Genomic DNA, 72089 nt, shown 5'->3' on the forward strand with positions numbered 1-72089 from the left:
GGAGCATGCGACTCTTCATCTCGGAGTTGTGGGTTCAAGCCCCACGTTAGGTGTGGAGATTACTTAAAAAATGAAATCTCAACAACAGCAACAACAACAAATGAAAACAAACCCAGACAGAAGGGAAAGCCAGGGGCCGCAGTGTCCAACACTTTGATGCAGCAAAACAGCCAAACAAGGTGCCCATGACGGAATGGAGGAGACAGCTTCTCAAAAGTCTGAGGCTGCCCAAGGGGCCCAGCAGCGACGTGGGGGAGCTGCGGCAGGTACTTCAGACCATTAGGCAGGAAACATCCTCTCCTCCGGACACTGCAGTCGGTCAGCTTCCTTTTCTCCACGGAGTGCTTTCTGACTTCTTGTTTTTTATAAGGAAGACTCGCCCATTTAAGAGAAAGAGTATAAGAGAGTACTGGAAGAACTTTACAAAATTCACTATTTCTTCAGGGTCTGCTGAGTGTAGACAGAAGCAGAGAGTCAGGACCCGGCAGTCTCCTGAGCATTGGTCAAGCAACAGACGGCAAAGTTCCCAGGGAGGCCTGGTTGGGTGACAAGTCACTTCCCTCCCTCCTGGTTTGTGAGCACTGTTACCATTTTTTCTGGGATGAGTTCTCACTTTTTAGTTGATAAAATTGTGAAAGAAATGACTAGTGAGTGTAAGTCACATGCTATCTTATACAGATAGCCCGAGAACCCCAGGTTAGTAGCTGCCCAATACCATTTTGCTATAAGCTCTCCTTGCAAAGTATTGTAGGGTTACTTACATGGTTCAATTATGAAAACAACATAACCATTAAAAAGACCATAAAAATAATCTCTGAGAATAATCATGATTAACAGTATAGGTTTTAGAATCAGAAGACTTGAATTTGGTTTAATTTGCTTCTCCAGTGATCACCTTAGTGACAATGAACAAGTTACTCCCATAGGCCTCGACTGAAAATGTTGGAGTAATAACGGTACCTACCGTGAATTCCATACAGCCCTGGAAAGTAATAAATAACCGTTCAATATAGCTTAGCTGATATTGATATTAGACCCTCAACAACAACCACTAGTATTGTTTTTACGCATAGTTATTGTTCTTATTAGCTTTCCAGAGGAAATCATGTTCCCTCTGCTGGGGCCTGCACTGCCTCGAAATTATACTGACAGGTGTAAACCAAATGAAGAGAACCTTCTGATGTTTCTTTTTATAAATGTGTAATTAGAGGTACATGGACTTTTCTGTTCAGCTTTTTCATGGAACAAAGGATAATCACTGTTTTCAGTGCTCCTACAAATTTGTATAATCATCACTGTCCTGTGGCAATGCAATATTTTAACAAGCACCTTCTGTGCTCAGTACGCAAGGAGACTTCAGTAAACGTTTAAAGACTGAACTGGAACATTGGCGAAATAGGGAACTGCACTGGGAAGGCAAAACTGTTTCCCTCTGATACACTGAAAACTCTGCAGTGATTACCCTTTAGTGAAAGATATTTATTCGGGCTTCTACACGACCATCCATGACCAGTTGTCTATAATTTGGGGGCAATATTATACTACAAGAAAGGTCTCCAAAGCACCACCTCTATCTTAAAATGAATGACAAACAGAAGCTTCTCTGGGAAGGACACAGACCTCAAATTTACAGTAGAGCTTGCAGCAACATGAACTGAATGATAACCTTTTTTTCTTGTTACAAAGTAATACATTTATACTAAACAAAGTACCGATAATAAAATAGACAAAAATAATATGTCAACTGTAACATTATCATACCCTGGACAGAACTACATTTAATTTAGCTGTTTTGTATAAAATTTCAGTCTCTTCTGTCCTGTGTGTGTGTGTGTTTAAGATTGTATTTACTTGACAGAGGGAGAAAGAGAATGAGCAGGGGGAGCAGGAGAGGGAGAAGGAGGCTCCCCGCTAAGCAAGTATGTGGGCCGCGGTCCCAGGACCCTGGGATCATGACCTGAGCCAAAGGCAGATGCTTAACCGACTGAGCCACCCAGGTGCCCCTGTATGTGTGTTTTTACTCATCCTTCAGTCCACATGTTATAAAATTGAGACATTTTTCACTTAACAATACTGTATTAGTGTCCTCTTGTTGCCATAACAAATTACCAGCCTCTTGATGACATGACACAAATGAACTATGTTAACAGTCCTAGAGGCCAAATGTCAGAAATGGATCTCAATGGTCTGAAACCAAGTTGTGAGCACAGCCACGTTCCTCTCAGGAGGCTCTAGGAGAGAATCCATTCTCCCACCTTTTCCAGCTTCTAGAAGTGGCTCTGGTCCTCGGCTTGGGGCCCTTCCCTCTTTGCCACCAGCTCGGGTCGACGGAGCCTTGCTCATCCTGCGTTCTCCGCCTCCCTCTTTCACTTATAAAGACCCTCGTGATTACATGGGGCCCAGGAGAATCTTCCCAACTCCTGCTCAACTAATTCACAGCCCTAGTTCTATCTGAAAGCTGACTTCCCCTTTACTCTGCGACAGAACCGAGGCACAGCTTCCAGAAACAGACTTGGACAACTTCTGGGGGAACATTACTCTGTCCCCCACGAATCATACATTCTAAGTATCTTTATGGTTCTTAATTCTTCTTCTCTCTATATTCTCATTTGTCATCTCCACAGTGCATTTTATTGTATGGGTAGACCAGAAACCATCAGACCATTTTCCTACTATGAGGATAAGTAAGATTTGCCATTCCTGGTCAATAAAAGTAAGAAGCTATAGCTTTCACTGTTATTGCTATACATATTCATATATTAATATTTCTGAGAAGGCAGTCAATGAGTTTCTTATCAGTTTATACTTCCGCCATGCAGGTGTGAGCTGATATCTCCTGACGCTCTCACACACTGACCATTCTCTTTCCTTTTCAATCTCTGCCAAATGGAAAATTACTTTTTTACTTGCTTTTTTTTTTTATTCTATTGAGACAGAATATTGGTTCAGACTTATGTTGGCCACCCAAGGTTCTTCATCTGTACAATACATGTCCATCATTAGAGAAGCCTTGTTAAGCATGGAATCGTGTCAGCAACCTTGACAATGAGTTTGGGGGAGGTGTCTGCACTCCTACTGAAACCCCTCCACTCACGCGATCATTAAATGCCCACACTGCCCCTGCACTGCTGCATCCTAGGAAGGCTCCACTTGTACCCCACGGGAATGACACAATTTCCACGCCCTGTGTCACTGATGGAGTGAATCATTTAATACCAAGTGGCAAGATGGCTGTCGCTGGCCTGGGCTCCATGCCAATTAACGTTGAATGCAAACCCTCTCAAGATAACTCTTCCTCTTTTTTCAAGTGAACTTTGCCTCCTTAGATCTTTCACTAGTGTGTTACTAGGTGATACCTTCCCCCCTTGATGCAATGAACCCATAGGGCTGTATTTCCAAACTGGTAGAATTCCTGCTGCCTGCTGTTTAGATTTACTAGAACTCTCACCCAGCGTAGTATAGCCAACCTGGAGTTTGGAAGCTGTTCTTATGTTTACATTAATCGTTATTATTTAGTACCCTTTGTTTATGGTTTTCACATGCATTCCAGAAAAATAACTCCTATGCAGTGAGCTGCACTGCACAAATACAACCTTGCCCGATGTAACGGACCCTTCCACATGCTTCATTAGTTAATTTAGGCATGGTTAATACATGCGTGTCATTTTCCTACATTTTATATTCTTGCTTCTTTTCTTTTAAGATTTTATTTATTCATTTGACAGACAGAGATCACAAGTAGGCAGAGAGGCAGGCAGAGAGAGAGGAGGAAGCAGGCTCCCTGCTGAGCAGAGAGCCCAATGCAAGGCCCCATCCCAGGACCCTGGGATCATGACCTGAGCCTAAGGCAGAGTCTCTAACCCACGGAGCCACCCAGGTGTCCCTTCTTGCTTCTTTTCATTTCACATTTATTCACCTGAATTTGGAGGGTGGGGGAAGACATAGAAATTTAAAACAACAACAACAAAAAAACCACAGTGAGTTGTCTCATATGAAATACATCCCAGTGATAAACCAAATGAAAGAATATTGTGCGATTTCCAGGAAAATGTCAATAATGCCTGGCTGAATTTGAACAAATACCAAAAGGCTCAGAAATGCTTTCATCCCAACCAGAGGAAATCCTCCAGGGTAAGTCAGGAGAGGGAGGAAATCGGGCCGCAGCCAGGGACCAGGGAGAGTCTGGGTCCCCCAACTCTACACATCCCCAAGGTTTGTTTGTCCTGAGTTTGTGATGAATCCTGCTTCTCTCGCTTCAGAAGCTGCCCTGCATTCTGGCCATTCCTCTATGCAGATTTCAAACCACGAAGTGAACACAGCATGCTCCCATTGTGTGCTGGTGGAAGATAGGCTGGCGATATTTGAATATCATCTAACACTGATTTTCAGAATTTTCCTGAAAGGGCATATCTTGATAGGCCAGATGTGAACACCAACCAGGGTCCCCAGTGCACGGCAGGCTGCCCAGCTCAGGGGGTGGGGGCCCCCCGGCTGCCTCGTGGTTGCACTGTGCCCCTGGGCTTCCACTTCCCTCTCTTAGAATCAGAAAACGGTGCTGACCTCCTCACAGAGTTTCCAGAATTAAATAAGGGAATACATGTTGAGTATTTGATCTGTCGGTTAAAAAAAAAAAAAAAAAGCAGCAGTGAAAATCAGCATCTTCTCTTACAATTCAGGAACTAACTGGCCACAGGCAAGAGAGTTCCACTTTGGCTTTCAGACATCACCCACAGAGAAGATAAAGGCGATAAAATACTTCCTCCCTCCACCGACCTCTGGCCATAATCATGTACATGAAACTCTGAATTCGAATTCAGGAAATGGTCGAAGTCTGAAGTCTGTGAATCCAGCCCTGATTTGTATGAGTGCTGCAAACTTATGGAGAAGATCTGACCCATCGAATGTTCAGATGAGAATCAAACAGTGGCTTTATCGTGATTCGTCCTGACTGTTCCCCGTGGTACCTACCATCAAACTCTTCTTAACGGCATGGACTCAATACCGAATCCATAGCCTTAGTCCTAGCTCCTAAATGGAGGTTATCATTAACTGAAGTGACAGGTTTTGAATGAAAAGTAGATTATACATTTTCATTATCTCAAGATGTAAATCATTCCGTTCTAATGGTACCAAAAATCCATAGAAGAGGTTCTCAAACACTCTGTATTATTGAGCCCTTCACCTGGGACAACCATTTCTGATCCTTGTTTCTTGGAGCTTTAAGTACTAGGAACTTAACTTCTCAAACCATTCCATCCAAACCTAGAAACGCTTCAGTAGATCCCTGAATTGACTGACTCAGCAAACATTTGCTGAGCACTGCCACGTCTTGAACCCTCCTCTCGGAAGGGCAGAGATGCCAAGGGAGCGGACGTTAAGCGGTGACACTTGAGGGCTTCACGGTCTCTCAGGTCACTGAGACTGGAAAACAAGACTTGGAAAATGGTATGTCTTGCGTTCGATGGGAATTGATGAATGTGACAAATTTTTAAATGTTTCTGAATGTAACATCAGAGCCTCTGGTTGTTTCCTGCAGGAAACCTCTGTCACTCGAGGGCAGAAGATGTCCCCCAGAGGGAATGGTGACAGTACTAGCACCACAAGACAGTGTGTGGCTGGGCTCCTGGTGTGCTGCACACGGACGCCCCTCTGACTCCGTCAGCCCTCCGCTGAACCCGAGAAGGCCAGGCCTGGAATGACTCCCTTTTCCGTGTCAGGTCACTGAGACTCAGAGTTCATAGAAACTAGAGACCTGAGCAGAAAGGGACACAAAAAAGCTTCGTTGCATGCTTCAGGCCCATTGATGGGAAACTCATTTAAATTATTAAAACCTCTTAGGTACTCTCGGGGATATTTCTAAAGAAACTACTTCCTCTTTTCAAATACAAATAGGAACATCAGAGAGAGAACACGGTGGTCACTAAAGGTCCTTGTAATGGACGGTCCTCTGCTGTGTGAACTTGGTAAGGCTACAGGTCTATTTTCACTCCTGCACCTGTCCAAGGGCGACTGGGTGGTGCGGCTGGTTAAGCAGCTGACTGTTGGTGTCAGCTCAGGTCAGGATCTCAGGGTCATGAGATCGAGCTCTGTGTTGGGCTCTGGGCTCAGTGCGGAGGCTGCTTGGGATTCTCTCCCCCTGCCCTTCTTCCGCACTCTCTCATTTTTCTCTCAAACAATAAATAAATTTTTAAAATCTTACACAAACATCCAGCCAAATGCTGCTGTGAAGAGGTTTTGTAGACGAGAATCAAATCCATAACCAGCTGACTTTATTCAGGGCGGTTCTCCTAGGAAATCTGGATGAGCTGCTTCAGCTGGTCGAAAGACCTGAAGAACAGGACTGAGGCTTCCCTGAAGACATGTTGGCTGAGGACAGTGCCTTCGGAACGTTCCAGAATTCCCAGGATTTCAGACGTGACCAGCCAGCCTCACAATTGTGTAACCCAATTCCTTGCAATAAATCTCTTAGAATCTATCACCGACTGGTCCTGCTTTCCTGGTTGAACCCTTATTCTGAGCCAGTTCTGAAAATGTTCACCGTAACTTATTTAGTATTAGTATATATATTATAGTATTAGTATATATAAGCCTGAGTTAGTAGTAAGATACTGTGCATGTATAAAAGCTACTATTACAAAGTGCATTTTTAAGTGGTTTTAAAACTTTCCCTGCATTCCTATTTACTGATGAACTTAAGCTCTCTCAGAGGAAGAACTCGGAAAATCACCTTGCTAAGCCAAAGTAAACTTCAAATTAAAATTCCTTTTAAATGATTCTGAACAAATGCTGAATGAACAGTCTTAATAAAATTCCAGAATGTTAAAAGACAGGGACTCCTTCCTTCTGATTGACAGGACACATGAACGTGCCCCCATCTATCAGAGGGTGGCCACCTAATCCCACGGAGATTTCAAACAGCATTAATTAATTAACAGCACAGAATATTCAAATGGCATTAAAGCAACATCAATGACATTCTGAATGCCTCTAGCTTGGTGACCTCGGACAAGTCTCTCAACATCTCTGCATCTCCGGGTCTTCATGCATGTACAAAGAGCGCCTGCCTCCTAGGACTATCACAATGACTAAGTGAGTTCACATTCTGACGTGCTTAGAAGAGTGGCCGGCACGTGGTACGCAGCATTTATTTGTGGGTTTGGGAAGCTTGGCAAGGACTTCACAGAGAAGCTGGTGCTAGAAAGCCTTGCATTAGGGGCAGAGCACCAAGTTCGCTCCTGAATAAGGGGGAAACCCGTCTGAGCAGAGCTTAGAGGCAGGAAAGAGGAAAGCTCCTTCTGCTGACCCTAATGAAACCAGCCTGGATGGTTCTTACTAGAAACCCCAGGAGAGAATGAGTGTCAGATAGTGGTCGAAACAAAGTCCACATTCTTTTTTTTTTCTTTCTTTCTTTTTCTTTTTTTTAAGATTTTATCTGTTTATTTGACACAGAGAGAGACAGCGAGAGAGGGAACACAAGCAGGGAGAGTGGGAGAGGGAGAAGCAGGGGGCCTGATGCGCGGCTCAATGCCAGGACCCTGGGCTCCCGACCTGAGCCGAAGCAGACGCTTAACCCATTGGGCCACTTAGGCGCGCCCAAAGTCCAGATTCTACGTCTAAAATACTATATTCAAGATACCTTTAAAACTATAGGTTATGTTTGTCAAAGGCATTACATGGCTAAACAAGCTCACAACACTGTTAAATGAAGCCTAACAGGGTTCTTTAAAGGAAGACGGCCCTCGTTCAGATTAACGCTCCATCGACTACGTGTTGCCAACCGGGTGCGCCCCGCAGCAGCTCCCGAAACGGACACCGCAACCCTCGTCTCCGGAGCACCTCCCAGGAGCACCGGTCACAGGGGCGCCTGGTGCGAAGCCGGCGGCAGGAGCTCTGCTTCTGGTTTCGCGATGCGCGGCCCGCGGGGTCCTGCGGCCGCACCAGCCCCGCTTTCCCCCCCAAACGGCGCCAGGCCGCGCGCCCACCACCCCTCCCCGCGGCTGCTGCGCCCCAGGCTACAGGCCTCTGTCCGGATCATCCCAGGGCCAGGTGCCAGCGAGACGGAGCCTCTGCCTCCCGGGGCCCACCGAAATGACTCACACAAGCCCCTTCTGAGCCCGCTCGCCCTGCCTTGCTTGCCCTTCCTGAGGAAACCCCGAAAACGCTGCGGCGCCCGCTCCGCCCTCGCTCGCACCGGCTCCTGCCCCCTCTGCTGCTTCCCGGGGTGACCCGGTGGGGCCCGGCAGGCCCCTGTGCTTGAGGACTGTGAGTGGCAAATAATCTATTCAAGAACAGTTGCTGATCTGTTGGCTTCACCATACCCAAATAATCCTAAAACGTACATCTTAAAACATTGGTGTTGGGGCGCCTGGGTGGCTCCGTGGCTTGATCGTGTGACTCTGGGTTTCCACTCAGGTCATGATGTCGCAGTTGTTGGGGGGGATCGAGCCCCAGGTCGGGCTCTGCGCTCCACGTGGAATCTCCTTGAGGTTCTTTCTCGGTCTCCCTCTGCCCCTTCCCGTCCCTGTCTGGTGCGCACGCTCTCCTCTCTCCCTAAAGTAGATAAATAAAATCTTTTTTTTTTTTTTTAAGATTTTATTTATTTATTTGACAGAGAGAGAGAGAGAGATCACAAGCAGGCAGAGCAGCAGGCGGGGGGCAGGGGGTGGGTCAGTGGTGGGAGAAGGCTCCCCGCTGAGCAGAGAGTCCCACACGGGGCTCGATCCCAGGACCCCGAGAGGCTGACCTGAGCGGAAGGCAGAGGCTTAACCCACCGAGCCACCCAGGCGCCACAAATAAAATCTTTTTAAAAATAAAATAAAACATCAGTGTTGGCAATGAAGAGCTTTGAAAGACTTTTAAGCAGAAGAGTCACATTATTATGTTTTATAAGTGTTTGTCTTAAGAATTACCTCCATACCTCTGCACCACGTTCCATGTCTCCACAGCGTCCCCGGAGTCCTGGGATTGAACATTTAAGTGAGAGATGCAGCGGAGTCTGGATCACCCAAACTCCCACCTCTCTAGAAGTCCTGATAACCTTGATGCGTATTTGCGAGCACAGAGGATCATGAGAACAGACACTTAACCCAGCCCAGATACCCCGCGAGTGTGGGCAAAGGAAGGTGATGGACCATCAGCCAGCTGCAGCTTCCTCTCTGTGTGTAGATCATTCTAGAGGCTATGGCAATCAAGATTTATGAATCACCCATACTCTCAATCGGAGATAAACGTAGGGAATTGAGAAAAACTGATCCTGTCTCGACACTTTGATCTCATTTTTACTTTTTTTTTTTTTTTTGCATCTACAATATAAGGGGAGGAGGGTTAAATCTGTTATTCTTGCAAAGTAACTTCTAGCTCTGAAATTCTGTGATTCAATGTTACTCTATATGGCTCCTAATTCCAGCAAATTTTATAATCCTATAAACTTGCTCTAAGTCATAAAAAAGATTTTGAGGCAAAATTTTTCCATCTCTATGTACTTTTTTCCCCCTTTTCTCTATTATGCCTGTTCTCCAAAGCCTACTTCTCTTTTGTTAATTACAATTGGCCTACTATTTATTGTGAGCCAATTAAAATAAATATTTTACTTTGGAAAAGGAAATGTACTTTTTTCCCTAGACTGGTGCCAACCTTCATTCCACACCTAGTCCCATCATTTAACCAACTGTAAGCTTTATCCACACTTGGAAAAGGCATTAGGGAATTAATGACTCATTGCCCCACCAAAACTCTTTTAGGTTGAGAGGACACCGGCTGCCTCCCCGCCCCCGAGGCGCAGCACTTGGCAGAGCTCTGAATGGGAACCACAATGACCTTGCATGAAAGTAAGGAAATGAATCATAGGGCTTGACCAAAACTTACTAGTTCTGTCTCCAAATGAAGGAACAATGATAAAGCCGATGGTTGCCTGACAAGCAAATTGGAATAAAGAGTGCAAGACGGAAGTCCATTAGCTTGATAGCTTCTGAAGGGAGAGGCTGCTTTGTGGGCCTGCCCGTTTCTTCTCAGGTGGGAGCTCAGATTCCTGGTATGTACAAGATCAGGTTCAACCCAGGTGATATTTCAAATTAGTATCTTTAGTCATTGACCAAGGAGTCAGTGCTGAATCCATTGGCCTTTCTGTTTTTCCAGTAAGGAAAATAGATTCCCAGGTGTGCCTGGATTATAATAAAGCTACGAGAGAAGTATGATCCTTGCTTAAGAAGGTATTTGTGCAAAGGAGAAAAAAGGCCCTGCAGTTGGGAGCTTGAATCTTGACAGGCAGACCAGAGTCCAAGTGCATGATGGCACAATCGGAAGAAGAAAGCGAACAGCAAATGAAAAGACGATGGACATTTAGCTTGGCCAAGGGATGATCAGTCATGAGAAAGAAAGGCAAAAGCGGTAATAAAGTAGAAAAAATCTGCTCCATTACTCAGCAGTGTGGAGAAGCAGGTATATAATGACATATCATTGTATAAACCATAGCAGGTATAAATGACAGCAGGGACACAGGAGATGCGGACCACGGATTTCCTATTTTCAGGACACTAGTGCTAGAAAGATTGTCTTTGTGCAAGGGCCCAACTATCGCAGTCAGCATAATTACTCTTACTCTCCTATAGAAACTGCTAGATGTGTTCATTCAATATGCATTCACTGAACTTCTTACTACACGTAACTGAATAAGCACGAAGAATCTATAGAGATAAATAATTGTGGCTTTGAAGTTTGCTCTTAAGGGAGGAAATGGGTGAATTAATAATCCGCCGAAATCACAGCGCTGCTGTGGAAGCATAGACAAAAAGAACAAGGGAAAAAATATTATTACGAAAGACAAGACCGAAGCCCAGCATTAAAGAAAGAATCAGATTTTGACAGGCCACAGAGGAAAAGCATTCTAGAAAGATGGAACGGAGAGAGTAGAGGCTCCGTAAGACGGTTTAGGAAACTATCCCCAGTATGATCTCTGCGTAAACGTCCTGCTCGCGTCATTATTTAGGAGTTATCTTCAGCGGTGGGGGGGGTGGGGGGGGGTGGGGGGGGGTAGTCCTGAACCTGCTCAGCTCATCTGGACATCCTTCTCGGCCGGCTCCGTGGAGAAAGAACCTCTTGCCCCGTCAGAAGAAAATAAGAAATATACTTATTACACAAGAAAACTACACCATTTGTACTGGTTTGCGTTGCAGTGACCTTTGGTGTACAGGCTGGGACAGTGTCGAAGCAGGGAGAACCTGCCCCCGACACCCTCCCCTCCCCCGACTGGCCCTCACTTTCTATTCCTATTTCCAGTTGACTCCCTCAACTCCATCCTCATCGGGGACTTCCTGCTTCCCCAGTCCCTCCCCAGGTAAAAACAGATAGATTTGATATGCTTGAATGAAACTTATTTGTGTGGAAAAACTTCCCCTTTGCCTTAAACTTGGAACAGTATAAGCAAATAATACTAAGGAAAGGTAATCCCTGATATGCATTCGGCTGAAGACTGGTTTAAAAGGTAAATCCATGTGTGCTGTAAAGTAATCAGAAGAAATAATCTGGAGAGAAAGCTGGTGCTTTGCTCGTGAGACCTCCCCCCTCCCACGGGATGCGAGAGCCCGCCGTCTCGGGAAACCTACGTCCGAGCACGTCTGTGGACGCGGGGGAGGTCTGGACTCCATGCCCCAGTGTCCAGACTGAGCAGCTATTTTCTTTCTTTCTTCCCATTCCTTCATTAATTTACATTCATTCCCTCTTCAATCTTGGAAATCCCAAGACTTCCAGGCACTGGAAACCCGAGTGTCACTGTTGTCTCTTGCCTGCTTCTTTCAAGCCCCATGATTAAGATCAGGCTCCAGGTTGGGGCACCTGGGTGGCTCAGAGGGTTAAGCCTCTGCCTTCGGCTCAGGTCACGATCTCAGGGTCCTGGGATCGAGCCCCGTATCAGGCTCTCTGCTCAGCAGGGAGCATGCTTCGCCTCCTCTCTCTGCCTGCCTCTCTGCCTGCTTGTGATCTCTGTCAAATAAATAAATAAATAAATAGATAAAAAATAACAAAGTGCTGAAGATCAGGCTCCAGGTAAAACATGGCCATGACCCAGGGCTCTAGAGTAGGAGGAGAAAGGGGGAAGTGCGGGGTTCCCTGATCTTCCCAGCAGTGTCTATGTCTTGGTCTGATTAGGCCCTCCCGGTATTACAGACCTGGGGGGTGGGGCGTGGGGGTGTTAAACAAGGGACATTGATTTTTTCACCATGTGGTGGCTAGAAGTCCCAGATAGAGGTGTAGGGTGGGTTTCTGGGGAGGGCTCTCTTCCTGCCTTGAGGATGGTCCCTTCTCCCTATGTCCTCACATGCCGTTTCCTCTCCATGGAGTGAGTAAGCTCCGTGTTTCCTCCTCTTATAAGGACTCGGATCCTACCAGAGTAGGGCCCTACCCCTATGACCTTGTTTAACTTTCCTTACCTCCTTAAAGGCCCTGTCCAAACCCAGTCATACTGGGGGTTAGGGCTGCAACATAGGAATTTGGGAGGAGGGAGGACACAATTCAGTCCGTAACTGAGTGAACTGGTCAGGCGGCAAGGATTCGAGAGTCAAACACTAAAGCTTCACCTCCAACACGTGACGGCCGCGGGTGAGGATGACGTGGAGAACAGCGGCCATGACACGTGTGGTAAAACTTCACAGCTATCAGATGAGCAACAAAATTAAGAGGACAAAAATATGGCTTTGACCTAAGTATGTGAGATTAAGACCAGTATTAATTATAATCATTTATTTAAAATGTGTAAGCAATTTGAAACAGAAGGGCATAAGGGGTCCTTACCCCTCACTGAACCATGCTATGAGCCCTACTCTTCCTTTTACCCTTAAATCCACAGTAGCACTTGATGGATTGAATGAACTATTGGAAAAAGTAATTGCTTGGAAGAAGGAAGTGTTAGCAAAAGAAGCTGGAAAAAAGGAGACGGAGAGTCTAATGGGGTAGGGTTCATCTAAATGCTATGTAATGGAGAGGAGACTTGGCCAACAAAGTCTTATAGCTAATTCACTCATCCATTTATCCCATAGTTACTCACTGGCTGTCTGTTGGTGTTTGATGAATCCACAGATGAGATCAAGCTGGCATGTTAGCAAGATGATGGGCTGCCCCATGGGAAAAAGGATGGGAAGGGGCCAGGGTGGAAGCAGAGGCCACTGCAGTCAGTAATCCTGGACAGAAATAACAGAAGCTTAGAAGGAAAGACGCAAGTTCAAGGGATAGGTATTTGGAAGCTAGAATTTCAAGAAACAGTTCTTAAGATCAAGGTTATAATAGTGGTAGTTAAAGACTAATGAGCATTTGCTGTACGTCTTTGCGCTCTTCATCTAAGCGGAGTTAGAAGTAAGGCAGTTAGACGTGTGCATTCAGATCTTAGCTGCCTCTTACTAGCTCTGTGACCTTGAAAAGCTCTTAACCTCTCTGTGCCTCAGTTTCCTTGAGAGTTTAGTGAGGATTAAATTAGATCATATATGTCCCTGTCCTCATGCATTTTGTTGTCTAGTCGTCTAGTACATTCTTTCTCTGACCTTAAGATCCACTAACTCACCTTCTCAGGAAGCAGATACGCCAGACCACTGATACTCATTAGACTGTAACTGGTCACTTTAATCTATGTTATCCCCAGGGCACAGGTCAGATCCTGGCACATCCTAAGAAATTAATTGTGAAGTGGTGCCAGGTCCGTTAAATGGCTTCCCTGATCACACCCAGAGCCCTTCCGTCCCTCAGGGGAGCCCTTCTCATGGATTCCTAACAACCTCGTGTGATGAGGCAATTTAGGATATTACCACATGGACATCAGTTTAACTTTTTAAGATTATTTAATTACATTGGTATTATTTGCTTAATATTTATACTTTGTATAGCATTTTAGCAGCGAGGTCCGCCTCTCGATAATTATGTTAGTAAGGAAATTCTTCCCAGACTCACCCCTACTGTCGGAATTCCATTTCTTAAACAGGTCAGGAGACAAGGAGAACTCTAGAAGTCTGGGATGCCCTTTGTCCCGCGCAAGTCCCATCGGAGCCTTGCTACTCCCCTGATACTCGCAAGCATCCTCTTACACACTTAATCAATGGGGATGTTTCCGGAACTTCCCTTGGACATTAGTGATATAAAGCATAATTAATTACATTTTAAATTTGATTTTTAGTACATTTTAAGTGATCGCAAAACCTAATTTGTCTTATTAATTTTCTCTGAATTCAATGACATTGAGTAAGTTGCTTTGTGTTATTTCCTCACTGGGACTATCCACATGTTCCTAACAAACAGGCGCTTTTCTGAGCCGGGCTGGGACCCCTGTCTCACATGGACTTAGCAGTGAAATCTGCTAGTGGTTTTTCACTAATAGCTATTATTACTTTAAGACAAAACTGGTTTTCTTCACAATTTGCTAAGTGCAATTTTCTCCAGTGACTAGAAGTCCAGGAAAAAAGTAAAGAATATCAAAATGATTTCATAACTAAGACCAAAGGCTAAGTTAAAGAAATAAATGGTTTACGTTAGGTAAACATTAACTCAGTAGGGTAGGCATCTGCAGTACAGAGAAATATTTCAGGGATGAAGTCATCCAGGATAAAGGAACTATAAATGTAGATCACCAGAAACAAAGTAACATTAAGATTCAAATACAGATCAGTATTATAATAATTCTGTAAGACAGAATCTGGCAACACACTGAAAGAATAACACAATCAAGTAAACGTCATAGCTAAAACGAGGAAATCATTTACTATTCAGATATTAACACAACTGTGCTAAGAGAAAATCATGTAATTATCTCTGTAGAGGCTAAAGGCATTTGATACAATTCAACATTCCTTTTAAAAAACCTCTAAAGCTAAGTCGAAAATATAAAACTAAACATACATCAGTGCACATACATTATACTTAGTGAAGGAACACTAGATACATTCCCACTAAAACGAAAAATATATCAGTAGTCCAGTATTATTAAAGTCCAGTTTATTTTATAATAATTATTATAATATAAGAATATTAAATTATTATAGTATATAATATATTAAATATACTATATCTATGTTATATAATATATAGATATATTGGCAGTCCAGTATTATGAAAGTCCAGTTTATTATATAATAATATTAAGTATTATTATAGTATATAATATATCAAATATAAATATATTAACTATAATATATCTATATATTATAATATATAAGTATTATTAAAGTCCAGTATTATTAAAATTGTTCTGTAGTTATTAGCCAATGGAAGTAGGCAAATAAAGAAAATACAAAATATGAAAATTTAAAATAACGCACTATATTTGGAATTTCTTTCTTTCTTTTTTTCTTTTTTTTTAAAAGATTTTTACCTTTAAGTGATTGCTACACCCAACGTGGGGCTCCAACCCAGAAGCCCTGAGATCAAGAGTCACACACTCCACTGACTAAGCCAGTCAGGTGGCCCCTGGAATTAATTTCTGATGACAGATTTGTAAACAGAAAAAAACCCAAAGGAATGGACAAAAAAATCTTACAAGCAATAAGAAAATACAAGAATTAATAAACCAAAGGCAGTTACCAAGTCAGTAAAGAACACGAAGTCTGAACACCTGGCAGCCGGGAGGGCCGTTTCCGCAGTGAGCCAGCCGGCGGTCACCGGCCCAAACAGTGTCACTTTAGATGGTCAGTGAACGCCGGTTCAGTTAAAAACACAACACAGGGGACGCCTGGGTGGCTCAGTTGGTTAAGCAGCTGCCTTCGGCTCAGGTCATGATCCCAGCGTCCTGGGATCGAGTCCCACATCGGGCTCCTTGCTCGGCAGGGAGCCTGCTTCTGCCTGCCATTCTGCCTGCCTATGCTCACTCTCTCCCCCTCTCTCTCTGATAAATAAATAAAATCTTTAAAAAAAAAAAAAAAAAAAAAAAAACACAACACAGACGCTGAGCCCGAACAGTAGCACTGGGACATGACCAGCTCATTCAGATAACCTTGAAAAAGCTTATGGGTTTTTAAAAATTATTATCCACACAAACTAGCCAAGTATTTGAATAATAATTGCATATCCGTGTGTGTGTATGTACAATTTTTAAATATGTCCATATTCACTGCACATCCCTTAAAAACATGTCTGTGGATTCCAGCTTGAGAAGCAGAGCTATTTATTACTCCTGTAGGAGTCACATACCCCTTACCTCAGAACAATGCCTATTTTGCAAACTATATGTGGACGTGGTTTCATAAATGCCTCAAGTCTCTGGTGGGCCTACTTCAACACTAACATGAAGGCTGTGGAACACCAGCCTCTCATCTCAAGCAGAACCGCTGCATGGCGGGGGAGTCAGCCCTCGGGAAGCACCGGGTGAGGCCAACCATCTCCTCCATCTTACTAAACCATCCCTGACTTCCCAAAGGATTACCCCCAAGACCAAATCCCCGTCGAGGAATTTTGCTCCAGATCCAGCCCAAGTGAACCTTGGACCCGAGTTCAGCCAAGCGTCTCTAAACCCCCTCCCTCCAAAGACCCTGCAGCCTCGGTTTCCTAGAGTAGCTGCACGGCAGAGCCCACCCTAAGCTGTCTGACATGCACACGGGAAACTTGAAAGCCTAATGGAACACGAGAAACCTCGGGGACAGAGAGCAGAGAGTCAAGCCCAAGAAGATTTATTTTCCGTAACACTGGGACGCACCTTCAGATCTGGGCTCCCGTGGAGGCACCTGTTAGGCCACGCCTCCGACAATGAATTACTAAGGCAGCCAGAAGGCAAGGAAAAGCAAAGTGGTTCCCGAAAACAATCACTGAAGAAAGGATTCAAGGTCAGCACGACCCTATTTGGAATAAAGGAACCTGAGAAGTGTGAAGGAATATTTTGATAGCTCACACGCAGTTAATCACAACATGTTTCAAAAGATGAAGGCGTGTTTAACATATTTTATACATTCAAATAATTTTTGCAAACAAAATTAGTCCTAAAATTGCATGCAGTTTTGAGAAGCCATGTGATAAAATACTGTCTCTTCCTTATATTTAACTCTGTAAGTGTGGCCACATAACGAGCTTTCGTTCTATACTACCGCTGAAATGACTTCTTAAATAGGACACACGGCTGTACCCTGGGGGAAGCCAGAGGATGCTGAGGTGCTCCATAGGTCTTTGGTTGGGAAAGACAAATCAGAGCTAATTATTCATTCTTTCAGTTCTTCTTCTAAACAGAATTTCCCCTCATGTCACCATCCTGTGTAAACAAATGAAGTCAAGCAAATTGAACTAATTCGAATTTCACTAGATTATACAAATTACAACACATAATCTTACTATCATAATTATCCAAGTGGATAGCAAGAGGTAGAAAGGACATAAAAGAATGCTTATTTCACTGCTGTCCACTGAATTGATGAAAAGAGGAAATACATGTTGTGAACATACGTGAGAAGAATATAAATTGCTAGCTGTGTTATAAATTATTTTCAGCGGGGGATGCCCGGATGGCTCAGTCGCTTAAGCATCAGCCTTTGGCTCAGGTCATGATCCCAGGGTTTTAAGATCGAGCCCCCATCAGACTCCTGGCTCCGTAGGGAGCCTGCTTCTCCCTCTTCTTCTGCCTTTCTCCCTGGATTATGTTGTTAACTCTCTCTCTTAATTAATTAATTAATTAATAATTTATGATTAATATTAATATAATTAATATTGATAATTAATAAATCTCTAAAATAAATAAATAAATTCCTTTTAAAAATTAATATTCTGGGAGTTTAAAAAATATGGTCATACTACTGCTACAATAGACCTGACCCTTCTATCTCTGTGGGGCTATGCTGTTGCTGGGTATTTATATGGTCATGAGATTTTGGTGACTATCTCTGAAGGAGAATGTGTCAGAAGAAGATAAAAAATGGAACATATATATATAGATAGATAGATAGATAGATTAAGTATTCAAAGGAGAAGAATTCAGTGTGTAAAAGTCAGGGATAAATAGAGGGGAAATGTGAAGGCGGCAAAAAGGAGGGAGAAAGAAAGAATTTAAGGTGCATAAAGAAGAGCAAATAAAATGGCACCATCAACAAGCCTTCATACGAAATGTGAGGAGGGGACAAAAGAGAGAGAGAGAGAATGGGAAGGGGGTAGGAGGCAACACTCAGAATGCAAACACACCAGCACAGAGGAAAGCGGAGCGACGGGCACGAGATACCAAGGGGTAAAAGCCAGGCACCAGAGCAGAGGCTGTTGGTGGCCCTCCCCACACCACTTTTGCCCGCCATGGTTGCTCTAGGTGTTGGTCACCTAGGTAGCCTATAGCTGGCCCTGAGCATTGAGTGCCACACCCTCCCAGAAATGGCCAGGAGGTCATGCCTTCCCAGGAAGAGCCTGCAGCCTGGGACTGACTGGAACATTCTGAAGGCCGGCCCTCTGGCTGTCACTCGTGCTTCCAACAATGCTGGCCAGCAGAAATGAAATGAGGGCCGCACATCTCATTTTAAATTGGCCAGTGGTTACACTTTAAAAAGTTAACAGAGTAAAGAATCCAGAAATAGACCCACACAGATATAGTCAATCAATTTTTGGCAAGGCCACGCGATGGATAAGGGGAAGTTTTTCGAACTAATGATGTTGGTACAATTGGCCTCCCATAAGCAAAAAAGAAAAATAAAATAACCACAGCCTCAACGTCATGTCCAAGGGATGCAAAATAAAATACAGATTTAAGTGCAAAATGCAAAGCTTCAAATTTTTAGAAGGAAACATAGATAATCTTTGTGATTGGGATTAGCCAAGGAATTCTGAGATAAGACACCAAAAACAATCCAGAAAAAAACAAACAAACAAACAAAAAACCTGATAAATTGGGACTTCATCAAAAGTAAAAACTTACTCCGTGAAAATACTGTCAAGAGGTTGAAAAGACAAGGCATAAAACTTGAAGACAATGTTTGCTAACCACATATACAAAGACACAGATAATGAATCCTCAAAACTCAACAGCAAGAATATAACTCAGAAACTGAGACAGTTCACCAGAGAGGTTATCAGATGGAAACAAGGCCATTTAAAAATGCACACGTCATCAGCCATGAAGGAGATGACAGTTCAGAGCAGTGAGGCGCCCGTGCCCCGCTGCTGGAAGGAGCCGAGGGGGCCCCATGCGGCTGAGAAGGCAGAGCGACTGGAGGCCCCACATCATCGGTGACAACGCCAAGTGGTGCGGCTACTCTGGAAATCCATTCGATATTTCTTAGAAAATTAATCATGCTCTTAACATATGACGCAGCAGTTCCACTTCTGGCGACTTACCCGAGAGAGGAGAGAGCGGACGTCCGTCCAACAACTTGCACACGCATGTTCAGAGCAGCTCTATGTAGCCAAACCCAGGGACTGTTTACACTAGAACCTTCGCCTCAGGTTGTGTTCTAAGGCACCGGGTTCTCAAGATGAGGAGGAGTCCTGAGTAAAGACGAATGTGCAGGGGTGCCTGGGTGGCTCAGTCGGTTAAGCATCTGCCTTCAGCTCAGGTCATGATCCCAGCGTCCTGGGATCGAGCCCTGCATCGGGCTCCTTGCTCAGCGGGAAGCCTGCTTCTCCCCTTGCCCGCTGCTCCCTCTGCTTATGCTCTGTCCAACAAATAAATAAAAATCTTTAAAAAAATAAAAATAAAGATGAGTGCACAAACAACTGAACGAATGAATGCTAAAAACAGAGGAATAAAAATTGAAGAGGGGTGTCTGGGTGGCTCAGTCAGTTGAGCATCTGCCTTTGGCTCAGGTCATGATCCCTGGGTCCTGGGGGTCTGCTTCTCCCTCTACCCTTCCCTGTGCTCCTGTGCTCTTTCTCTCTCCCTCTCAAATACATAAATAAACTCTTTTTTTAAAAAAAATGAAGATAGAGGGGCGCCTGGGTGGCTCAGTGGGTTAAGCCGCTGCCTTCGGCTCAGGTTGTGATCCCAGGACCCTGGGATCAAGCCCCGCATCGGGCTCTCTGCTCAGCGGGGAGCCTGCTTCCCCCTCTCTCTCTGCCTGCCTCTCTGCCTACTTGTGATCTCTGTCTGTCAAATAAATAAATAAAATCTTTTTAAAAAATGAAGATAGAACTGCAAGAGAGTTACAAATACAGAAGATTGTCAAAGTTGTACGCATGTGACCTCTTAGACACAAATTATTGCTTAAGCCGGGAACAAGTAAAGACATTTTAAGGAATGAAAAACATAAGCACAGGATTAGTCTATATAAATGGCTTTTCTGGAATCCCCTCTGGAGAATAGCCTGGCAGTTCTTTTCCAAAATAAACATGTTCTAACCAAGCAACCCCAACCTGGTGGTTTTAGCCCCAAGAAATGAAGACCTCGTCACACGGGAACTTGCATACGAACGTGCATCGCTGCGTTCTTCATCGTGGGCCAAACTGGAGACCACCCAGATGTCGTGCCATCGGGTGCGCGATCCCACACACCGGTCCACCCGCACCACGGAAGACCACTGAGGAACAGGAAAGGAAGGATCATTTCCTGGACAGTCTCCAGGGAACTATGCTGGGGGACGAACCAGTTCCCAAAGGTTACTTACTCCATGATTCCATTTGTGTCACATTCTTGGAATTATGGAATTGCGGAATTGCGGAAGAGAGCAGCTTAGCTGTTGTCCAGTGTTGGGAACGGGAGAGAGGACGGTGTGGCTATCGGGGGTAACAGGCTGGGGCCCGTGGTGACCACACAGCATGGTATTGTGGTTGTGATGGTGCTTATGCAAGGCCACGCAGCACGGTGTGGTCAAACTGCATGGGGATACAACGAATAAGTGCGTATCTAATGGTGAACTCAGGATAAGTCTATGGATGGTGCCACAGCAATGTGGCGGACACAGCACTGTTGCATAAAATGTTCACGTTGGGGACAGGGGCACTGGACATCCCCAGGCATTTCTTTGCAACTTCCAGTGAATCTATGATTATTTCAAATTAAAAAGTTCTCAATTTTTTAAAATTAAGTAGAAGGCCTCTCTGAACACTATCATTAGCATTTTAAGCACACCTTTAAGTATTCTACAGACACGATTCCCTTAGGTCTTCCTTTTTCTATTAATTCAAATTTTGTGCATACAGAATTCAGAATTCGGGAAGGTGACACTTTGCTACCAGAAAAAGGATACTCACATACATTTAATGAAGTTTACAAAACTGACAAATATCCTACATATTTTAATGCCACATATTTCTTCAGGCAACAAATGATATTTATAGCTGCAATGATTATGAGGTGACTCTTTACTCAAATTACTTTTTCATAGAAAAGACACTGGCAGTGGGAAGCCAGTCCATAGCCAGAAAACGAATGGCTTCCATTTCCAGTGGGAAGACTGAGGTAAGCGGTGGCAGTCACCGAAAGTCTATCTGGCAGCATCTGCATTTACTTCTATTAAACTCCCTTACCTTAATTGATGGAACTTGGGTACTAGAGGAAGCAAAGGTTGCCTGCTTGCCCAATGACATGGAACATTATATTTTTCAACTGTCACAAGCCCAACTGGCAACCATTTCAAACATTTTTAAAACCACGAGCTGCCTTAACAAATTACTATGAGCTGGGAAGCTAGAACAACAGAAACTTTTCCGCTCATGTGTCTGGAGGCAAGGAGTCCAAAATCAAGGTGTTGGCAGGGCTGGCTCCTTCTGGTGGCTCTGAAGGAGAATCTGTTCTGCTGCCTTTCTCCCGGGCTCTGGGGTTCTTGGTCTTCCTTGGGTCATAGACTCATGGTTCCAATCTCTGCTCCTCTTATTTCCAAATTTGCCTCTTACTTCTGTAAGGACACCATTCATTAGATTAGGGCTCTCCTTAGTCCAGTAGGACCTCATTGAACTTGACGGCATCTGCAAAGGCCCTATTTCTAAGTCAAGTCACATTCCCGGGTATAGGGCGTAAAGACTTGAACGTTCTCTCCTGGGGAACAATAAACCCAGACGCAAGCAGAACAATCAGGAAGCAAGGTACAGCCTACGCCACTGGTCTGTCTTGTCTTTCTGCTGGTAAAATAAATTCTAGATGGTTTAAAACATTTGTAAAATAAAAAAGCACCAGGAAAACATTGAAGTGGGTGTTTGCACACTCAAGGCGTAGAGAAAGACTTTATAAGCATAACTTATAAGTACAACATTTATACAGAAAAAAGAGACTGAAACATTTGACAGATTTAACAACCAAAATAGAAATATCTCTCTATGTTAAAAAAAAAAAAAAATACATAGTGCGGTGCTGGGTAGCTCAGTTGCTTAAGGGTTTGACTCTTGATTTTGGCTCAGGTCATGGTTTCAGGGTCTTGAGATCACGTCCCACACCGGGCTCTGTGCTCAGTTGAGTCTGTCTGAGATTTATCTCTCCATCCCCCTCTCTCTGCCCCCACCTCCCTCTCTCTCTTTCAGCAAAGAAATAAATAATTTTTTTAAAAAATTAACATAGTACAACTATAGATCAGGAATAGCAATATTATAGAAGACCAAAAACAGTCCAAATAAGCATGATTAGGATTTCATTTTATTGATTTATAGCCCTCAAAAGAAAAATTTGCATAGGACCAGAACAGAAACTTAATAAAAGAGGAAACACAAGTTCTGCAGGTATATGAAAACGTGTTGAACGTTACTGGCGATCAATGCACTGTAAATACAAAGCAATGACAAAGCTTTTTCTCCCCATTAAATAAATCATAATTAAAACCCAACCAAGAAACCAGTGAATCCCCCGTGGTGACAAGAGGGGGTGGGTATGAGCCCCATCTCACACCAGCAGTGGAACTGTAACTTCTCCAACCCTTCTGGAGTCAGTTTGCCATCTGGTAGTGGAAGCCTTCAAAATGTTCATTCTTTCTTACCAACAAAATTTTTCTTCTGAAAACATACTGTAAGTCAGTAAGTGAGGAAGACAAATATTTGAACAAGGCTATTCACTGCAGCAAAGTTTCGAGCTGCAAAAACGTGGAAGCAGCCTAAGCATCGAATAGGTGGCCTTCCTGGGAAATAGGCTGTGAGCCAGAGCTTTTGGGTGCTACAGGGGGGCGGCTGGCCGGAGCGAGTGGGGAAGGAAGGCTGGAAGCAGGACGAGGGGAGGGAGGGTGCGCCGGGCTGCACTGGCCAGGAAACCTCAGCCAGGATCCTAGGACACGCTCTCAGCAGAGATGGCCGAGGCGCTCTCTGGCTAAGGGAGGGCCATCCCTGCACGGTGCTGGGAGCTCTCCGTGGCCAAAATCTGCCCTGTTTCCTCAGTACCCCCTGTGGTTGTTGCCACAAAGGCACATATATTGCCAGTTCCTAGGTAAGTCACACCCCTCTTTCTCCCTCAGCGTTACTGGGGTGCACCTGACAGATAAAAGTTGCCTACATATACGAGGGGCCACGTGATGGTTTAATACACATACTGAGCGGGAAAAGATGACCACAACCAAATGTGTGTGGGAAGAAGGCTCAAGATCTACTCTGTAAGCAGATTTTAAGGTACAATGCAGTGGTGTGAACTAAAGTCGCCGTGCTGTACAGGAGATCCCCGAAACCTACCCATTTTTTTTAAAGATTTTATTTATTTATTTGACAGAGAGAGAGAGATCACAAGTAGGCAGAGAGGCAGGCAGACAGAGAGGAGGAAGCAGGCTCCCCATCGAGCAGAGAGCCCGATGCAGGACTCGATCCAAGGATCTTGGGATCATGACCTGAGCTGAAGGCAGAGGCTTTAACCCACTGAGCCACCCAAGCACCCCCAAAACCTACACATCTTATAACTGAAAGTGCTAAGTCACAGTTCTCGACATCCCTCAGTAAGATTAGGCGAAATTCATTTTCCCACCATCTCATGAATTACTGTGGAAAAGTCTTAGAGCAAAGCGTGCAGTGATAGAAAGCAGTTAATCAACAGCTGTATACTTATCAGGAACCTACCGTATGCCAGATGCTGTTGTAGGCATTAGAGCAGATAAGAAGATAAGGAAGACAGTCACACAAAGTGACGGCTGACGGGGCAGGTTGTGCAAGTGATGACATTTTTGTTATTTTAAAAGGTCATACACAAAGAGACACTTATATTAATATACACACAGTCATGTCATATTTATAATTTATATAAAAATTGGAAAGAATAATCACTAAAACGCTGTCACCCCAGTTGGTGAAATTATGGATAATTTTAAAATCTGTATTTTTGTGGATTACTTTTGAAACAAATGGTGAAGAATGAAAAATGCTTTTAAAAAGGAGGAATATTTATATTTTTAACTGCCTTTTTGTACACTGGGGGAAATCACAGTCCTAGTACTTACTCCAACTGTATCTCAAAGTTGTAGTATCTCTTGAAATGTTGGAATTATTGGCCCACGAAGCTTTGGGCACTGATCCTGTCGCCCGGCTTTAGCTCCTACAGAGCCCCTGCGCGCAGACAGGCATCACTAGAAGCAGATCCCAGGGAACAGGTAAATCTTTCTTCCGAAGAACAGAAGTCAATTTGCGGAAGTGACTGTGTATTTTCACTGGGTCCACAAAATGCCAAGAGGTTACCTTTAGGGCTGGAGACCTTTGATTTAGAGGCAGGTCTAGGCCTGCTTTCCTCGGCAAGAATTGTGGTAATAAAGAGTGTTGACTATTAGGAGCATAAAAACCAGTGAAAAGAATAACGCAAGAAGGTTAAGAAACTGCTATTAATGAAAAGCATCAAGGCTAAACGTAAACGGTAAGCGGACCATCTCCGTTGGCCGATCAGTTGTAATGCATGATCGGAGACTGAGTCAAAGGTTGATTTTATTTCACTGTTTTGTGTCCAGGCGAGCAAGAGAAAATAGTGACAAAGGAAGAAAAGCAACAAAAAGCAGCAGGTATTTCCCCAGAATGTCGTTTGCGTATTCTGCCAAATTCACAGAATAATGCAACAAATATGTTTGACTTCAGTCACACTGGGATGGAGGGCTTGTATGGATGCAGATGTTCGTGTGATACGGTGGAAAGTCCCATGACTCAGGATCACTGGCTCACCTTCATGGCCCACCGAATCCAAATGCTTCATTGTTACTAGAACCAGAGTCTTCCTGGGAAAATAGTGTCCAATTTCTTTTCACATTGAAATAAAATCCTTGTTGTATATATTAAGAAACTTCACAGACCTTCATTCTCTTTTTAAAACACCTGGTAATGATGTTTATTACTATATTCACGTTTCTGAATTTCTTGTGTGAATTTCCACTTAACAGAATGAAACAAATCATTTATTTCTCAAAGTATGTGAGATGACAAGTCCTTACGTAGACGGAAAGACAAATACAAGTTTTGAAACCAAAGACACTTGGGATTTGGAAGGCATGTGGAAGAGCTTAAAAAAAAAAAAAAAGACAATACAGGAAATTGTGGCAAAATAAATAAGATTTCTCCAGTTCCATCCCATGATCATTTATCAAGAATCTATTTCACACCAGACCTTGCCCTGTGTTCCGGGAATTCGAAGATGCATAAGACACAGTCCTACGAGACAGATGTGTGAGTGTGGCAAACATGCATAAATAAATAGATCATTTTGATAAAATGCTCCAGTGCCATGTTAGAGGTATGGATTGAATTGTAAGCGTTCGAACAAGAGAATTTTTTAAACGCACGTGGAACATCTTTCTAATCAACTGAGAAACAGGGAGATACAGAGATACTTTATAGTACGTGTGGTGGGCAGAATCATGCCCCGAAGGACATCCCTGTCCTGACCCCAGAGCCTGCGGGTGTGCTAGGTTGTTCGGCGAGGGGGAGCTAAGGTTGCAAATGGAATCCAGAATGTCCAGCAGCTGACCTGAACCCAGGGAGGCTAGCCCGGATTATCCTGCCTGGCCCAAGAGAATCGCCCTAAAACCCTTACAGATGGAGCTGGAGGACGGAAGGAGGCGGACGGAGAGCCGGCCGCAAGACGGTGAGTCCACCGCGAGGAAAGGCACAGGGATGGGCCCCGCCCAGCGGGTTTGGGGCGGGCAGGGGCCAGGAGCCGAGGAGCGCAGGCAGCCTCCAGGCACCGGCCGGGGTGGGAGACAGCCCCGGGGGCAGCCCCCAGACACAAGCAGGCCCACGCGGACTTCAGCCCGGAGACACCTGCGCCCGCTTCGGATCCCCAGAACTGTCCTGGCAGAAATCCGCGCGGGGGCGAGACCCAGCAGTGGCGGTGACTTGCCGCGGCGGGGGCGGGGGCCGCAGATGAATAAAACACGCAGAGTACTGAGACCCCCGCATTCTATTTGGGATCTAAAGAAGTAAGTTTTCAGCGTTTAAATGGTCTGAGGTCATGATTTAGTCTAAGTTATTTCCGACTTGCCCATGGTGGGCTTCCCAGGAGAGGCGAGGGGGCAGCCCAGGAAAGGGAGGGTGAAGCTCCCAGGGCCCAGGCTCCGAGGTCACTGCGGCCTCCCCAAAGCCCTGGGCTGCGGCTCCACGTCACAGAGAAGGAACCGGGCCTCGGAGCACCCGCGGCAGAAGGCGGGTCTGTCAGAGTGCACAACCCGAGCTCCATCGCCACCCGCAGCCTTTGGAACAGAACCGCGGACTGCCGAGCTCCGCGCGCCGCGGGTTCGGGGCTGGGCAGGGCGCGCGTCCCGCCGGAGGCCCGCTTGCTCCGTCCTTAGCCCGGACCCAAAGACACTGTTCTGTTTCAGTACCGTATTTCAATTCTGAGTTCACCTTTTTCTTTTCACTTTTTCACGTCCGCAATTAGGACGCATCTTTCATCCAGGAAGCCTCACCGTGCCGTTTGGCAGCCGCGCGTCTCTCTCGGACGCAGGCTTCTCTGGTCGGGAGTCAGGACAGCTCGCGTCCCCAAGCGCAGCGCGGGGCTGTACCTCCCAGGGACGCCAGTGTCCCGCCTGCCCCAGGAATCCAGGCCAACGATCGTTATTTTCAGTGTCAGGAAACATGTCGCCTTTCATCAAAACCCCTCGTGCTACAGCTGAAGTTCTCCCGCTGCTGTGACAGAGAACGGCGGCCGTTTGTCCTTCCCTAGTGCCTACTGTGTGAGCGAGGAACCGTCGAAGGACCCAAAGGAGGGGGTTGATGGGGCCTCGACCCTCAAAAACCCATACTAGAGGTAAAACGAAATGGGAAGCCCTACAAAGCATTACAGACTTAGGGACCTAATTGCACTGGCCACCACGTGTGGAGATCCGATCAACAACAAACAAATGCTCTTTCGTTTTGTTTTGTTTCTTACTTGGTTTCTGGTTTTGTTTTTTAATACAGTCTCATCGTTGAGCTTGGTTCATTAAGCTCGTTAAAAATTTATATAAACAAAAAAAATTTATATAAACACATTTTCTTCCTGAAGGTTTCACCTGGGGCATCAAGTAACCTAGTGTGGTGGGTTCAGCTGTGCACCTCCAAAAGCTGTGCTCAAATCCTAATCCTAAAGCTGTGAAAGGGACCTCATTTGGAAACAGTGTTTGCAGATGTGATCAAATTAAGATGAGCTCAGACTTGCTGAGGGTGGGCCTTGTGTCCAATGGCTGTTGTCTTGACAAGAAGAGGGGGAGGGAGATTTGGATGCAGAGACCCAGCGGAGGCACAGAGAAGTCTGTGTGAAGACGGGGGCAGAGATCAGGGTGATGTTGTCCCAAGCCAAGGAACCCCGAGACTGACCAGGAGCCAACGGAAGCTGGACGAGGCCAGGAAGGATTCTTCCCCAGAGTCTTTGAGGGGAGCATGCCGTCTTAACAACTTGATTGCACATTTCTGGACCACAGTGAGAGAGCAAGTGTCTGTTTTCAGCCACCAAAGTCAGGGCACTTTGTTAAAACAGCCTTAGGAAACATGTACATCTACACGTCAGACATTAAAGTAAGCTGTGGCACACACCGCTTAGTTGGATTTGCAACTTTTCAAAGGAAGATGGTTAAAATAAAGCTGCACCCCTATCGAGTACGAAAGAGTAGAAGGCTTTGAGGTGGGGGTGAGTTTGGAAGAAGCTTCTCTGCATAGATCCCAGGACATCCTCTGGCAAAAGGACTTCCAAAGGGCCACTCAGGGAGTTGACAGGCCCCCTACATCTAGAGGGGTCCAGTGCACAGCATCTGACTCCATCCTGCTAGGTAGGGAATACCCATCAGGCTAGCTGGCTGCTTCGGGGATTGTAACAGACTAAATGTTCTATTTCCCCTAAATCCTTCTGCTGAAATCTAACACCCAAGGTGATGGTATTAGGAGGTGGGACCATTGGGAGGTGATTAAGTCATGGGGGCGGGGTCCTCACAAGTGGGATTCGCGCCCTCATACAAGAGAGCCCAGAGAGCTCTCTTGTCCTTTCTGCCGTGTGAGGTTACAGAAGGAAGACAGCCATCTAGAAGGAAGCAGAACCCCACCAGACACCAAGTCTGCAGGTGCCCCCATCCTGGCTTCCTGGCCTCCAGAACTGTGAGAAGTAAGTCGTGTTTTCTAAGCCACCCAGTTGATGGTATTTTTGTTATAACAGCCCAGACAAAGAAATTGGTACTGGAAAGTGGGGGTGCGGTTGTAACAAATGCTTCACACTGCAGAGGAGGCTGGGAGACTTGGCAGGGGGTAGTGGCTGGGGTGCTCTGAGGTGCAGCCAGGAGAATTGCTAGAAACGGACCATTAAGGATGATTCTGGCGAGAACTCAGAAGAAAAGGGGAAGGCTGTAGGGAAAGCCTCTGTCTTCTCAGAGAAAACCGAGGTGTTCCCAAGATCCTCAGGGCTTCTTCTCCCATCGCAGGCCTAGAGGGCAAGGGCCAGGGGGTGCAGAACGATTTCAAAGGAGGGGCATCAGCCCAAATGGAGTGAGGCAGTTCTAGGAGTGGTCCACATGGCAGAGACAATCAAGCATGGGATGCGTGAGCGTCTTGTATGGACCGGATGTGGGCCACGTGGGTGGAGGGGCCTGTTGAGCCTTCTGGTCCTTCCAGGAGGCCCGTCCCCTGTAGCAACAGAACTGCAATGGGACGGAGTGGGGGGAAAGAAGGCGGGGCAGAGGCGGCGTGGACGGCTCGATGACCCACCCAGGCTGTGCGAGGGAAATGCAAGCGAGAGGTCCCCAGAAGCACCTGTCACGTAAGACCGCGCTGACTGGCAGTGGATACAGCTTTACAACCAAGGAAAGAACATATGTAGCTATAATGTCATGTGTTAAGAAAGTCCACGAAGAACGAGGTTCTAACGTGAGGACGCAAAAATGATGGGGCGTATTGACTCGAGCCAAAGAGAGGAGGGAGTGGTTTTGGGGGAGCAATGGGGCACAGACCACCTCCTTGTCATGGATATGTGACAAGGTTTTTCCCGAGAATAAGAAAACTGGCTCAGGTGCCAGGATTCAATCCATAGAAACAAAAGGATTTAACCTAAGTCTAAACTCATTTTTCTCAAAGCAAAGCTCTGATAAATTCTTGACGTGCCTTAAATAACTCCTGGAGGATAATTTATCAATTAAATGTTGGAAAACACAGTAAAGCCCATTATCAATGTGGAATTAGTTAGGACTGACTCAGATTTGATTGGGGCTATGAACATGATGGAATGCTAAGCTGAAAGCGACAAAGTCATCTCTGAGAATTTATCATCATTTAAACTAGAGTTACTGAAGTCTCACTTATGTCTCCTTAAGCCACATCGGCCTGGACACTCATGGAGTCACAGGAATAATAACATGCCTGATGGCCCCTCATTCTATGCCAGCACCCTTGACATTACGGTCCTTTCCTTCTTCAAGACATTCAGAGGAGAGCTCCATTTATACCCCCAAACACTTATGATTTCAGTTTCACATTTGTTGGCCAATTTTGTTGCTAAGTATTTTTTTTTTGATAATTTCAAGTCGCCCACACTCTGGAATTAGATAGGCATGACTGGCTCTGGCTTGACGCATAGACTCTAATCGCCCCGCCTGCCAGGTCTGGAGCAATTCAATCCCTGCACCCAAAAGATGCAACTTGAAACCACGCTTAGGACACTATGAGAAATTCTGAACGTGGAAGGAAATGGGCCCAAAAGACAGAGATGACAACTCTGGGTCCTATTTGGATTACGTGGTAAGCTCGGCTCTCCGGAACTACAGGACTAGGTTGTAAAACAGATGCTTTGTCACAAAAGGGAGAGCAGAGGTCATGAGGAGCCTATCCAAACTCACTAAAAACAAGTCCTTCTGTGCTCACACTATCACTCCTGGAGAGTGAAAAGATAAACAAGCAGGATCCCAAGGACACCGAATCTAGGAAGTGTTAATTTCAGAGTAATGCGGTGAGGTGCCTGGACCCATCCACCCAGACTTAGGGTTCATCAACCAGAGCAGTGACCCCAGGTTCTCTGTTCAAGCCCATCCTGTCCACCGTTCCAGTTAATGACTTAGGGGAAGGCTCAGGAGATGGTCATACCAAATTTGCAAAGAAAATGAAGATGCTAGTTACAGAGGAAAGCACCAGAACAAATACTATCTGGAGAAACTGAAGTGAGAGACAAAAAGTAGCAAGTGAAATATATTAGTACCAGTGCTTAGCCCCAATAGTAGCAATAACAATAGCAGTATTAATCATAAAATATAAGAATAAAAGTAAAGATCAAATTTAAGGATGAAAATAATTATACAAGGATAGGACTTGAAGAAAACTGGAAGCTTATATTTTCTTAAATTTGGATTTTAAATTAAGTACATATTTACTATTTACCATCTCTACATCATTCCCATTTTTTTTTTTAAATAAGAGCTTTAGCAGTCTCTTTGTATTCTATATTGGTCAGAACACATTTTTTGTTATAATCACCTGTTGAAGAAGAACATTACCAAACTGGAATGACTGTAGAAGTGTACAAGCAGGATGGTAGAATATAGAAATGTACAGCCAGCAAGAACCTGGAAGACCACAACCCCGACATGAACAAATTGAGACTATTGAGATCCTAGAAGACTGAGATAGTATCACCATTTTATCAAAGCACACTTAAAACCCAATCTATATACAGGTCACATAAAGAACATTTACAGGAATTAAGATTATATAATCTGGAAGAAGGAAAACGTAATGGTGGAGTGGTGAGAGGGGAGGTTACCTAACAGAGAAGCCATCAAGTGAGTCGAGAGGGAAGACTCAAGATCAAGGGTATGAGTTACAGCAGGGAGGTGAGTTAGAACTTTATGCCGGTGAGAACTGTAAACAGCCAGAGAGGCTCATTTCTCCACGAGGAGAGGGCAAGGTCACCAGGAATGTTCAAAGAATGAGTGATCACTCATTGGGAACGCTGCAGAAGAACTCACAACACTGAACAGGAAAGTGAAGGCCATTGAACTGTCCGATTCTGAACTTCACGAAACCTCAGAACCTGGCCTAAAGTCACCAGCTTTTTATTGTGTGCAGTGAGGACATTAAGAAAAACAACCACCATGTACAATAACTGCACTTCATTCAGGACATTTCTACCCCCAAATTTAATTAAGTTCAAAACCAAGGACTTTCCTCTAACTTGAAACAATTTGGCTTTATTTTCGTCATTCACCACGGGGCTGGTGAATTTCCTCTTGGGGGAACATTGTATTTCCCAAAGGCGGCCATCGAACCATAGCCCATTCCCCATGTTTTCCGACAGTGTGACATCAGCGCTCCTCCCATTGAGTGATGGATTCTGCGTTCTTCCCCTTGGGCCTGGCTGGACCCTCGTGGTGGCCTCACCAACGAAGTCTGGCAAAAATGAGGCTCTATGACTTCCACTGCTCGGTCATTTAAACAAACTCCATGGCCTTTCACCTTGTTCTCTTGCTTGGGGCCTCCTCCTGGGAACCCAGCTGCCACAGCTACAGGGACGCTCAGGCCACGCGGAAAGGCCAGGCATGTCTCGGTTTTCCAACCAATTGCCCAGCTGAGGTCCCAGACAAGGAAGGAAGGTAGGAAAATAGAGGTTGGAGGTATCTGACGCATGTGAGAGAGAGAGTTCAAGAGATGGCTCCACACTGGTCAGAGAATAAATTCTATTTTAAAACAGCCGCTGTGTGCGACAAGCCAGTTGGACAGCTCGGTGGCGGCCCAGATGACTCGAGATGAATTCCGCCGTCCTAGGGCGACCCTCAAGGCCAGGAGGGGCCATGCAGGGCTGGTATAAACAATCTCACATAATTATAAAAACACCCAAGCTCATTACTGTCTAGGACTCATAATGCAAATGTGTGTTCTCATTTTTATGGAGAAGGATCCCGCGACTCGGAGACTAGTCAGGACCCGGCCCTTCCCGCGCAGGTCGTCAGTGTTGGCCACGCCCAGGGCGGGCAGTCGGGCAGCTGCCATGTTCCTGTCCTGTCACAAGGCTTGCCAACGCGTGAAGGCCACCACCTCCCTTCCACTGAGCAAGGCCTCACAGCCAACACAGATTTGTGCCAGCAGCTTCCCCAGGGGAAGACACAGCAGACATGTGTAAATGAATGTACCTCAGGCTTGATGTCCTGACTTTATCCAAAACCAAAAAAATGATTTTTTTTTTCCTTTCTTTCTTCTCTGGGGCCATCTCAGCCCCAGCCCACCTCTCTGGCCACAGGCCGGCCCTCTGGCTCCTGTGTGGGTGACATGAAGGGTCGGTGTTCCCTGCCCATCGCGTCTTGCTAAGCCGAGTTGCTGCTAAGCTGACTTGTCTGATTTTTTCCCTTCCTTGCATGTGGGGTCGGCTCCCCGGCAGGGGCCTGTTTCTCTTTACTTATGTCTGCTTGCTTCTAGAGAGCTCTTCCACTTAGGCAAACGGCTTGTATTTTCTTTTCCTTCCCGTGTATAAATAGCAGAACCTAACAAGAATTCAAAGTTTTCTGATTTCTGATTCATTCTCTTTCTACTGTATTACAAAGTTCCATGCTACAGCACATGGATTTTGTAAGAAATGTAACTCCACAAATGTTCACTGAGCACCAGGCTCTCTGCTAGGAGGGAAACCGACACAGTTAGCTCAAGGACCTTTCGGTCCAGGGGGTGCAGCAGACATGCCGCCATCACGATAGTGTGCGTTAAGTCATGTGTTAGGCAAATACAGAATTACCAGCAGGAAGAGCTCCCCCAGCGCAGAGGAGGGGTGCTTTGATTCTGGGGGAGATGCCTCGTGGCACGAAGGGACAATGCCCACGGAGAGAGGGAGAGAGCCCCCCACGCACAGGAGAGAGGGAGAGAACCCCCCCACGCACAGGAGAGAGGGAGAGAACCCCCCCCACACGCACAGGAGAGAGGGAGAGAGCCCCCCACGCACAGGGAGCTGTGTTTCTTCCCTCTGACAGCCTTGAGGCAGTGACGGATGAAGTTCGGACTTTGGAGCTGATGGTAATAGGAATCAGAAAGGAGCCCAGAAAGATGTGGAAAGAGAGCCAAGGTTTATTCCACAGAGGAGATGAGTGTATGAAAACGATGGGGACCTCGTCCCTGGCTGCAAGGAGCTCATCACCTCCCAGGAGAGACAAACACATAAACAAACCGTTACAGAACAACTCAGTCAGTTCTAAATATCAGAGGCACAAAGGGCTGGGGAACCCCGAAGAAGAGGAAGCCGCTAGCCCTGCCTGGGAGGGGAGAGAAAGGCTTTGTGCAGGCGACAGTTGAGCAAGATGACAGATGAGCGGGTGGCCAGGAGAGGGGGTGGACCTTTGGGTGGACCAGGAAAGGCCCCTCCAGTTCATTACCCAAGCGACACTAGGTGACCAAATGTTTGCCGTTCTCTTCGCATTTCAAAGCCTCAAGAATCTGTCAGGTCCTGTTAGAGATAGCCAATGGTACACTGTAACTTCCTGCTCTCTTCTCAAGGATTCTGAAGGTTTGTTTGCAGAGGATGCTCTGTCAGGGCATTCCAGAAACAAAAGCAGCTTTTCAGAAGTCCTTGCAGAACCGGGAAGCTCTGCTCATTTCTAGAGGCTAGGTCCTCTCAAGCTTTGTGGTGTGATCACAAAATCAGGAGCAAGCAGGACCCGCGTGGGCTGAACCACGGGCCCATCTGTGCCCAGTCTTGCCCACCCCCCTCCCCTGCCGGACAAACTGACTCTGAAACCAAGCATCCAAGTCACCGGCTTAGAAAGAATCTTCCTTCTCTTTCACGGCACCAAATTTTGCCAAGAACTGAAAAGGGAAGAATGCTACATGTACTGAGTTCTTCACACACTCCGACAGATACATTAGTTATGCACAAAAAGTCATGGGATACAGGGTTCTCTTGTTTTTTTACACACAGCTCAATCTTGGTGCACAGACAAGGCGAGGCTAAAAGAATTTCTCTGTCTACTGACAACACAACACCCCTTCTGTTTGGTGGGAAGGATGGTCAGAACAGACTCAGGTTCCCTAGAGGAGCGGAACTCTAAAGTTTATAGTGACGGTTGTAGAAATGTTGAACTAGGAACAATATAAATAATTTGAAAGGACGGATAATCATTGATCAGGGAAATACAAACAGAAGACTCAAGAATAGTAATATTAATAAAAGGTAATATGAAATTCCACTTTAAAAAGTCACAGAGTTATTTGGCAATGCTAGAAAAAGATAGTAGAATCATGCATCTTTCAGTACTAAATAACATAGTAGTAAATACATATGAGAGTAAGTCTTAAAATCTCCATGGAATTTGGTAACACCACAATCACTGTGACACAAGGCTTCTCGACCGTGGCGATCTTGTCCCCTCGGGGACACTTGGTGATGTCTGGAGACATCTGTGGTCATCGCAGCAAGCTGAGGGGAGGCTGCAGCCAACAGTCTAGGCCAGGGAGGCTGACAGGCCCCTGTAAAGCCCAGGACAGTCCCACAGCCAGGAGTTGTCTGAGCCAAGTGTCCACAGTGCCAACGAGCGCGGATGCTGAGGACAGAGAAGGGCCGAGGGCAGCCGCAAATACAGACAGGTGTGGAGATCACCATGTCCTAGGTGGTGCTGGGTCCCCCAAAAAGTGATGTTCAAGTCCTACCTCCAGTGAGTGTGACCTTACTTGGAAATAGGGTCATTACAGATACAATCCAATCCAGACGATGTCGTACTAGAGTCTAGAGGGCCCTCATCCAGTAACTGGGGTCCTTATAAGAAGAGCGAAATTTGGACACGGACATGCAGAGAAGGCTCCGTGAGACAACGGAAGCAGAAATCGGAGGATGTGTGCACAAGCCAAGGACTGGCCGCCACCAGCAGAAGCTCGAGAGGCCCCAGCAGACTCTCTCTCAGAGCCCCGAGAGAACCAGTCCTGCTGAACCACTTTGATCTTGGACTTCCCGCCTCCGGTAAGAGCGGGCGTTTCAGCTGTCTGAAGCCCCCCGGTGTGCGGTGCCTTGTTACAGTGGCCCCCGGACCCTGCCACACACATGGAAATCCATTCACCCCAAGCTGTCCGGGTCTGTTGCTTCCTTACCACGAACGCATCTCTGGTTTTCTCGGGTATTTATGCGCAGAAGCCATCACTATGACACCTTCCAGACTCTAACTTACTTGATGCGCAGACGCATTTCCACCACCAAACTTAGTGCCTGGGTTGGGGAGCGAGAGCCACCTTAAATCCCATGGTTTTACCAAACAGACGGTGTGCCAGACGGGCCAGAGAGCCAGGGAAGGTGTGCAGCAGAAGACAGGGAAAAGGGGCGGCAGAGTCCGAGGCCCCGAGGCCGCGAACCTCATACGGACCGTCCGCACCTCCGCGGTCCGACAGCCGGTGGGGACCGTGTGGGCGGGGAGACACTGGCAGCGGGAGCTTTTCAAAAACTCTTCTGCCATGAGCACCTTGTTCCCAGCTGCCTCCTCTCACGATGCTTAACAGGATAAGACGTGGGGCAGCAAGAGGCTTTACAGCAAGACGGGGGTCGCAGTAGCACTCGGCAGCATCATTCTACAAAACAAACAGAAAGCCTACAAGTTGCAAAATAAAAAAAAAAAAAGAAGACGACGAAGAAGTAGGGGTGTGTGCGTGTGTGTGCGCGCGTGTGTGTGCGTGACAGTCAGGGAGGAGGGGAAGGAGGCAGGGAGGGCGTGGATAAAATACTAAAGCACTTGAGAAGGTGAGAAAGAAGGAACGAATTTCCTTTTTTCGGTGAAACCTAAATGACAGGTTCCAGACCTTAGCAGCCAAAGTGGGTTTCCCGCAAATACATGAGCGGCCACGGTCACGTAGCAGCTCGAGCCCTCGTCTGTTTGGCTGGGGGTGTTCTGTCCATTGATCTAGCCGTGCTTCTGCTTTGGTACGAATGCCCGCAGTCTCGCAGAGTCGGGCCAGAAGCACACTGTTGTGGTTAATGATCATGTAGGAAAACAGGGTCACTTGGCATCAGGTCACATGCCCCCACCTTTTTGCTCAGCTATTTGGGTAGTCGGACGGGTGGTTTCCCTTGCATTGTCTTAAGTTTCGAATTCATTTTTCTCTTTAAAAAACAGATTCATATTGTTAGGGCTACTTGATTGCTGCTTTTTAATTAAAAAGTCTTGATTAAAATGTTTTCACTAAACACGTACTGGCAAACTCTCAAATTATTTCAAAACATTTCATTCTTTGTTTTTCCGTTCCCAGTGCTGTCCCGGCCACCCCGTGGGGACTCAGCTGTGGCTGCAGACTTGTCAGGCAGACGTAGCCAGCAGCCAACAACAGATGGCCAGACCCTGTCAGTCACTGCTGATCTGGGCCAAATCCCGAAGAGAGAGCATTTCAGGAAGCTGGTCACCTGCCAAGGTAACCCAAACAAAAAGGAACCAGGAATACCTACTAGAGTGACAACTTGTAATAAGATAAGGGCAAAGATTAACAATTAAAAATCAGAATTATCTGTTAAAAATTTACCTTACTTGACCATAAAGATTAGGAGTGCTTTTCTTTCTTCCATTATCAGAAAGCCAAGAAGATTTTAATAAAATTGTGCTAAATTATTCCAAGGGGGAAATGTAAGAAATTATACAGTCTGATACACCGCCCCTCCCAGATCCTGAAGGTTACAGCCCATTTAGAGTAAAATTGAAAAATACTTGACTTACCCTTTGTTTGATTTAGCATCTAAATAGACTACATTCACTATTTAAGAAATAGGGAATCATATGAACTTCAGATATATTAAAAGAGGAAAACAATATTCCTCCTCTAAATTAGAGTGTATTGTCTGTTCTCTAAATACCAATAGAATATATGTATATCTTTGCTTACTATGCTAGTGGTTAATTTCCATCTAATTTTAAAAACTTTAATGTTAATTTTCATAAATTATCAAAGAAACTGAAATTAAAATATCTAATCGACTCATTCCACACTGACAGCAATATTGTTTTTCAGGTTATTTCAAATGGGTTCGCTGTGGTTGACCTTTTTTATCCAAAAACGGCGATTCTATTTGAAAATCTGCATCCTAAGATAAAAGACATTATCCTGTGTGAACTGCGGTAATGCACCAGCGCCAATCACACTATTAAATGGCTTGGGCAGACAAAAAGAACAAAACGCTGAACCTGTCAACCCTCTGGTTTTATGGGTCTCCAGATAATATAAGGCACAACAATGAAAGACCATGTGTCCCTGCATCCAAACGCTAAACTGCAGAAAGCCAAGTAATAAAGATATATTAAAATAACCCAAAGGGAAACTCTTCCTGCCAATAAGCTATATGGTGCAGTGTGAGACAGGAGATTTTTTTTTTCCTTGAGACATAAGTGAAAATGTAATTAGGTTTGTCCTAAGAATTGGCTAACGTTTTCCTCTTATGCTGTGGTTTCTCTTAAAACCGTTCCTTTTTAATGATCTCCTGGCTCATATTAAATTGCAAACATAAATTCAACAAATGACTACAATGGTCTTAAAAAGGATAGAAGGTATGGAATATTTGCTTGCTTCACCAAATGAACTTAAAACTTTATATATACCTTTTTTGACTGTTGCCTCTGACTCCTGGAGAATGCTATTGCAAAGTTCTATCTCCACAACAGTATGTTAGCCCTCTTTTTACTTTATCTGTTTTTAAGCAGAAAAAAAAAAAAAGTAAAACTATCCTTCTACTTTTATTAGTTTGATTTAAGAAGGCTGACTATGCAAAATTATAGAAAATGTATAAATGTTTAAAAGAAAAGAAAAATTACCCTCATAACCCAAGCATGACAATTATTTCTACTTTGCATATCTTCCATCTTCCTGTCCACAGTTTTAAGCATAATATACATGCAAGTTTATATTCTTCTTTTTTATTTAAAATCATAACAAAACACTTCCCCAAATGTCCACAGATATAATTTCCACTTGTATGATAGTGACTTATTGCTGTGTGAGATATTTTGGTTCCTCCAATGTTTTACTATTGTAGATGGGGTTGCAATTAATATCTTCATGTTTCTAGAACAGGAATGTTTAACCAGAGACTGATAACCTTTCAACAGCAGGTCTGTCATTCTGGCAACTGGGCAGAGGGCGGGGGTGGGGGTGGGGGTGGGGGGAAGGGTAGGGGTGGGAGGAAGGGAGGGAGGTTTGGAGGGAGGGGTGACACGCTGGAGAAACTTCTATGTCTCTTCCACCCTTAAATTCTGTGATCCCCTCCATCACCATCTTATGCGGGATTGTCCTTGGTGCTGTCCTCTAGCATTTTTCTAATTGTTACAAATGAATTATCATAAGGGGATTTCAAATACCTTTCGGGAAAGTCGCAGCTGGCATGAAACCAGGGAGTGAAGGTTAAGGTCACCTGGCTTTGTTCGTGGTGAGTTCAATGCCACTATTACTGCTTATACAGCACTGCAGATATGCTCACATACTTCAGAGATTGCAATTAAATAATTTTTAAAAAGCAAATGCACTCTGTACTAAGTATGCTTTCTCTACCATCTTGTTCTGTATTCTTCTTGAGCAGCAATTGTCATCTCGTGGATTTCATTTCCACTTGCGGCTAATTATATTTTCTCATTCCTATCAACTAAATAACATTGCTACTATCTTTTGTTTTCAAGTCTCTGAAAATTTTTAAAGAATTTTAAAGATTTTATTGACCTAACAGCTCCTTGGTGCCCCACTGCAATAATAAATTCTCAGTCAGACGCTAAGCAGGATTTATAAATGTCTAACTTCTTAGTTGTGATGGACTGGAAACACCCGATTTAAAGGCTCTTAACAAATAATGGACCCCCCCACCACCACACACACACACATCACTATTTACAAAAGGACAGGTAAGACCACATTTCTGTTTTAAAGTAAGGATTTCAGAGGAAGTTTATATGGTACTAAAGGTTTCCATGTACAAAATGCTGTAAGATTTCTCTCTGGTCTAGTTTATTTCAAAGTTGCAATCTACTATAACATTAGAACCTAGGAACTCCATGAGAAGAGAAGTCTTATTTTCTTGTTCAGTGTAACCGCCAGGGAAAACAGGCTAGTAGTACTCAAAAAGTGAAACACAAAGTTACTATACGACCCAAGAGTTCCACTGGGTAGACGTAAATCTAAGAGAAATGAAAACATATACCCACATAGAGATTTGTACAGGGATACTCACAGCAGCTCTGTTCATAATAGACAAAGAGCAGAAGTAACTCAAATGTCCATCAGCTGATGAATCAGTGGACAAAGTAGTGCAGACCCAGGCAATAGAATATGATTCAGCCATAAAAAAGGGTTAGGGACTGACAGAAGCGAGACACTGAGGAACCTTGAAAACGCTGTGCGAAGTGAAAGTAGCAAGTCCCAAACCACAACATACAGTATGATTCCCCAGTATGGAGTGTCCGGAACAGGCAAATCCCTAGAGAGAGAAAGTTGATTCGTGGTTGCCAGGAGTTGGGGGGTGGGGGTAGAAGTGGGCAACGAGTGCTAACGGATGGGGGGCTTGGGGGGGTTGGGGTGAGAGAAGGGATGAAAAGGCTCAGAAGTGAGATAGTGCTGGTTACACGACCCTGCAAATATCCTAAAACCACTGAATTGCTCACCTTAAAAGGGTATGATGGTAGATGAACTACATATTAAAATACATATTAAAAATTTTTAATGATATCCCAAAAAATAATTCTGCCCAGGGGTGCCTGAGTGCCTCAGTGGGTTAACGTCTACCTTCAGCTTAGGTCATGATCTCAGGGTCCTGGGATCAAGCCCCGCATCGGGCTCTCTGCTCAACAGGCAGCTTGTTACTCCCTCTCCCTCTCCTGCCTCTTCCCCTGCTCCTCCTCCTCTCTCTCTCTCTGTCAAATAAATAAAATATTTAGATCATCATCATCATTATCATCATCATCATCCTGCCCATTGCTTTGCAAGAAGAAACACATTAAATGGGGAAAAGAAGATTTTCAAATTATAAACTCCTGTATTTGGAGGGTAAATATGTCTTATTCACCTTTCTAAGTGCAGGAGCTATTATGCTCCCTAGCCTGTAGACTATACCCTTTGCATCAGTGAAGATGCTTCCCATTATCGGTTAAGGAAAATGCAACTCAAACTCACCTAAATAATAGAGGAATTATGGGTCTATTTGACTTAAAAAGTCCAGATTTAGGCTTCAGATAAGGCTGGGTCATCAGGGACCCAATTTCTTTCTTTATCTCAATTCTGCTCTTCTTTAACAACTTTAACCCCTAACTGGATTCCTTCTTACTCTTAAGACAGCTTCCAGTAGTTTCTAAAGCTACAGGCTTCCTTATTTAAGTCCCCAGTAACTGACTCAAAGTCCAGGAAGTGATTAACTCTTGGTCTTTATTGGGCTGATTTAGGTCTTGCGCCAAAATGAACGAATCCCTGAATCCAGCAGGCTGTGTCAGAGAGTAAAGCAGAGTGGCCCAGAGCTGAGAAGCAAAGCTGAGGCACTCTTCTTGGTGGGAAAAGAGAGCCACTCATTCAAAACCCAACGAGAAGAGAAAGGGAGAGAGACACAAGAACAAAGGGGTTTTGATTCCAATTAGGAGGGCTTCTAGGCTCTAAGTGCTGATTATTTGGTGGTTGGGGGGGGGGGGGAGGGTTGAAAATTCCTCCTTTTGCTGTGTTGTTCTTTACATTTATGTGACAAAGTGCACGTGTGGTTTTCTCCGGTAAGATCTCAGTAAGAGACGTCAGACTCCGTAGCAACACCTTTAGGTGCAAGAGTAGAGCCGGACAATTAGATGAATATTCTAAAAAACAATGGTAAACACTTGTTTGAACTCAATCAGTCTCACCCTTCTGGGTCAGAAAGAATGAAGAGGGGCACCTGGGTAGCTCAGTGGGTTAAGCCTCTGTCTTCAGCTCAGGTCGTGATCCCAGGGTCCTGGGATGGAGCCACACATCGGGCTCTCTGCTCCGCGGGGAGCCTGCTTCCCCTCCACCCCCGTCTGCCTCTCTGCCTACTTCTGATCTCTGTCTGTCAAATAAATAAATAAAATCTTTTAAAAAAAATAAAACTAAAAACAAGTAAAAAAAAAGAAAAGAAAAGAAAGAATGAAGAAATGGTTGCTGGCGAGGGAACATGGGCACTGTCCTCACAGCTCAAGCACCAGATGAATCAGAAGGACCAAAACAACAGGGTGACCTGACAGCAGGGTAGGAAGGAAGACGGGCCTGGGGTATGTAGGGAGCCCCAAATCTCTTAGAAACAGGTTTCTAGGCAAGTGACAAATAAAAAATATGCCAGTTTTACGTCAAGATATTTATCCACAGATATTTGCCTCCTTTTTACATTACGAGATTTGTAGCTTAAAAAAGACAAACGGATGCTGTCGAGTAGCAAGAGAATTCTTTACTCGTTAACCAGAGTAATGAGGAGGACATTTTCATACGAGAGATTCTTTGTGTTGGCGGGAACCTAAGAAATCCTAGGATGAGAGAGTTTCTCAAGAAAAACGTTCCAGAGCAAATTGTAAATGATCGACGTCTCCCCATCGACAGGGGCATAAATGACCCAAATCTTCTCTCCTCATTTGACCACACGCCATCTTGCTTCCTGTTTCTAAGATTTTTCCAAGTCTAAGACTGATTTCGCAATTATTGAGTTTTTTCCAGCCCATGGAAACACTAAGAGTTAACGAGCCTGTTGTCCTGCTCTTCCACGACCTTCAGAACACGAGCTCCAGAGTCGAAGAGAACAAAGCCGGCCTCCGCAGCTCACTGGCTAAGGGACCCAGAGCCTGAACCCTCCATCCTGTCCCCTTCAAAGAGCAGTGACAATACCCTCCTTCGTAACAGTGTTGTTCTGAACATCAACTGAAATAATGCCTGTAAACCACTTGGTCCAGTGCCTAGAAACACCACCCAATAAATACTGTTGCTATGTTATGATGATGATAGTCCAGAGGAAATGTGTTCCAAACACTTGAAATGCAATCATTCATTTAAACATTATTTAATATTCCCCATGTGGCTCTAAGATATGTACATCTGAGAAATGAAGCAGAACTCTCCTCATTGATCAGATGCAGAGACCAAGGAGAGAAGGGCCACACAGTCCACAGAGTCCTCCTGCCAGATGGGGGCTCCACGGAACTGAGCAGATTGGAAAGGGCAAGTTTGGGATGCAAACCCTGACCCCTTGCCTCAGTGTCCTCTGTCGCCCTCTTACCCTCCCTGTTCTTCATGGCCCATGGTAGCCGTCAATCACCTGTAGCCATATTTAGAATTTAAATGAACTCACTTAAAATCAAATACAATTACAAACTCAGTTCTTCGAGTGTATTAGCCACAATTTAAGTGCGATCAATAGCCACACGTGGCCCATGGTTTCCACTGGACAGTGTAGACAGAATCTGTCCATCATCGCAGACATTTGTCCTGCCACTCTGTGCTCCTGGCCATCACACTTCGCTGTCCCAGGGACTCTAGTGGTCTGTCTGCTTTGCCTGTATATTGTCATAGTTTCACCTGAATTTAAAAAAAAATTAAGTTATTTCCTTCTCTTTGAACAAGCAACTTACTCAGGGCCTACAGTTTACACAGCTAACATAGTAAAGGTCGCAAAGCAATTAGAGCATAGTCCCTGCCCTAAAAAACTTAGAATCTACTTGAATAATGAGTTCTCTGAGGCCTATTACAATTGGGCAATGCTGACTTCTGGCGGAAAGAAACATAAAGGAGAGAATAAAGGCATCACGCGATAAGCAGACCCGACTTGCAATGCTAAATTAATTGCCAAATACTTTCCTGCACTCTTGTTGCTGAGAACCATAAATTCATTCTCCCACAGCATCACCGGGACGTGCTGTGGTCAGCTCCTCGTCCGGCCTGACCAGAGCCCGTGTCACCTGGGCTCCCCTGAAGCAAGCTAGCATTTGTTCTTGCAGAACCTCCCATCCACTGTACGAGAACACGGAATCCGAGTGCCTCCGACATACCTTCTGCCTCGAAAATCCTCTGTAATAGTGGTTCTTCTGAGACGAGGATTTATATCTAAGAAACCCCAAAATTAAGCTCAGGTGGGAGTCACGAAAACATGACAGGCATAGGGACGAAGTGAGGGGTCCTTTGTGCTGATCCCATAGTGGACTCAAGCTGCACCCCATCTGGGATCTTCAATCCCTAACCAAAGTCAAAACTCCCCGAGGTGAAGGATGCCTGGCGCCGGCCGTGTTTCCCGTGGGCACCTTGGCTCCCTGCGCCTCCTGCTACCTTGGCTTCTACTCTGCTCCTTCCCTCCCCCCACCTCCCTCTGAAAGTGGTCCCACACACGTTTCAGGATGCAAGTGTTTCATGATCGATTATGAGAATCGGGGACTGTGTCTTCCCTCACAACCCTCCCCCTTTTCTCCCCCCGCATCTTTGCCCGTTCCTCCAGCTACCATCATGGGGAACGCTTTGTTGTCAAAGCATCCTGCGACCTGCTTCATTCCCATCATCTCATTTAACCTCAGAGCAGCCCCAGCCGGCAGGATGACAAAAACCACTTCCAGAGAGAAAACCAAGGTCTAATTCAGCCAGGCCACATAATAAAAGACGCATTCAGGTCTGAGTGTCTCCAGGGACACTGCCTCGTCACTGCAGAGGGCCCCGGGCAGTAGCCTCCAAAGAGCATTGCCTGGGATGGTGGGAAGAGCCTTCCCAAGGAAATTTAAAAACCTGGTTTTCATCCTATGCCAGGATAACTTCAACTGTTATTTGGGGGAAATTATTTAATGTCTCTGGATTTCAGGGCTCTTGTAAAATGAGGAGTTGGGGTAGAGGATTTTTGAGGTCACTTCTGGCCCGAAAGCAGGATTCTACCACAGCAGTACATGCACATTTCAACGTTCCTCCAAAGTACCTGACTCCTGCTGCACGTTGGCAGGTGACAACTCGTAGTGACTGACTGTTGCTGTGAGTCAGGCATTGTTCATGCAGTATCTCATTCAATCTTTATCACAATCTTGCAAAGTAAATACCACTGTGGAGTAAATTCCTTTTATGATTCTGAAACCCAGGCCCCAACTCCAAAGGACAGAGGCCAGACCCAAACTCAAGGCATCTGCCTCTCTACTGAAAGGCCAGGCACTGGCTCCCAGTGATGTCCACAACTCATACCCATTGACCCTGTGGTCAGAGGCCAGATGCTGCACTTCCCATAGTATAAAATATCTAGCACTCGAGAGTCATAATGCATAAGTAGATTAACTCTCAAAGGGGAAAAAAAACCGGAACAGAGAAAAAACCAAATATACTTCGATGACTAGCCTCCTGATAGACTTTGATGGAGCAGGCATACGCAACTCTCACCTGCCTCGTTTAACCTACAGAATTAACCTTTATTGGTGAATTAAGCTGACTTCTGTGGGTCTTTAAAAAATCATATGACAGGGGCACCTGGGTGGCTCAGTGGGTTAAAGCCTCTGCCTTCGGCTCCGGTCATGATCCCAGGGTCCTGGGATCGAGCCCTTCATCGGGCTTTCTGCTCTCTCCTCTCTCTCTGCTTCCTCCTCTCTCTCTGCCTGCTTCTCTGCCTACTCATGATCTGTCTGTCAAATAAATAAATAAAAATCGTTTTAAAAAAAATCATATCACAAACACTGATGTTATAGCTCCATGAGGCTTAAAATCCTCAATATCTATTTTTTTTAACTGGCATTTCTCCCTACCAGTTTAATATATATATTGTTTTAAGGTGAAAGCAAATCCTGGCTCGGTAATACTACCAACAAATGAACTTTAGCATGTCCACACCTTAACTAACTAAAATCGTGGGACATTAACAGCTTCGTATGGGACCTGAGCCCCACCCATACTTGGAAAACCATAGTGGCATATAAGGGCAATTAGGACATTTCTGGAACTATCACTCATTATTCTCTTGGACTAGATCTCTTCTCAGGAAAGCAGTGAATATAACCTGCTTTTTTTTTTTAAGATTTTATTTTTTTATTTGACAGACAGAGATTACAAGTAGGCAGAGAGGCAGGCAGAGAGGGGAGGAAGCGGGCTCCCCGCAGAGCAGAGAGCCTGATGCGGGGCTCCTTCCCAGGACCCTGGGATCATGACCTGAGCCGAAGCCAGAGGCTTTAACCCGCTGAGCCACCCAAGTGCCCCTATATAAACTGCTTTCTTATTAGCTTATTTAAATGTATCATATGAAAATTCCTCTTGCCAAGTGAATACATGGATAGATATTTGATAAAACAAACATAGTAATATTTTAACAATAGAACCAAGGTAGTGAATATGGATGCTTACTGTACAATCCTTTTAACTTTCATATTTGAAAGTTTTTTAAATACTTGTTATGCATTCTACAGGTATTATGGACTCCTTATTATATACTGGGCACTGGTAAATGCTAAAAAAGGACCTTATAGTTTAATGCAACAATTCTGCAGACCTGGCTTCTACTAGACTCAGAACCCAAAGTAGAGAACCAGATACTCTTTCAGTCCAAAGAGGAAAACCCCTAATGAGCCTACCTAGCCTGGAAAGGACACAGTTATGTGCCCAGGATTGAGAACCAATCAAAGATGGCAAATGAATCTGAAAGCCAATCAGGAAGCTCCCTGCCCACTATCCATTCCCTCCACCTCCATATCACTTCCAAAAACCCCCACACTAAGGGAAAGTCCCTCCCAAATAGGACATTGACTAATCAAAGACTGTCCTGAGACTTCCTCCTTTTTCTCTGTAAAACCCATTGTCCTTTTAAATCCTTGTGAGTCTCTAGTAGCCAAAGGACTGCAATAGTAGCTTACTCCCTTACTATAGTAAACTCTGTGAAAACAGACTTGGATGAACTCTGTTATGGCCTTCAACTTTCTGATAATCCTCAAGTACCATCATCTACATGGTTAGTTAAAACCAGTTGTGACAATTCTTAAATAACAAATGTCATACCTATATGTGTTTTCCCTCACAATCCCCCCCACTTTGTATTGTTCTTAAGAGAGAAGAGGATAAAGTTACCAGTAGCTTGACCAGAATGGGCAAGGAACCTCCTTCAGAGCATCTTGCTTGGGAAGGTCATCTGTAGTGCCTTTCCCTGGGGGAACATGCTGAGAATCACTAAGTGTTCAACTTTGACTCTGCATCCCTATGTTAGCAAGTGCTTTGCCCACCCCATAGTAAAGGACCAGGAAATGTGACCCGTAATGGTTGCCTGTGGGGCTGCATATTTATGAAATACTAGCCTGAATAATCATGACTGAGTCACTCCAGCAGACTCAATAAAAATTATTGCATTGGTCCATCTGTGTTTATTCAATCTGTCCCCTCCCATCTCACCAAACACTGAAACACTCATCCTGCAAGATTAATTCAAGCCTCACCTCATACATGATGCCTTCTCTCATCATGCCAAATCAGATGGATTAACATCTCCTTGAAACACTCATAGTTATAGCCTTAGAAAGAAGGAAAGAAAGGGATAAAGAAAGGGAGAGAGAGAGAGACATGGAGGGAGGAACACAGGGAGGAAGATAAACCTGTTCTAGGGACGCCTGGGTGGCTCAGTCTTTAAGCGTCTGCCTTTAGCTCAGATCATGATCCAGGGTCCTGGGATTGAGCTCTGTATCGGGCTCCCTGCTCAGCGGAAAACCTGCTTCTCCCTCTCCCACTCCCCCTGCTTGTGTTCTTTTTCTCACTGTCTCTGTCAAACAGATAAATAAAATCTTAAAAAATAATAATAATAAAATAAACCTGTTCTATAGTCTTGTGGAAAATGGAGAAAATCCAGGATCCTTGGAAGGACATAACCTCAATATTTTACTTCTTTTTTTAAGGTTGTATTTATTTATTAGAGAGAGAGAGGAGGAGGAGGAGGAGGAGGAGGAGGAACACCGGGATAGAGACAAGCAGACTCCACGCTGAGCACTGAGCCTGAAGGCGGGCTCAATCTCAAGATCCCAAGATCATGACCTGAGCAAAAACCAAGAGCCAGATGCTTAACCAATTGAGCCACCCAGGTGCCCTTCAAAGTTTTACTTGTAAAGGTGACAGTCAGAATGGCAAATAACACTTTTCTGTTTCTTTCTCCTCCACAGCCATTACATTTCTCAGCTTTGACCCCAAATTTTTGCTGCTCTTCATATATACTGTCCCTCTAATTTCCTCATAGAGACTCATTAACTCTATCAATAAAGTTTCTACAAAAGGGAAGCCCTAGGAATGTAATGCAATAGCATTTTCTGTCAATTGTCAAAGGGGATGTTGGAGTTCCACTGTTGGTGGGAGATGATAAAATCTAATAGGAGAGGTCAGCCCAATACAAGCCAACAGCTTTCTGACACATTATTCAAAACTGGAAAATGTGTGGGATTGTGAGTGTCTCACTCATCTTTGGATATCTACACATGGCACTCAGAGAAGGTCCTCTAGGATTCCTCCAGATGGAAAGTTAGGAAAGGTGACTTCTTTAAGTCTTTCTAACTTGAAAATTCAAATAAGATCTCTAAGTCAGAAATTAAATAGGGTGGGGTGGGGCAGAAGGAAAGAATAGGGAAGAGGAAAGTTAGGAGACAAAAATGTTCCAATTCGGGTCTTGGGGAGGAAGCAAGATGGAGGAGGAGTAAGAGACTGAAATAGCTTTAGGTCCTAGGAGTTCAGCTAGATAGTTATCAAACCATTCTGAACACCTACAAACTCAACAGGAGATAGAAGAGAAGAAAAGCAGCAATTCTAGGAATAGAAAATCAACCACTTTTTGGAAGGTAGGACATTCAGGGAAGTGAATCCCAAGCAACGGGAAGATAGACTGTGGGGGAAAGGTCCGGCTCCCAGCAAGCAGTGCAGCAGCAGAACACAAAATCAGAACTTTTAGAAGTCTGTTTCACTGAGGGATGTTGCTCCAGAGGCTAAGTGAGGGTGGAACCATCATGGGGACAGTGTGGTCTCAGGTCCCATGGAGTCACAAAGATCAGAGGTGTCTGAGTGTGGCAGAGCTACGAGGTATTGGGGTAGGGAAGCCAGCTGCAGAGATGGAGCTGATGTGGGGGCTCTCAGCTTGGGGTTACCTTAAACTGTGATCCATTGCACAGCCACACCACTGCTCTTCAAGTAGGGACCCCACAAGTGGCAGATACGGAGAGACTCCCTCCCTCCTTTGGGAGGAGTGGTGTGGGAGCACACTGAAGGAATCTGCTGGGTTTGGAGACTCCAAACAGGGCCATGTGCCAGAGAAAGAAATGCTAAGTCACAGGCCAGGTGAGCTCAGAGCACGGCCAGAGAACAGGGAGACAGGAGGGATTGACTGCTTTCCTCTAAGGGAGCACTAAGGAGTGGAGCCCCAAGCTATTGGCATCTCCAGGCCGGAGATTGGGAGACTGCCATCTTCATTCCCGACCTCCAAAGCTCTAAGGAAATCATATAGGGAACAAAAGCTACCGAGAGCGAACCCAAGATTACTTAGCCAGTCCCTGGCAAGGGCGGTGCAATTCCACCATAGGCAAAGACATTTGAGAATCACTGCAACAGGCCTCTCCCCCACAGATCATAAGAACATCAAACCAAGACCAAGGACACCAGTCAATGAGAACTGCAGAACTCCAGAGCTAGGGGAAAGCAACACGTAGAATTCATGGCTTTTCCCCCATTATCCTTAAATCCTGAAAAGTTAGGTTTTTCTAATTTTATTTTGTTCTCATTTTATTTTTTTAAGTAGAGGGAAACTCTTTCCTATTTTAAAGAATTTTAACTATTTTATCTTATCAATGCCCTTTTTAAAAAAATCATTTTAAATTTTCATCGTTATAGTCATATTTTATGGCTTCATTGTATTTAACCTTGTTTTTTCTATACATATAGCTTTTTTTTTCCTTTAAAATTTTGGGATATAATTTCTTCTAATAGATCAGAATATACTCTAATTCTAGCTCCAGTTTGATCACATTATTTTTTTTTCTTTTTTAAGATTTTATTTATTTATTTGAGAGGGAGACAATGAGAGAGAGCATGAGAGGGGAAAATATCAGAGGGTGAAGAAGACTTCCCATGGAGCTGGGAGCACGATGCAGAACTTGATCCTGGGACTCCAGGACCATGACCTGAACCAAAGGCAGTCACTTAACCAACTGAGCCACCCAGGTGCCCTTTTTACTTTTTTCAACCAACTTTCTTATCACTTCCTCTTTTAGAATCTTTTTAAATTTTCATTTTTATAGTCATATTCCATCACTTCGTGTTTACCCTTGTTTTTGTATATATATATGTTTTTCTTTCTTTAAAGTTTTGGAAGGTAGTTTCTACTAAGACACCAGAATATACCCAAAATCAAGTGGGCGGCTTTGTTTGATTCACCAGTCTTGGCCACCCTTTTAGTATTTTACACTCTCATTCATATATTCTTATCTAAATAAAATGACAAGGCAGAAAAAATCACCACCCAAAAAACCCAAAAACAAAAAAACAACAGGCAATACTGATGGCTAGGGACCTAATCAGTACAGACCTTGGTAATATGTCAGAACTAGATTTCAGAATGATGAATATCAAGGTGCTAGCTGGGCTTGAAAAAGGCATGGAAGATACTAGAATCCCTTTCTGGAGAAATAAAAATCCCTTTCTAGAGAAATAAAAGAACTAAAATCTAACCAAGTTGAAATAAAAAAAGCTACTAATGAAGTGCAGTCAAAAATGGAGGCTCTTACTGCTAGGATAAATGAGGCAGAAGAGAGAATTAGTGATATAGAAGATCAAATGACAGAGAATAAAGAAACTGACCAAAAGAGAGACAAACAACTACTGCACCAGGAGGGGAGAATTCGAGAGATAAGTGACACCATAAGACGAAACAATATGAGAATAACTGGGATTACAGAAGAAGAAGAAAAAGAGGAAGGGGCAGAAGGTATATTGGAGAGAATTATAGTAGAGAATTTCCCTAATATGGCAAAGGGAAAAAGCATCAGAATCCAGGAGGCAAAAAAAAAAAAAAAAACCACCTCAAAATCAATAAAAATAGGTCCATACCCCGTCATCTAATAGTAAAACTTACAAGTCTTAGTGACAAAGAGAAAATCCTGAAAGCAACTCGGGACAAGAAGTCTGTAGCATAAAATGATAGAAATATTAGATTGGCAGCAGACTTTTCCACAGAGACCTGGCAGGCCAGAAAGGACTGGCATGATATATTCAGAGCACTAAATGAGAAAAACATGCAGCCAAGAATACTACATCCAGTTAGGCTGTCATTGAAAATAAAAGGAGAGATGAAAAGCTTACAGGACAAACAAAAACTAAAAGAATTTGAAAACACCAAACCAGCCCTACAGGAAATATTGAAAGGGGTCCTCTAAGCAAGAAGAGAGCCTAAAAGTAGTAGACCATAAAGGAACAGAGACAATACATAGTAACAGTCACCTTACAGGCAATACAATGGCACTAAATTCATATCTCAATAGTTATCCAGAATATAAATGGGCTAAATGCCCCAATCAAAAGACACAGGATTTCAGAATGAATAAAAAAATAAGACCCATTCATATGCTGTCTATAAGAAACTCATTTAGACTCAAAGACACCTCCAGATTTAAAGTGAGGGGGTGGAAAACAATTTACCATGCTAATGGACATCAAAAGAAAGCTGGGGTGGCAATACTTATATAAGATCAATTAGATTTTAAGCCAAAGACTATAATAAGATATGAGGAAGGACACTATATCATACTAAAAGAGTTAGTCCAACAAGAAGATCTAACAATTTTAAATATCTATGCCCCTAACATGGGAGCAGCCAATTATACAAACCAATTAATAACAAAATCAAAGAAATACATTAACAATAATACAATAATAGTAGGGGACTTTAACACCCCCTCCACTTAAATGGACAGATCATCCAAACAAAAGATCAACAAGGAAATAAAGACTTTAAATGACACACTAGACCAGATGGACATCGCAGATATATTCAGAACATTCCATCCCAAAGCAACAGAATACACATTCTTCTCTAGGGCATATGGAACATTCTCCAGAATAGATCACATTTTGGGTCACAAATCAGGTCTCAACCAGTACCAAAAGACTGGGATCATTCCCTGCATATTTTGGGACCACAATGCTTTGGAACTAGAACTCAATCGCAAGAGAAAGTTGGAAAGAACGTGAATAGATGGAGGCTAAAGAGCATCCTACTAAAGAATGAATGGGTCAATCAGGAAATTAAAGAAGTGAAAAAATTCATGAAAACAAATCTGTTCAAAATCTATGGGACACAGCAACAGCGGTCCTGAGAGGAAAGTATACAGACATACAAGGCTTTCTCAAGAAACAAGAAAGGTCTCAAGTATACAACCTAATAGTACACATAAAGGAACTGGAGAAAGAACTAAGAGCTGGAGCAAAGAAAGCCTAAACCCAGCAAGAGAAGAGATATCATAAAGATCAGAGCAGAAATCAATGAAATAGAAACCAAAATAATGGTAGAACAGATCAATGAAACTAGGAGCTGGTTCTTTGAAAGAAGTAATAAGATTGATAAATACCTGGGCAGACTTACCAAAAAGAAAAGAGAAAGGACCCAAATAAATAAAATCCTGAATGATAGAGGAGAGATCACAACCAACACCAAAGAGATACAATTATAAAACATATTATGAGCAATATACACCAGCAAATTTGACAATCCAGAAGAAATGGATGCATTCCTAGGGACATATAACTACCAAAAGTGAACCAGGAAGAAATAGAAAACCTGAACAGACCCATAACCAGTAAGGACATTGAAGCCCTCATCAAAAATCTCCCAACTAACAAGAGCCCAGGGCAACATGGCTTCCCAGGGGAATTCTACCATACATTAAAGAAGATTAATACCTATTCTCCTCAAACTGTTTCAAAAAATAGAAATGGAAGGAAAACTTTCAAACTCATTTTATGAGGCCACAATTACCTTGATCCCAAAACCAGACAAAGACCCCGTCAAAAAGGAGAATAACAGACCAATATCCTTGATGAACATGGATGTGAAAATTCTCACCAAAATACTAGCCAATAGGATCCAACAGTATATTAAAAGGATTATTCACCAGGACCAGGCGGGATTTATTCCTGGGCTGCAAAGATGGTTCAACATCCGCAAATCAATCAATGTGATTCAATACATTAATGAAAGAAAGAACAAGAACCATATGATACTCTCAATAGATGCTGAAAAAGCATTTGACAAAGTACAGCATCCTTTCTTGATGAAAACTCTTCAAAGTATAGGGATAGCCTCAATATCATCAAAAGCCATCAATATCATCAAAGCCATCTATGAAAAACCTCAATATCATCTCAAAGCCATCTATGAAAAACCTACAGCGAATATCACTCTCAATGGGGAAAAACTGAGAGCTTTTCCCCTAAGGGCAGGAACATGGCAGGGATGTCCACTACCACCACTGCTATTCAACATAGTACCAGAAGTCCTAGCCTCAGCAATCAGACAACAAAAAGAAATTAAAGGCATCCGAATCAGCAAAGAAGAAGTCAAACTCTCACTCTTTGCAGATGATATGATACTTTATGTGAAAGACCCAAAAGACTCCACTCTAAAACTGCTAGAACTTGTATAGGAATTCAGAAAAGTGTCAGGATATAAAATCAATGCACAGAAATCAGTTGCATTTCTATACCCCAACAACAAGACAGAAGAAAGAGAAATTAAGGAGTCAATCCCACTTACAATTGTACCCAAAACCATAAGATACCTAGGAATAAATCTAACCAAAGAGGCAAAGAATCTGTACTCAGAAAACTATAAAGTACTCATGAAAGAAACTAAGGAAGACACAAAGAAATGGGAAAACATTCCATGCTCATGGATTGGGAGAACAAATATTGTGAAAATGTCTATGCTATCTATAGCAATCTACACAATGCAATCCCAATCAAAATACCATCAATTTTTTTTTCAACGAAATGGAACAAATAATCCTAAAATTTATATGGAACCAGAAAAGACCCCGAATAGCCAGAGGAATGTTGAAAAAGAAAGCCAAAGTTGGTGGTATCACAATTCCAGACTTCAAGCTCTATTACAAAGCTGTCATCATCAAGACTGTATGGTACTGGCACAAAAACAGACACATAGAACAATGGAATGGAATAGAGAGCCCAGAAATAGACCCTCAACTCTATGGTCAACTAATCTCCGACAAAGCAGGAAAGAATGTCCAATGGAAAAAAGTCTCCTAAACAAATGGTGCTGGGGAAATTGGACAGCCACATGCAGAGGAATGGAACTGGGCCATTTCCTTACACCACACACAAAAATAGACTCAAAATGGATGAAAGACCTCAATGTGAGAAAGGAATCCATCAAAGTCCTTGAGGCGAACACAGGCAGCAACCTCTTCGTCCTCAGCTGCAGCAACTTCTTCCTAGGAACGTCGCCAAAGACAAGGGAAGCAAGGGCAAAATGAACTGTTGGGACTCCATCAAGATCAAAAGCTTTTGCAAAGCAAGGGAAACTTAACAAAACCAAAAGACAACTGACAGAATGGGAGAAGATATTTGCAAATGACATACCAGATAAAGGGCTAGTATTCAGAATCTATAAAGAACTCACCAAACTCAACACCCAAAGAACAACTAATCCAATCAAGGAATGGGCAGAGGACACGAACAGACATTTCTGTAAAGAACACATCCAGAGGGCCATCAGACACATGAAAAAATGCTCAACATCACTCAGCATCAGGAAAATATACATCAAAACCACAGAGATAACCCCTCACACTAGTCAGAATGGCTAAAATTAAGAAGTCAGAAAATGACAGATGTTGGTGAGAATGTGGAGAAAGGGGAACCCTCCTACACTGTTGATGAGAATGCAAACTGGTGCAGCCACTCTGGAAAACAGCATGGAGGTTCCTTGAAAAGTTGAAAATAGAGTTACCTTACGACCCAGCAATCACACTACTTGGTACTTACCTTAAAGATACAAATGTAGTGATCTGAAGGGGCACACGCACCCGAATGTTTATAGCAGCAATGTCCATAATAGCCAAACTATGGAAGGAACCTAGATGTCCATCAACAGATGAATGGATAAAGAAGATGTGGAGTATATATACAATGGAATACTATGCAGCTATCAAAAGAAATGAAATCTTGCCATTTGTGACGATGTGGATGGAACTAGAGGGTATTATGCGGAGCAAAATAAGTCAATCAGAGAAAGACAATTATCATATGATCTCCCTGATATGAAGAATTTGAGAGGCAGAGTGGGTGGTTGTAAGGGGTAGGGAAGGAAAAAATGAAACAAGATGGTATCAGGAGGGAGACAAACCATAAGAGACTCTTAATCTCACAAAACAAACAGGGTTTCTGGGGGTTGGGGGTAGGAATAGGGTGGTTGAGTTATGGACATTGGGGAAGATATGTTTTATGGTGAGTGCTATGCAGTGTATAAGCCTGGTGAGTCACAGATCTGTACCCCAGGGCAAATAATACATTATATGTTAATAAAAATATATTTTTTAAATGTCCCAATTTGTATTATGGTATAAATTCTGTACTGGGTCCAAATTCTGTACGAGGTACATCAGCTTGGAACTCATGGTACACTTCAGGCTCTAGAATAAAAACCTGGGATTTGTGATGTGATCAGGCTGGGCTACAGTATTTCTCCGGCTCTGTTTAAGTACACTGCTGACCTGCTGTCTCTGACACCATTGAGAGTGTTCCTGCAGACCCAGATAGACAGTTAGGTTAGGCACAGAAGAAAATGGGCCACCTGATTACTCAGAAGCTACTCCTCAGCCTGAAGTTCAAAACACCTCCAGGTCTACTCAGCACTGAGCGGCTGGTTCCAGAGGGGAAGCCAGGATGCTGTGACCATGCAGGGAGCACAGCAGTCCTGAGGTGAATCCTAGACCCCTCTAACAATCGAATGAATTTGGCCTTCTCAGAACTCACTTCATTATCCAATGAACCTTCACTTTCTCACTGAGGAAGAGAAGTATATGTAAAATTGTGCACATGAATTAGAAAACAGAGTAAACACAAACAAAAAGGCTACTATTGCTTACTTGGAAAAGAAAATGGTGAACTTTTTTTTACATCTGATCACTTTCACCTACATTTACCATGGAAATAGACATGGAAAGCAACTTCTACAGTGTGGACTCCCAGACATGGTTTGCCAATGGTGATGGGTGTGGCATAGGTTGCCCATTGCTTAGACAATATCACTTCCCTATTTCATCCTCCTTAAGAGAATCCAGCAATGTCAATGTGTTCAGTTAAGAAACTACAGTCACTGGACTCCCTTGCAGCTAACAGTGACCATGGGACATGGTCCATAACAACAAGATACATGTTTCCCTGGATTTCTGGGAATGTCCCAAGTCCTGATACAGCCATTTATCCTTCCTTCTTTGTCTTTCTAGAAAGTTGACCTCATTTTTAGATGCTCAGCAGTTCTGCTTGAAGGACAGCAAAGCAGAAGAGCAACATGAGACTAACCCTGGAGCAGCACCCTGGACCCCAAAATGACCACCTTCCCACTCTGTGCAAGAAAAAGTAAACCCTTTATTTCTTTTGACAGTATCAGGGTTTCTCAGCTAAATCCATCCCAAGTAGAGAGTATTGATGAAGAAACACCAAGATTTTCCAAAGTTCTTATCTTCTTATCTTATCGATATTAATTGGTTCCCTTTGTTTTCAAATCAAGGAGATCACACTCAGAAGGACATGTGGTCATCTTCACTCATCATTACAACAGCCTTGCCACACTCAGAGTTGGAGTCCTGTCATCTTGGTGATAACGTCTGACTGTCTTTACAGTTTGTCTTTCCAGTTAAACTTAATTGCACTTCTCTTCCAAGGTAAACTGCTAAACTGCATATCTTACTGGATACAATAAAAACAAAGAGACACATCCATAAAAATGATTCTAATTGTGCAACCACTCTGGAAAACAGTGTGGAGGTTCCTCAAAAAACTGAAAATAGAGCTACCCTATGACCCAGTGATTGCACTACTGGGTATATATCCTAAAGATACAAACGTGGTGCTCTGAAGGGGCATGTGCAACCAAATGTTTATAGCAGCAATGTCCATAATAGCCAAACTATGGAAAGAACCTAAATGTCCATCAACAGATGAATGGATAAAGAAGATGTGGTATACACATATACCCACGCATATACATTGTATATACATATATATAAACAATGGAATACTATGCAGCCATCAAAAGAAATGAAATCTTGCCATTTGCGGTGACGTGGATGGAACTAGAGGGTATGATGCTTAGCGAAATAAGCCAATCGGAGAAAGACAACTATCATATGATCTCCCTGAAATAAGGAAGTGGAGATGCAATGTTGGGGGTTTGGGGGATAGTAAAAGAAAAAATGAAAGAGGGTGGGATTGGGAGGGAGACAAACCATAAAAGACTCAATCTCAAAAAACAGACTGAGGGTTGCTGGGGGGAGGGGGGACGGGAGAGGGTGGTGGGGTTATGGACATTGGGGAGGGTATGTGCTATGATGAGTGCTGTGAAATGTGTAAACCTGGCGATTCACAGACCTGTACCCTTGAGGAGAAAAATACGTTATATGTTTAAATAAATAAATAAATAAATAAATAAATTTAAAATTTTTTTTGAATGATGCTAATGATAGCTTGTATATTCCTGTCAATGGGACACTACTCTAGAAACAGTACATAGAGTTAATTGCATTGTATATGGCATTATTACAAGGTCATTCCATGTCATCCTCCAACTATTTAGAGCCAAAAAAATACAAATTTTAATATAAATGCAAGGATATAAAAAAAAAAAAACTTAAAAGGAGAGCTCCATCTCTTTCGGATGATAAACTCCAGTCATCAATGGACCTATACCCACCGTGTTGTAAACAGAAAACTTACAGTCCAGGCACCGTTTGGAGTCTGGAGATAAAACTGCTCACACCCAGTTCCTAGAATTCGAACAGCTACCCATTCAACTGTCCATCCCGTATTTATATAATCATCAGTATTAATGACTGCCTGCCACCTTCACAAGGCAGTTGTAAGAAACAGATCAAGACTCATTCAGTTTTTGCCCTCCATTCCTCTGCGTGCACAGGTCATGGTGATTTACTGGGTAAACTTCAAAGCAATGTAAATAGACCTGTTCCATCCACTTGTGCACAGAAGCTGGTTACCTTTCAGGAATAGCGCAACAGCATTTGGAGCCCATTTTTCCATCTTGATGGGATGCATCTGCAGTCATGATGGTAACTTTGTTGGAGTTCACTCCCAAGACTGTGGTAGGCTGTTGGCAGGCAATGACTTCTGTGAGCAGAATAGAAAGGAAAGAAAGAAAAAGAACTTGTTAGTGTTGAAAAACACTTTGGTCAGTCATTTCCTATCCCTTCTCCTTGCCCATCTCTGAATGTAGATACTGAAAAAGCAAAATACTCCCTTTTCCTGCCACCCTTGCTGCTCAGAGAGGCTATGAGATCCATTTCTGCCCAAAGAGATGTGAAGTAGAGGGACTCTGGGGACAGATTTTTGTTCTTGTGTAAAAGAAGACAAGTGGGGCCCCTGGCTGGCTCAGTGGGTTAAGCCTCTGTCTTTGGCTGGGGTCATGATCCCAGAGTCCTGGGATAGAGCCCTGCATCAGGCTCTCTGCTTAGCGGGGGGCCTGCTTTCCCGCTCCCCTACTTCGCTGCCTACTTGTGATCTCTCTCTGTCAAATAAATAAATAAAATCTTTAAAAAAAAGAAGAAGAAGAAGAAGACAAGTATGTGAGAAGAGCCTTCTCTCTCTCTCTTTTTTTTATGGTATTATACATTTTTTATTTTATTTTATTTTTCTACAGTGACTATTTCAACTTTTATTTTTCTTTTTTAAATTTTTTTTTAATTTTTTAAATTTATTTTCATTGTATCAGAAATCATTGCTTATGCACCATACCCAGTGCTCCATGCATCCCCTCCATAATACCCACCACCAGGCTTCTCTTGCCGTCTTGATAGACTCCCTACTTCTGTACTCATACAACACCTTGCTGAGATTCACTCTCTGTGCGTATGGCAACCATTTGGTGATGGAAAAGCATCAAACCTAAGGATAAAAACTAAACGTGCTAGAGGTTGGAGCAAAAGGAAAGAATGAGCATGGGACACACATGATACCGTCCCTAGCCGCTCTCAAAACGCCTACCTCTAATCATCTTATTACATTTACAATAAATGCCCTTTCTTAAAAGGTAGATTGTTCTACTCTGCTCTAGTATTCTACATCTATAAGAATACTTACTGACTCAGATTAAGCATCAGGACTTATAAAATTAGAGGGGTTCTAAAAATATAACACAAAAGTAACTCAAGAACAATACAACAGTAACAGCCAAGCCCATGAATAACCAGTCTACCGCAGCTTGTTAGTTCATGGAAATACTTACCTGGCAGAGTTTGAACTAGCTGGAAGCACTCCAGGGCTCCTCAGCCTCCAGGTCCATTTAGAATGAATGCCAGACTTCTGTGGAAAGAATTTCAAAACGCCCCCTTCATTGAGAAAGTGCTTACTGACCCTACGGGCACAGCCACGAAGGCCAAGGAAATCACGAGAATTGTTTTCTGTATTTATATGGCAAACACCTCTGGACAGATTGACGATTTCATTTTGTTTTTAGTAATGATGAAGCCGTTGCCATATCCTGGTGGGGAAGTGGAGGGATAAAGGGTAATTATTGCCATTTTTGAAAGGAAAAACTACAAAGAACATGAAATTAAGTGATTACCTATAAACCCCAGTCAAAATGCAGCCCCATGCAGAGACAGCCAGTGAGCCGGCAGGGGTCAAAATCCAGAAACTCTGAGTCCCAGTCTATCTCCGTTCCTCAGGCTCCCTCTTTCCTGATGACACAGCACACGGTGTGGTGAGTCACTCTGTTCCTTGAACCTCCCAGAAGCTGGGCTAGGAGACAGAGAGAACACAGATTAAAAAGGCAAATCAAACCAACTCGTTCAAAGCACTGTAATTAAAGTAGCCTAGTGATTTTTTACTCTCAAATATTTAGAATCAAGGGACCTGAGAAAAAAATAAAAAGAAGGCACCAATATAAAAGAATATATGAGAACCTTAAAAGTCAGAATGATTTTCAAATAGTGCCTACAAAGTAAGCATAAGTGGATTAACTAGAAGTAGCAGAGAGAGAAGAAATATTTTCGAAATACATTTATTATTCAAGAGTTAACTCGATTGGGGTCCCTGGGTGGCTCAGTTGTTAAGCGTCTGCCTTCGGCTCAGGTCATGATCCCAGGGTCCTGGGATGGAGCCCCGTGTCAGGCTCCTGCTCGGCACGGAGTCTGCTTCTCCCTCTATCCCTTTTCCCCTGACTGTGTGCCCTCTCTCTCTCAAAAATAAATAAAATCTTAAAAAAAAAAAAAAAAAAAGCCTGGAAGAAATTAGGGGGAAAAAATGTTACCTGTAGAGGAACAAAGATAAAAATTACATCCATCTTGCCCTCAGAAATCATGCAACCAAGAGAATGAAATGAAATATTTAAAATGTTGAACAAAAAAACCCCACAGAAGCTAGAGAGCTAGAGTTTGGTATCTTGAGAAATTATCCTTCGAAAGTAAAGAACAGCTAAAGACTTTCTCAGACAAACAAAAACTGAAGGAATTTGCTGCCAGCAGATCAGCCTTGCAAGAACTGTTAAAAGAAGCTCTTGGGAGAGAAGGAAAATGATGTAGGTCAGAAACTCAGATCTACTAAAGAAGGAGGAGCATCAAAGAAGGAATAAGTGAAGGTAAAATAAAAACTTTTCCTAACTGACCTAACAGATAAATTTTATTCAAAATAATAGCAAGAATGTATTCAACTATGTGTGCTGATGTCTATACCTCATGTACGTACATATGCCTGTGTATGCTCACAACTGAAATGAATGACAGCAATGATTCAAGGGGTAAGAAGGATTGGGATTATTTTGTTGGGTAAGGCATTCGCAATATCCAGCAAGCGATAAGCAATTCAGGGCTATTTAAAGGTGAACTTGGGTTAGTTGTAAGAGAACATGGCAAACTCTAGGGCAACCACTAAAAAAAAAAAAAAGTAAAAATAATAAAAATAAAAGCACAATGGATGTCCTAAGAATGAAGAGAAAATAGAATTATAGAAAATGCTCAATCAAAACCACGAAAGACAGAAAAAAGAATGGAAGACAAAAGTAGGTATTAAAAAAAGAGTAACAAATAGAACACAGTAACAAATATGGTAGATATTAATCAAATTATATCAATAATCACTTTGAATGTTGATGGTCTAAATACACCAGTTAAAAGACAGATTATCAGAGTGGACCAAAAACAAGACCCAGCTAGATGTTGTCTATAGGAAACCCACTTTAAATATAAAGGTACATAGAGATTAAAAGTAAATGGGTGGGGGTAAAAATGTAAAAATGGCTCAGCTGGTTAAGAGTCTGCCTTTGCCTTGAGTCATGGTCCAGGCATCCTGGAATCAAGCCAGGCATCAGGTTCCCTGATCAGCGGGGAGGCTGCTTCTCCCTCTCCCTCTTCCTGCAGTTCCCCCTGGTTGTGCTCTCTCTCTCTCTCTCTCACCCTCTCTCTGTCAAGTAAATGAATACAAATCTTAATAATAATAAAACAGCACATGGGTGAAGAGTTAATTTATCTGAAGTTTCTAAGGCAAAGCCTCACTTAGAGTAAATACTATATAATTATCTTTTATTATTGGAAGAATTCAATAATATAATCAATAGATTTTTTTAAAAACATATTCTATATATTTACTTAATATAAACATTTGGAAGAGTTAAAGAACTGATCATATTTTAAAACATTAAGAACATCTCAATAGATACTAAAAATCACACAATGTAAAACATTCTCTGGCTAAAGTGCAATAAGTAACCAATAATTTTTTTTTAATTGGTAAATTTAAACATCCTCTCCCTACCACTTAATCCTAATTCTAATCCTGAACATTTTTTTTAATTTCTTTTCAGCCTAACAGAATTCATTGTTTTTGCACCATACCCAGTGTTCCATGCAATCCGTGCCCTCCTTAATACCCACCACCTGGTTCCCCCAACCTCCCACCCCCCGCCCCTTCAAAATCCTCAGGTTGTTTATCAGAGTCCATAGTCTCACATGGTTCACCTCCCCTTCCAATTTCCCTCAACTCCCTTCCCTCCATCTCCCCTTGTCCTCCATGCTATGTGTTAATGCTCCACAAATAAGTGAAACCATAGGATAATTGACTCTCTCTGCTTGACTTATTTCACTCAGCATAATCTCTTCCAGTCCCATCCATGTTGCTATAAAAGTTGGGTATTCATCCTTTTTGATGGAGGCATAATAATCCATAGTGTATATGGACCACATCTTCCTCATCCATTCATCCATTGAAGGGCATCTTGGTTCTTTCCATAGTTTGGCGATTGTGGACATTGCTGCTATAAACATTGGGGTACAGATGGCCCTTCTTTTCACTACATCTGTATCTTTGGGGTGAATATCCAGGAGTACAATTGCAGGGTCATAGAGAAGCTCTATTTTTAATTTCTTAAGGAATCTCCACACTGTTCTCCAAAATGGCTGCACCAACTTGCATTCCCACCAACAGTGTAAGAGGGCTCCCCTTTCTCCAAATCCTCTCCAACACACATTGTTTCCTGTCTTGCTAATTTTGGTATTCTAACTGGTGTAAGGTGGTATCTCAATGTGGTTTTAATTTGAATCTCCCTGATGGCTAGTGATGATGAACATTTTTTCATGTGTCTGATAGCCATTTGTATGTCTTCATTGGAGAAGTGTCTGTTCATATCTTCTGCCCATTTTTTGGATATGATTATCTATTTTGTGTGTGGTGAGCTTGAGAAGTTCTTTATAGATCTTAGATATCAACCTTTTGTCTGTACTGTCATTTGCAAATATTTTCTCCCATTCTGTGAGTTACCTCTTTGTTTTGTTGACTGTTTCCTTTGCTGTGCAGAAGCTTTTGATCTTGAAGAAGTCCCAAAAGTTCATTTTCACTTTTGTTTCCTTTGCCTTTGGAGACATATCTTGAAAGAAGTTGCTGTGGCTGATATCAAAGAGGTTACTGCCTATGTCCTCCTCTAGGATTCTGATGGATTCCTGTCTCATGTTGAGGTCTTTTATCCATTTTGAGTTTATCTTTGTGTACAGTGTAAGAGAATGGTCGAGTTTCATTCTTCTACACATAGCTGTCCAATTTTCCCAGCACCATTATTGAAGAGACTGTCTTTTTTCCACTGTATATTTTTTCCTGTTTTGTCCAAGATTATTTGACCATAGAGTTGAGGGTCCATATCTGGGCTCTCTACTCTGTTCCACTGGTCTATGTGTCTGTTTATATGCCAGTACCATGCTTGGACATCTTATTTTATGAAGGTGGAGAGCTGGTTGATTTTTGGTGATGGTGTTTCTCCTGCCATGGAAACATGAGAAAATTTCCCCAAGATAGTTGGTCTTGCAGTCCTTGAGTTCTGGGTTTACTTACCTAAAAAAAAGGCTAAATTTGTTTTGTGAGATGCAGTCAGGGAATTGAGTTTTGCTTGGAGAGTAAGAGAAGAAGGTGACCCAACTTGGAAAGACTGTTGGATTCCATAGATTAAGGATTGGAGGCTTTTGTAGGACTTGGTGGTGGGCTGGCTCCTCAGCCCCCAGTAAGGAACCAAGCACCATGGGTTTTGGAGTTTCAGCCAGTATCTGCAGACCAAATATAATCTTGAGGGTGTGGAAGCTACCATTAAAAGTTGCCTTCTAATAAAATATTTTACAGTCATCTATTATTATATTACAAACTATCCCCAAACTTTGAATTGTTGTTGACTTACAACAAAATAGTTATACTACAATTTCTGGTTAAATCATTATCCAGCTGTTTACATTATTATAAGCAAGTAAATTTTTTAAAAGATTTTATTTCTTTATTTGACAAAAATCATTTTATTATATTGCACAGTTTTGTGGGTCTGGAATGCAACTATGGATCAGCTGGGTGATTCTTCTGTTCCATGTAGGTTTGACAAAAATGATTCTGGTATTCAGTTGGCAGATGGGCTGGCCTAGAGGGTCCCAGGATGTCTTCTGTACATGAAGACTCATGCACACATGCCTGGACAAGGATGGTTGAAGAACCAGTAGAACTAGGTGTATTAAGTAGAGCACCATGCATGACCTCCCAGCATGTGATATCAGTGTAACCAGACATTGTACCTGGTAGTTCAGGGCTCCTGGAGCGAATAAGGCAAAAGCAGCATGGTCTTGTATAATCTAGGCCCACACGTCACCTCATGTCACTTCTACTGTTGACTGGTAAAAACCATCACAAGCCAGCCCAGATAAAAGCAAAGGGCATATAACCCCACTCTGACTAGTACCAAAAACTTAACAGCCACTCTTTTAAACCACCACAACTATATAGACATGGACTTAGACCACTTGGAACTTCCAAAATGGACTGAAAATCAGGGGCCCTTCTGCAATTTTAGGAACTGCATAAACCATCAGAATTCATATATAACATGCCTAATGGAAACAGAACCAAAAGGAGGCTGACTGTTGGCTTAGTTATGTTTTTAATTACATTAAGAAAATATCAACTCTTATTTACTAAAGCTTTAAAAATATTACATATTGAAAAGATTTATTCACATAAAAAAGTAAAATGTTCTACAAAGCTTAAATAAAATACCTCTTCCTTGCCATATTAGTTTTCTATTGGCTGCTATAACACATACCACAAATTCAGTAGCTTCAAACAACACATATTTATTATATTACATTTCTGTAGGTCAGAGTCTGGCACAGGCCTCGCTCAGCTAAAATCTTCATGTCCACAGGGCACTTCCTTTCTGGAGGCTCCAGGGAAGAATCTGTTTTCCTTGTTCCTTCAGGTTCTTGGCAATATTAGGTCTTTGAGGTTGTAGAACTGAGGTCCCTGTTTCTTTGGTGAGGGTTGATCCTGACTCTTAGAGGCTACCTGTGTTCCTAGGGTCATGACCACTCCTGTGGGCACATCTCTCCCTCTCTCTCTATCTACTCTCTAACCTCAAAGGTTCATGTGATTGGATTCACTTAAATAATCCAGGATAATCTCCCAATCTCAAAATCCTTAATTAAATCACATCTGCAAAGTTCCTTTTACCATGCTACTTAACATAGTCATGTTTTCTGGGGATCAGGACAGAAGCATCTTTGGGAGGTTCTGCCTACCATACTCACTACTCCCCATCCCAATTCCAAAGTCTTTTTTGTTATACCAGTGTATAGCATGATTTCTGGATGTTCTTTTAATTTAACCCTTAACACTAAGATAATGATTTAACTCTTTTATGTGCCCACACATTCACACATACATACATATTCTGTCTTCCCCCATTCTCCCAAAAAGAGTTATACCACAATTTCTGGTTAAATCATTAACCAGCTGTTTATATTATTATAAGAAAGTAATTTTTTTTTCAGATTTCATTTATTTATTTGAGAGAGAGAGAACACAAGCCTGGGGAGAGACAGAAGAAGGGAAGCAGACTCCCTACTGAGTAGGGAGCCCAAAGCAGGGCTTGACCCAGGACCCCAAGACCATGCATGACCTGAGCTGAAGGCAGATGCTTAACTGACTCTGCCACTCAGGCATCCTTAAGCAAAGTAAATATTTTTATAACTAAAAACATGTTATGCTATGATTATTTCTTTCCTGTATAATTGCAATCACTATTTGCCATCTTTCTTTCACTCACTTAATTTTCTGTATATTGATCATCTTGGAAGTTTTCATCAGAATTGGAAATCATTTCTCAATACATTTTAACACAGCAAGAAATCTATCAAATGTTTTCCTTGCTTGAAAACATCCCTCCTTCACCTTATTCCCTTTCAGTGGAACTTGGATTGATTGCTATCCAATCTATTATAGCTATGGAACTGGAAATATTCTTTTAGTATCACTTCCAGAATTGACTTTTTATTTCTCCTGTGTTGAGGATCACCTGTCTCTTGGTCTACTCCCTTTTTAAATTTTTATTTTATTTATTTATTTATTGCTGGAGTACATGCACCAATAACTCTCTGAGAAAAGGTACATGATTTATTTTATTTTATTTTTTAGTTTGCATGTCTTAAAATCTTTTTTTTTTTATTCTACCCTCATATTTGCTTAATGTTTAGGTTTTGTATAGTATGCTGGGTTGGACTTCTTCCTCCCCCTTCTCTTAAATGATGTCAAGATTTGAGTGAGGATGGTGTGGGGAGCGGCCCTTATGGTATCTTATAGCAAAGGAATAACAGAGGTCAATTGTGAAGAGGGGGTTAACCAGAATGACATCTGCACCACAAGTTTGTTCTTAGGCACATCGTTTTTATGAAAGAGCAGATGGTATTTGAGGATCTGGGAAAGGATTCCTTTACACTGTCTATGCTTGCATATTTTAGAACAGTTATCATGTACTTAAATTCTTGACTTTCATATACCTAACCAATTTGAACTCTTCATATACTTAACCAGTTTGAATGATATTCTAAAGCATCAACTCTTCCTGGAAGAGGGGTACCTCCAGGAGTAGAGAGACAAAAAACACTGGCTCTCTCATTCTCTCATTCTTTTTCCCTTACCATCCCTCAGGACCAGAAACAAAAAGCTTTAGAAAACAAAAGTAATTTTTTCTGCTCTACCACATCCTTCTTCCACCCTAAAAAATGGTTCGATGGCCTCGTTGTGGAGTCTGTTGGTTAATGACCCAAATTTCTCTAGAGTTTGGAATATTTATAAATAAAATCACCAATAATGACAATTTTCATTTATTTTTCCTTTTAAAATTTATATCAGAAATTTATATGGTCCCCTTTGAAAGATGATAAGAATTTAAGAAATATATACATTATAAATTTTTTTAAAAGACTCACAATTTGTAAAGATTCAAGATAAAGAAAAAAAGAAAGACTTCAATGATTTTCTAATCATATTTATCATGAACAATTTTGGCCTATGTTTCTACTAATGAAAACCATTATTAATTTTAGTCAAGCTTTAAAGAAAGTAATCAAGTCCTAGAGATTGGATATTACGGTAATGTTATAACCTTATTTTCCAGGCTTTCATAATCTCCTTGTAGATACCAGACAGTTTTATAGTGAACAGTTAAACAGTCTATGATTAACTGCTAAAATGAGAGCTATAAGCATATAATATCTGACTCCATATCATGAAAGACCCAGGTTATTAGCAAATGTGCTGCAGAACTTTATCCTATAATCTACTTAAATAAAAAATAAAAGTTACTAAGCTGTAAGTTGGTGAGAAATGCAACAGAAAAATTCATAGTAAAACTCAAAACAGATCATCTTAATATATATATTCAACCTCCCGGTCCAAGCATATTCATGTCTAACACAAGTTCTGCATAGAAACAAACATGATACTAAAATTGAATTTTTACCCTAAAGCTAACATGGAAATGAAAACTGAAGAAAAAAAAAAGTACATTTATTTCTTTTACCGAGATTTTTCCTAAGATTTTTAAGTTATTTGTACATTTGGACCTTTTGCATTTTAACTTCCTCTGAGAACAATAGAAGTAGATTCCCACCCTGTTACAACCTTATCAGCCAGGTCTATGGAGAAATCCTTTCAACTAAAACAGTTAACAAGGTTAAAATCTAGATTCTATCAATTAATGATGAAAGTTAGCAATTTAGTAATTGATCAATGTTACATGTTTAATGAACTTAGATGAACACTTTCATGCCTTTGAACTAACAACTCATATTAATTAATTCAGTTAAATGCAGAATTCATCTTTGATCTCCCTATCACATAGCAAATGTAGACAGCTTGAAAAGCCATAAATGGCTACAAACAATGTAAACGTGCAGGAATTTCAGTATAGAAAAGCAGAAAGGAAAAAAAAAATCTAGAGCCGGTCCAAATTGTTCTAAAAACTAAAGTTTAGATTTCCCTTTCTATTTGGCATTTGCTGAATTTCTGGATTCCACCAATTGTCTTTAAATTCTAAACAGTGAAAAACTGCTTCCTCAGAAGTACTGGGGGGAAAAAAAAGAGGAAAGAAAAAGGAAACTAAATTGCTTTTTAAAGCATTCAAAACCAACTGTCAAAGGTCATTGCTGGGGAAATAAGCAGCCAGTATTTGAGTGAGACCTCAAAGTATAAATATCAACTGTTGTAGTCCATGCCTTGGCTCTACTTCTCAACTGAAGACTTCCAAAATTACATGGTTTCTAGTAAGTGAATTACATTTACATTTTTCCCATAATCAAAGAATCCAGATCAAAGCTTGATTTCATAATCTTGTTGTTTCCTGAAGAGGTGTTCTGTAGTGAAAATGAGGTCATTGCCTTGGTAAATTGAGAGACCAGCTCAGAAAGTTACCAAAACTATGAAAAAACTGGTTTTGTGATTTAAGGATGTACAAGCACATTTTATTGAGAGCCACAAGGTCCCAGGAAAGTACTGATGTATATTTTTGCCTCATGCTTTGGCATATTTTTTTTTTTTCATTACAATGGTTACATTTGGAGATCCATAAGGAAGAGCAGTGCTATACCAAAGGAAGGAAAAGGGGTTGGGCATTTTAACCTTTAATGGAATAATTTCAGCAATTTAAATTTCCTTTTAGCTTTAATCTATTCATATGCTAAGACTGGAGGAAATATTTTGGGATTGACTCTCTACCCCCAAAAATCAATTCTTGTTTTTAAAAAGGGAGTTTTTGTTATATACTGGAGAAATATGCACAAGTGCAAACAGAATTAGTACAAATGCTATCTCTGGAATAAAAACAAAGGCTGGGTTGGGGTTAAAAGGCTCCTGGGATGGAGGCCACAAGAGCACGGTAAAAGCAAATTAACTACAGGATGTTTTCCATCCAGAGTGGATTCATCTACTGACAATGAAAGGGGAAAAAGTTCTCTTGGTTATGGATTGGGTTTGTCTAGAATTTTTAAACAATCAAAATACCATTGTAGGGCCATATGTCTGTGAGAAATATCATTACAACTAAACATTTAACTAAAGAAGGAAAAAATTGAAGTTTTGCCCATTAGCCAATACTAAGTTCTTTAAATTGTTATCATCAAAGTTGCTCGTTTAAATAATCCAGTAAGACAAATATTTTTCTTTATTTCAATAAATGGGTCAAAATGTACAAGCAATACCTGGTAATGTTCTATAGAGTTCATTCTGGGCACAGCTGCAGAATCTTTATACCACCAGACAAGTTTTTTAAGAAAACAATGAAAATTGGCAATGCAGATGCTATAGGAAATTTTATGCTTAGGCAATCTTGCATCTATTCTGTAATTCATGTATCTGAAACTTGCTAGCTATTGAAAGATTGTTCATCAGAGTTGTTCTTAATTAAGATACTTTTGAATTTTTAAATATGTTTTAGTTTAGACAATATTTATTAAAATTTAAATATAATAAAACCAGTAGCAAGTTAAGATAGTTTCCCCTCTCTGTGTTCCTCATCTTAATGCTCCTTAAAAATCATTGAATTTTTTGGGGGTGCCTGGGCAGCTCAGCCGTTAAGCAGCTGCCTTTGGCTCAGGTCATGATCCCAGGGTCCTGGGATCAAGCCCTGCATCGGGCTCCCTGCTCATTGGGAAGCCTGCTTTCCCCTCTCCCACTCCCCCTGCTTGTGTTCCCTTTCTCACTGAGTCTCTCTCTGTCAAATAAATAAAATCTTAAAAAAAAAAAAAAATCACTGAATTTTTAAATTAAGAATTCCAAATAGTGTGTTCCCTTTTCTTCTCACTCCTTTGGCCCGAACATCTAGAAAAGGCTTTATTTTGACATGATTTTTACATTTTCTTTTATCTCTATTAAACTCATGTACACTGAGTGATGTAATCACTAGATTTACTAGGTTAATAAATGGTAGTTGAAGATATATAACACAACAATTTCTGACTCGAGATGAGCTCCCTCAGAATGAGCACAGAAAGGAAATTTTTCAATCAGTAAAGCTTGTTCAGCCATTAATGAATCAATAAAAAATTTTTAAATCACATGACACCTAAAAGATTTCAAATGTTTTTACATAATTTTCCAAGAAATAGTCAACACTGGTATACTATACTGTCTCACACCTCTACATTCCAGGTTCTTTATTCCTTGAGAGGCCAGATAATTTCACTATTCCACAAAAAAACAAAACTAAACTAAACAAACACCACACACACACACACACACAAAATCCCTAATTATGCCTGTAAGTAGGTGACCTTACTCTATTATTCTTACTCTATACAAAGAATGTGAAATATACCACAATATTTGAATATGTTTCATATAAATTGTTCATTTAATTGTAGGTACTTTAGTGGTAAAGTACCTATATTTTTATACATGTTTAAGTGTTTTTATTTTATTAGCAGATGTTCTTTATTCATTAACATATCTCCCTAGACTGAAACATTCAGATACTACCTTCCCTACTTTCCCAATAAGGAGGGAGCAACCCTCAGAACAGACTCCTGTTTCCTGACCACAGGAGTAGCCATGTGACCCATCATTCTGGCCACAGTGAAGCATGAACATGTGATCCAGTTAAAGCAATGTGGAGTCCTGCCTAGGACTCTCTGCTGGACCTTAGTGGAAAGGAATTCCAATTCTCTGCTGATGACACAACTCTAACAATGTGACCACAGGACGGCCAGCCGCTAGGTTCCCCACCTCATGGAAAAGTTTGAGAGAATAAAGTTGATGTCCTGACCATGGCTAACCAGGCTCAGGACAGCACAAACTTCCAGGTTTGAGTTCCTGAGACCCACCAACCAAACCACAAAATTAGAATCTCTGGTTTGGGAAAGTAGGGGCATTCCTTCTTTAACAATGGAGTCAATGACATTCTGCTTCCAGTAACACCTCCCCAAAACAAAACTAGTTAGGTCTTGCTGAATCCTATCTTTCCTTGACACTCATCTCCCTTACAATGACTTTTACAGTCCTGGCACATAATAGGAGCTCAATAAATACGTTCTGAGTGAACGAATGAATGAATCAATGAATTTGTTAGCACTGAACTATACTGTACAGTTAGTGAAGGTGAGTTAGTAAACATAGGAACACAGTAATTTAGAGCTCACATTGAGAGGTGTCTTTAAATGGCTCTGTAAGCATATAGTCTTTTCTGGGTACCATATTCAGCTTAAGCACAGAACACCCAAAGAAAGTGAGGGTCCCATGGAGAGAGGAATCTGGTGCTATACAAATGGGGCAAGAGACTTCGGGCTAAAAGCTGGAGAAATAGGTCTCCCAGCCACCAAATGGGATCTGAGCCACCTCAACTGTTATGGATGGAATGCCTGTGTCTCCCTAAAAGTCATGTTGCAACCTCCAAACTTACCTAATGTGACAGTATTTGTAGGTGAGAATTTGGGGGGGTAAATAGATTTAGATGAGAGCATAAGGGTGGGCCTCCCATGATGGGATGCGTGTCCTTAAAAGACCCCAAAGAGCTTGCTTCCTCTCTATCTGCACATATGGAGGAAAGGCCATGTGAGGACACAGGAAGAAGGTGCTGTGAGCAACCCAACAAGAGAGGCCTTACCAGACTTGGATCCTGCTGGCACCTTGATCTTGAACTAGTAATCTCCAGAACTGTGAAAAATAAATACCTGCTGTTTAAACCACGCAGTCTATGGTATTGGTTAAAGCAGCCCAAGCTAAGACAAATTTTCTTATCAGGATCAGGCCCTATGTCTCAGAGTCCGCCTCACTACAGAATGTGACGGCTAGTCTCAGCTCCCCGCAGAACACTTAATTTTATTTAAGATAAGTTTTACTGTGTTTACTGAGGCTATACAAAGCATAATAAAATTTACATTTTATAAAGTCATACGATTTGTTCACTCTGAATTTTATTTGGCTACTATTTTTCTACTAGGTTGAGTTCCATGATTGACTGTTGAATATAATAAACATTTATTATGTACCTTTTACATACTAAATTCATTCTAGATCAGGGGATATTGAAGAAAATGCCTGTCCTTATAGAGTTTATATTCTAGTCGAAGAGGGATGAGGTGAAACAGGGGATAAACCAACAAACATGTAAACAAATAAACATGTAGTATGTTATATAGTGACCTCCAGTTCTGGGCATGACAAACCCTTTCATATCTGTTTAACTATCTCATCAAAAACAACTACAGGAAAACATGAAGAAGGCCCTGGAGAGTAACCAAATGTGACAGATTACAATGCTCAAAGCAGGAGAACATAGGAGGTCCACATTTACCCTGTCATTTTCCCAAGCACATTTTCCAAAAGGCAGAACATAGGAAAAGTGTCCAAGTTGAATGGCAGTCTTAGCAGAAAAAGAGACAACAGTCAGTATTTGGAGCTGTCAAAGCATTTGGATATGAGCAAAACCAAAGAAAGAAGAGAATCACAGAGAAAAAGCCTAAAGATCTTCACACAAAGTCCTCCCAAGGCATTGTCTGACCCTGAAATTTTTCATGGACAGTGTAAGCCTTCCTGAAGAAGAAAACAAAGAACCCTGGGGAAAAAAACAGAACAGGGCGGCTAAAGAGTCAAACAGAACCTTTAGCATCTAAGAATTACTGGGGAAACAGAGGTCAGAGTTCAAGGTAGAATGATCTTGGTAAACATTCAAGCTTGAATTTGAGATCCTAGAGTAGCCGGGAAGCATAGCTTTGTCATAAAACTAAGGGGATAACCTTAAACAGACCAGACTTAACAATGCTTGCAATCAAATTTCAAAAGAATCAAGATGATCTGCCAATTTCCTAGCTACCTTCCAGAAGAAAATTAGACCTCTTCGGAAGAACAGAGTAACAGTCCAGAGTTCTTAAAATGTTTTAACCATAAGATTC

The 72089-nt window shown here is 42.7% G+C and overlaps 4 long non-coding RNA genes across 5 annotated transcripts; 1 reads left to right on the forward strand and 3 right to left on the reverse strand.

Annotated features, from left to right (window-relative positions):
* Positions 1-3688: 3688 nt before the first annotated feature.
* LOC131811635 (uncharacterized) lies at positions 3689-14094 on the reverse strand. Its single transcript, XR_009346028.1, has 3 exons — positions 13930-14094; positions 13037-13169; positions 3689-4613 (listed from the first exon to the last, which is right to left on the reverse strand). It is a non-coding gene; the product is annotated as an uncharacterized LOC131811635 (long non-coding RNA).
* A 2980-nt stretch (positions 14095-17074) lies between these two features.
* On the reverse strand, positions 17075-20970 carry LOC131811263 (uncharacterized). 2 transcript variants are annotated; one of them, XR_009345862.1, is made up of 4 exons: positions 20529-20970; positions 20336-20441; positions 19264-19580; positions 17075-17602 (listed from the first exon to the last, which is right to left on the reverse strand). It is a non-coding gene; the product is annotated as an uncharacterized LOC131811263 (long non-coding RNA). The 2 variants fall into 2 exon arrangements; XR_009345861.1 differs by having other exon boundaries at positions 17075-17606.
* A 5130-nt stretch (positions 20971-26100) lies between these two features.
* On the forward strand, positions 26101-27857 carry LOC131811517 (uncharacterized). The gene is made up of 3 exons (XR_009345964.1): positions 26101-26216; positions 26675-27043; positions 27281-27857. It is a non-coding gene; the product is annotated as an uncharacterized LOC131811517 (long non-coding RNA).
* Positions 27858-33274: 5417 nt separating this feature from the next.
* On the reverse strand, positions 33275-58476 carry LOC131811518 (uncharacterized). Its single transcript, XR_009345965.1, has 2 exons — positions 57393-58476; positions 33275-35775 (listed from the first exon to the last, which is right to left on the reverse strand). It is a non-coding gene; the product is annotated as an uncharacterized LOC131811518 (long non-coding RNA).
* Between the last annotated feature and the right edge of the window lie 13613 nt (positions 58477-72089).

Source organism: Mustela lutreola, chromosome 11, assembly GCF_030435805.1.
Source record: "Mustela lutreola isolate mMusLut2 chromosome 11, mMusLut2.pri, whole genome shotgun sequence".
NCBI classification, from domain to species: domain Eukaryota; kingdom Metazoa; phylum Chordata; class Mammalia; order Carnivora; family Mustelidae; genus Mustela; species Mustela lutreola.